This window comes from Calidris pugnax, unplaced genomic scaffold, assembly GCF_001431845.1.
Source record: "Calidris pugnax isolate Ruff unplaced genomic scaffold, ASM143184v1 scaffold167, whole genome shotgun sequence".
NCBI lineage: Eukaryota > Metazoa > Chordata > Aves > Charadriiformes > Scolopacidae > Calidris > Calidris pugnax.
Genome location: NW_015091045.1, coordinates 1,283,896 through 1,354,535, shown reverse-complemented (window position 1 = coordinate 1,354,535; position 70,640 = coordinate 1,283,896). Strand labels below are relative to the sequence as shown.

Sequence of the window (70,640 nt, the reverse complement as noted above, 5' to 3'; positions counted from 1 at the left end):
ACCCTCGTCCCGTTGCCGCTGTCTCGGCTGCACCCGACGCCCGACATTTTGATGACTAAATTTCATTGAGTTTAATTCCATTTCAGTGACTTAGACTGCGAGAGAGTCATGTACGTTTTAATGCATGAATAATTCCATACAAAATACTTTAAAATTAGCCACTTTGCAAATCCCAGGCACTCAATGATTAGGGGATAGCAGACTTCACTGTTCATTAAAAATTAATCTGCCCAGCTCATGCATATCCATCCTGATACAGCCTCTCATTATACCACTGCACTGTACTTTTTCCAGAGTCCCTGCCTGGAATTGCTATTCCCAAAGAACAGCCCTGAAAGACATTAGGTCTGCCAAGAAACTGCTCATGATATTTCATTTTCATACAAAATGTATTTTAATGCCCCTTCCTAATCCAGCCCTTTAAATCTGTCTTGACAATAGCATGGCTTGTTTTACAGAAAATAAATCTTGTTGTGCCCTTAATAATAATGACAATTAAAAAAAAAATAATCCTAGGAGAGAGGAGAAAAATCTGCAGCAGCAGTTTTGTCAGAGAACTTGCCTATATAGAAAATGGTGGGGAGTAAAAGAAGTGCAGGTGTGAGCTCGTCCGCTCTACAAAAAGCTTTTCTAAGTGCATCTCCACGATGGAAGGAGCAGCCCCAGATGCGCTTTCTGCCTTCCTCCTGTAGTGCTCTCTGTTTTGATGATGGTAATTGAGAAAGGCTCCGGGTAGAAAGCTATCCTCAAGACTCTTAAGGTTCCTTGGTAATATGTGCAACAGCAGCCTGTGTCTCATAAAAGCGCCTTGGAGAAAGGCTTGCTTTTTTGATCCATTTGCAGCTTGAAAACAAAAAGAGGGGAAAAAACCCATATAATTCAGGCTTAAATTCAAACACCTACATTCTCTGAAGTCTTTCTTGGACATTGAGAACTGTGTTTGTCTTCCTCAAGTGTCCCATATAATCACATGGCTGTGGTTCAGAAGCCCTGTCCTAGTTTTAGGTCTAATATCCAGCTACAGCCCTGGTGCTGGAGCAAATAATAAGACTTTTCCCAAGGCAGAACCAGAGAGACCACCCTATTTCAGGGTGACCAGCATGGTCTATGCGGTGTGTGTCTCAGCAGGGAGCTCAGACCCTGGCCTTGCTGAACCCCTCTTGCAGGCACTGTGCTCTTCAGCCTCAGCCTGATGGTGGAGAGTCACAGGACAGAAAGCACTGCTGATATTTAACATCTATAAAACAATTATAATTGACCATTCTGCACAGGAGCATCCACCTTTAGGTCTCCAGGACCCCCAGCAAGTTTCTTTACTGGGTTGACATGATGCTGGGGGACATGGTTTAGTGATGGGTTTTTTTGTTTGGGTGTTTTGTGGTTTTTTTGGTCAGAGTTAGGTTGATGCTTGGACTAGACAATCCTGAAGGTCCCTTCCAACCTAGAGGATTCTATGATCCTGTAAGCCAGAAACCCACCTGGACAGACGTAGCTCCCTTCCAAATTGCAGCTAAGAGCTGCGTGGCCACAGCCCTTTTCCAGGATAATTCAAATACAAAGGGGCAAACTAAGCCAGCCTGGCAGCTGGAATGAAGCTGGCTGCTTCCACATCCCCATCAGAAATGGCTTGGTCTTTTTCCAGGTAAACAAGAAAGAGTTAATCTTCCTCCACCGCAAAGGGCTGTGGGGAGCAAGAGACAAAACTTTCCAGTCTCAGGCGAAGAAGCTCATTTCAAGGGGCTCTCTCCCAAGAATCCAATTCACAGGTGCCAAACCGCTTCCTCCGTAACCTCAGCTCGAGATAATTAGAGAGCATTTAAGGCAGAGCCTCCGACTTGCCTGGGCTCACGTGGTGTGCTGACCCAGGACAGCAATTCCGCAGCTTCCATAGGTGGATATTGGCTGGGAGGCTAACGAAGCGAAGGCAGCGTTATTGAAACCACAGGGCATTAGTTACAGGCTAAGGAAACAAATCTCACAGCGTAATCCTGAGGTGCCTTTCATGTTCTAATTAAACCTATATATAGAAGCTGCAGGCAGGAAAAAGTAGCATGAAAAGTTTCTCATCTGCTGAGTATTTTTCCATCCTTCCCCCCCTTCACACACATACCTCCCGTAACCCGGAGAGGGGCTGAAAAAGATCCCTGGCATTGATTTTGATGGAGAAAGAGAGCGAGAAATGCCAGGCAGATAGAGATCAGCAGCATTTCCATTCCCCGAGCCCTCTCTGAAAGACACAGCCCTGCCGATGCTCGCCCATCAGACCGACTCCTGCCCTGATAAGGCCAGACCAGCCCCATCCTCTCACCAGGGGTCGAGCACAGCATTGTAGGCATCCATTTTTTCTCTTTCTCTAATTGCAAGGTGAGGCCGGAGATGGGACGATAAAGCCGAGGAGCTGGGGAAATCACACAGGCTGTCTGGGAGAATTAGTCTTCATCAACGGGTGGGAGGGGGACGTGGCAAACCTTGCTGCCTTCCAATTTAGGAAGGGTCATGGGAGAGAGATGAGGAAGGAGGGCACAAGCCTGCTGTGTCTTTTGCCACTTAGCGGAGCCATCAAAGTGATGGATGGTGACTTTGGGAGACAGGAGACACTTTGCACCTGCTGAGGCTGTTTTATTGGGGTGAGAGCTGCTGGGACAGCAAGGCCACCCCAGGGCTTGGTGTTGCCCAAGCTGTTAAACTTTCACATTTTGCACAAATGGTCCTTTTTCACATAAGTTACCATCTGTGTTTGGAGCTTTCTCCTCAGCACAGCTTAGACATAGGGGCTCATGGAAGGAGCACAGGGACACGCCGTGAGGTTGTACTTCCATGTTCACGGGACGTGGGCGGGCTGAAGTTAGATTAAAACGCAAATCCTGAAAAAAAAAATCACAACACAAGCTGAAAACTCTCCTAGTCATGTCAAACATTGCCTAAAGACATTTTATTTTCACTGGGAAGAAATGTATCAGCTTTAGCAGAGCTTTCAGTAACAGTCACAACCCAGTTTGGGGTCTAGCTTCAGGTGGGAGCTCCCTGAGTTATCAATGATGACAGACATGGCACTGAGATCCTGTTTCATCATGCCAGGGCTGTCTGAGACCTCTTGCTCCTTTCTTTTATTTCCCTTCACAGGGACCACTTGGTAGCTAACAGCCAGGGGTATCTTTATCCCTAAGGCAGCAGAATGAAGGGCTGAGCCTGCTGACAAGGAGGCGGACTGAGATGTTCCTTACCACCCTCTCCATGCCAATGGAGCCCCTCCCACAGCAGGAATTATTCTATAATTAGCTTAGAGAATAAAGCACTTTTAATTAAGGACTGAAATTCAGCAGGCCATCTGCCTGGTTTTATTTGCAAGCAATAGGCATCTTCTGCTGGCAGCAACATTTTTCCTGGTTCCCCTCTCTAACCCTCCAAGGCTTGCTCTTGGGCTGAGACCAGGACCGAGCATGTGGGCTGGAACCAGGACATCACATCCACGCTGCCCGAGACAGGGCACTGCAATTTGTTGGTAATTACATTGCAAAGCTGCTCTCAGAGACAGGCACGGCAGCAGGGAGGGCATCCTGCTCTCCTCACGGTCTCACCGCCGCCGCTGCTGAGCTCCACGACAGCACCTGCTGCAAGAAACCCACCCAGAAAATCTCAGCAGATGATCTTGCCATTAATTCCTGGAAGATCCCTTTACTTTGCTCTGCAAATACTCAGTGAGCTTCAGAAAAGCCAGAAGCATAATTCCTGAAACTCGCCTGTCTTGAACATTTGTGGGAGGTAAAACAAGTTAGGTATCTACTGATTTGGAGGCCACCTTGATCAACCCGCAAAAAGATGCAGGAACCGAAGGGGCTCCTACAATTGCACAACAGTTTTAACCCCTCATTGTGTTTCCTCATATACTCTGTGGGATTTCCAAACCATACCACATCATTTCTCATTTTTAATACCCTTTCTGTAATTGCCATCTCGTACTTCTTACTCACTTGATTAGAGGTGAAACAGCGCTTTGTGGTCTTGCAACAAACACAAAAGAGACATTCCCGTGTTGACAATGTTGAGATCCTTCACGTCAATCAAAAACTGTTAAAATATTTTGCCATTTCCAAAATTACTATTTTTTTTCAGTCCTTCAGATTTTCCCTTTGTCGTGCTTGTAGAAATAAGTCATATTCAGCTTGGTTCTGCAGGAAAGAGGAGAGAGAGATGCTAGAATAAATCCTTGATTTGAGGTTTGGATGCCACAGGAATGTCCATGGGCATCTTATAGCCAGAGAAGACCTCACTAAGAGATGCTCTCCTGGTCCTGCCACATTGACACACCTTCAGTTCAAACAGCACAGCAGCCAGCAGTGCAATATTTCAGGGTAGTAGAAAAGAAAATTGCAGACTATCTCCTCTCCTCATGCCATCGCCCTCTGCCTTTTGCTTCCTTCTCCAGGGGAAGAAGGGCTCAGACTGGGGCAGTCATTAGCCAAGGCTGAATTAGGGTGTTACCAGCCTGACCACATGCAACCATGAAGATGGGTTAAACGGACTTACTGTATTTCTTACCTGGGCTGATTAAGAAGGAGCAAATGGTTGATTGCTATGTCTTAATAAAAGGAGAAAGGCTGATAATTTGATAAACTGAGACTCTGACTATTCCCAGAATGAAAACCAGCTCATTTTGTAGCAGACATTGGACCAGGTCCACACACAAGCTGTTAACCAGGGCATCCAAAACACCTCTGATATTCATTCATTCCATTCACACAAATTTATGCAGATCCATCCAGCGGGTACAGCCACCTACACAGAGAGCAGCCCCTTGACAAGAACTCTGCAGGGGGCTGTACAGCTGAGCCCCACCACCCAGCCTCATCCCCCCTCTTTGCCCTGCTCCTCACGTCTCGCATCCAAAACCTGTCATTCCAAAGGAGATATCTCCTGGGGATGAAGTGAAACAGCCCAGATCTGACCCATCTCTGAAACTCTTCAGAATATCCGGACTTAGAGGCATCAAGCAGCTTTTCAGTGCCAAAAGATAAAAACAAGAACCAGTCTGCCAGTGATGCCTGAACTGAAATTCAGGCATCTCAAACAGGTTCATAAATATATTCCACCGATTTCAGACGGCTAACTAATGTACAGGAAACACTCTCTGCTTATTGTGTGAAGACGGAGCGATGCCGCAAATCCATCTGAGGAACTGTGTCCACAGACCACTTGAGCAGCTCACAAAAAGATCTATCTCGCCAGGCAGGCTTTCAGACAGACTCTAGGATTTTGTGTGTTTTGGTAGCACAGTTGCTTATCTTTATTCACGTATTTATTTTCTTTACAAAGGAGAACAATTAATTTTTAACCAGCCCATTATTAGCTTTCAGCACCTAATCCTCAGATCGAAAACTGCTTCCAGAGTAATATGAGGCAGGAATTATGAAACACACAATAATGAGAAAATCAGATAGTCGGTGACTTAGTCAGGCTTGAAACAAATAATCCCTCTCCTGAACTGAAGAACTGCTACCGAAAAGACAGTGAAGGTACAAAAACAAAAATTAAACAAAAAATTAAAAGGCAGCTGAAAGCTTTCCCTGTTGAGAGGGGTGTTTGCAGAGCACTTTCCACTGTCTGTCACGGTGACAGCTTCAAAAATCAATAGGAGAAAGGAGAAAATAACATGTCAAGATATTTTTGGAGACTGGTGAGGCTTACAGGGAAATTCCTTTGCAGGCAAAGAACAAATATTTATTGCCCTTGCTTTATTTCTTCTGCCCACTCCAAGACACAAAGGGCTCTTGCTCAGATATCAATAAACAAGAGCTGACATGCATCCTCTGATTTTTTGCCCAGGTTTAGAATGATGCTGAAAGTCACCACAAGCATTTTTATTTTTTTTTTTTTAATTTGGGGGGCAGTAGTGTAAAATACCAGCATTAGAATTGAGGGGGAAAGGTAATCAAGATTGGGGTTTTGGGAAAAATTTTGACACTGAAAGGGTTATTAAGCCTTGGAATGGGCTGCCCAGGGAAGGGGTTGAGGCACCATCCCTGGAGGGATTTAAAAGAGGGGTTGACATAGTGCTTAGAGACATGGTTTAGTGGTGGGTTTTATTAGAGTTGTGTTGATGGTTGGACTAGGTGATCTTAAAGGTCCCTTCCAACCCAGACAATTCTATGATTCTATGATCTCACAATGGAAGACCATGGATCACTCTGTATCTAAGCCACCACTGCCCAGTTCACTCTGCCCATGCCAGACGTACAACCAGGACCAGCAGCAGATCCATCCGTTGGGTTTCTCTGTCAGGTAACAAACAGCAAGTGTAACCTTCTGCCACCAGCTGATAACAGTGGGGCAGTGTAAGCTATCCAAGAACATATACGAAACTTGTATCTTCCCTTTGTGTACATTAAGCCTGTCCCTCAGATCTAATATCAAGCTGGTTATCCTCTGTCATGTATCTGCTTAATAATCGGTATGTCAAATGCACAAGCAATAAGGCTTGCATTGAATCCATACTAATCCTCCTTAACAGCTACATTTGGACATTTCCAAGTGTCCACATCCTTCTCCTCACAATAGCACAGGGTTTTTCAGAGACCTGTATTATTCCTCTGACAGTCTACAGTCATGTTGTTTGCTAATCTAGTATCTAATTGCTTATTACTCATTCTCAGCGCCCTTGTTATTCCAGTTGCACAGCTACAGCAAACATTTTCTCAGCCCATTGCACAGCTTCATCAAAAGGAGCCAGGGTGTTTCTTCCAGTCACAAGAACAAGCTGCTGGGGGGAGGTGGTGGATGAAGACACCTTTGAAGACCTCAGCGATGTAGCACGAGGAGCAGAGAGACAACCCAGGGGGCAACCCACTGAGCAAGGAAATTCCTGGAAACCAGAAGCAGCTTTTTTTCCCCAAGAGGAGGAAAACCTCTGGAACATCAAGCAGGGCCTGGAAAGGTCACAGCTCAGTGGGTTCCTTTCAGACATATAGAGGTATAATGAGATAACAACTTGCCCAACACATTGAACAAGTCCTCCCATTTACTGAGCCCCTCCGCCGTATGAGAGGCAGGAAAAAAGTTACCCCTTCCCACACTTTGTCTCCCTAATTTGGACTATAGTTTCTTTTATCAGCTTCCTATATCTGCTTTGACCTCTCATCATGGCCACAACACGATTTCTCCCATGGTGAGGTGGATGAGGGGAGGAGAGAGAAGCATTTCAGTATTGGGACTGAAGCCTTGTGTTGTGTGGAGTGGGGCTTTCATTTAGGAGGACAAGTAGGTTTGATAAGAAGATTAATTTGCCAAGCAGGACATCTTTTCAGCTTTTTTCACCTGCAAATGATTGATTTAGGGGAAAAGATGAGGCAACAGGGGTTTTCTTGCAGAGAGGAGTAGCATTGTCAAATGCTTGGAGCTCATCAGCTGGAGAGCACTATCTGTTCTCCAAGCAGACAGTACCTCAGCCCTTTGCTCCAGACCTCAATTTCAGGTCCAGTTCTGCCAGAACAACACTTTTCTCATTTCCACCTTGCCAATTTGCATGATGTCTGGCACCTCCCCCAGCTGCCAGACCACCGCCACAGCCGCAGCTCAAACAATACATCAGTGGAGAGAAAGTATCCCCCATCCCAATTAGGCTGGCAAAGACCTGTGACAGCCCAGATGAGAAGCTGCCATTGAAGTGCTATTTATTTCACTGCAAAACCCACCCTCTCTTTCATGGCACATTCAGCAGCACAGCTTTCAGCAGCTCCGCAGCGTTCAGAGTTGCCTCCACGTACTGGAATAAATATGAGAAGTGCACTCAGGAACGGGACCTGCATCCCATCGTGTTTTGCTGCATTTGCTCATGTCACAAATTCAGGCACTTGAAAGCCGGGAGGGCTGAGTCATCCTCCTTGTCTTGGCTGCCAAACACAAGCCCAGGGATTTTTGTCCATTTGTTTCTCCTATAAACTCCTGGTGATTTCTCTCCTCTGGCAGACTCCTTCAGAGGGTGCGTCCATCGCAGGTTCAATGCTGGTGTGAGGTCCCTGCACACCTGTCAGCACATGGGGTTGGTGTCTCACCTTCAGATGCAGGAAGGCAGTGAATTGAGCAAGAAGCATAAGGCAGCTCACCAGCCATACGGGTTTGTGGTAGTTGCCTAGATGGAGGTGTCTAGCCCCATGTTTAGACGCCACAAGATACTCCTCAACCTTCATCTGGCTCTTAGTGTAATATTTCCACTGGTCCTAGATTGTATTTTCTAGCCCCGGAGACCTCACAGATAGCTTGTGGCACCTCAGACAGCAATAGCCACCTGTGGTTGGGCAACTGAAGTCAATGCATCTATTTTAAGCAACGTCTATCAAAGCCCTGTGGCACCAAGGAAACATTCCTGATCCAAAGCCATTGGAGGTTTTGCTGAAATATTTCCATTTTCTGCCAGATACTCTATTTCTACATCAGCATCCTCCCAATCCCAAAATGTAGCACGGGAAAACACCCTGTTGCTCTGGCTCCAGACGTGTGCCCCCAATTTCCAGTGGTCCTCTGGCCTCCCTGTGCCTCAGACAAAGCCGCAGGAGAAAGGTGGTGGCATATGGGACAGTCGCCTTTTTGGTTTGTGCTCCGTGGCTTCTGAGCTGCCGAAGTTCATGGTTGTCATGCGAGGAACATCATCGTGCTCAATGGCTGGTGGGCGGCTGTCTGGAAGCGGAGTGGAAGTTGTTTGTGGAATATGGAATGAGGATTATATATGAATGCAGTTCACCCGGAGATTGGCTGAGCTTGGCATCTGGCAAAGATGCAACCTCCTCCTTGTCTCATTTTGGTTTTCTTAAACACAGGAGGGCCCTTCCCCCACCAGGCTGAGAAATCAGGATTCATCCTTCCCCTCTCTCCTCTCTCCATCAAATTGAGGTGACTGATTCAAGTCACAATATTTTAAAAATTATACTAGACTCTTGGTGTCTTTTCAAGTTGCTTCTTGATTTTCTAAGCCAGGAAGAGTAAAGATTTCAAACTAAACTGCAAGCACAAATGATAACCCCCCCCTGCTTCAAACCGTACTGAATTTCCAGCACCATCCTTGATCGGGTTTTGATGGGACCAGGGAGATTGATGAACAGAAGAAACACAGATTTCATTTTATTGTCTGTTCTCAGTGCTGCAGCCTGACACGTCAGAGCAGCCTTACAAGAAAGACAGCGATGACAGAGAGACACTTGAGGCTTGGGGCTCCCAGCTCCAGGCTAGCAGGGTTAATCCAAGCCTGCACCCACCACCCAGGGTTTCTAAAGAGGATTTTGCTTCCCATAACTACATTTGCAGGTAGCTGACAGGAAGAGGAAAGTCTTTTTTTTCCTTAAACCTGGAAATCAGTCTAAGCTTGCAGAGCTAGACTGAGACACCTGAGCCATCCTGCCCCTAAATTTCACAATGCACCTCTTTGGGCAAAATTCTATTTTAATTTGGAGCTGTTTTATTCCTATGTCAGTATGTGTATTTGTTATTACAAAGGGACCGAGTATCTACCCCACTCCCTTCCTTACAGCTCGATGGCACTCACCCCCCGCCCTCACTCCATGCACCTGAACCCATGGTCTGTGAAATGGCCCCTGCTCCTCCCCTCACAAACCCTTCATCCTTCTGCCTTTCAACTGGGCTTCTAGGCAAGGGCTTGCTACAGAAGTGCTGTCTCAGGATGGAGAGGTGAGGAGGGTGAGGAGGGTGAGGAGGGTGAGCCTTCACTGGGGAGGACAAGGGGATGGGATGTCAGCAAGTGGTGGGAGGGGAGAGAAAGACAGTGAAAGGGCAAGGTAGGAAGGATGGATTTTTATTTTCTCCTGCCAGTTTCTGTTTTGTTGACCATGAAGACCCTATCAATAGAAAGATAAGAGAATAAGTTTTTTCCAGTTTTTCAGCTGCGTATCCACTACAGCACAGGGGTCCACGTTCCCCTTCATCCAGCTCTGCTGACCCTCAGCAAAGCACTTCCACTGAGAGACACTGAGATGCCCGGGAGCACCAGAAGTGTAGCTGTACTCACACCCCTAGCCCTTAAATCTGACTCTAGTCAGCAACGGAGGCAGGGAAGAAACCTCAGAGGTGTCTGCAGAAACATATTTCAAACCACTTTTCTGCTGGAAGGTGTTCCAGGGATAAAGCAAGTCTCACTATCCAGGGCACGAGAATTATTTTGGCAGCCTTGAGTCTGAGGAATGCTCACCCCTTCCACCACTTCAGGTCCACGCTGGGGAGGAAGAGCAGGTGGTAGGTGCCTGAGATGTGCGATGTCCCCCAACAGAAATGAGTGAATAGTGGGACAGTTACTCCGTCGCTTCTCTTTCTTTCTTCCTTTTCATTTAGCCTTTCCTGGAGGCTTCGGTTTCTCACATCATGTGCTATAAATGATCACTTGGGGCTTTAATGTGTTCTGTGTAATTGTATTATTTCCAGAACAAGAGTCAGAGGTTGCCTTTGGTTCTTCTTTTAAAGTCTTTTAAGAAATAGCTTCCTCTCTCACAAAAACACTGGTCATTTTTTTTCCCTAAGAACATTAACTGGGTTATTTCCAGACTCGTCCTTTGATGAGGCTTCATTCCTCTGTACATCTCCAAAGAACAAATACTAGCAGTCTTGACAAGATCTCCAATAATATTTATTTTTTATATTTGTGAAGGAGCAGAAAAATATGGTTGTATGACATGAGAGAAATAAAATACTTTTCAGTCCATTAGCAACTAGGGATGTTGTTAAGCAACACCTGATAGGAAGAAGACTATATATATTTTCAAATTGATAATCTGAAATAGTTTTTTATTGAGGAGTCTTAAAAAAGCCAGTCAAGGAGTTCTTCAGCACGCTGATAATAAATACGATTGAGTGATAAATCCTTCTTATGGGGGAACTTGCAGAAGTCAATGGAGCATCGTGCAGAGAAGACATGCAGGATGTCCCTAGACCACAACATGTTCGCTAAACAGGTGCTGGTTAAGGGCAAAATAATGGGAAAGTTGATCATGGGATTTAATTAATTGGAAACTAAAGGCTGGGAATGTCTTGACACTGATTGATTGAGGCTGCCTCTGGTCAAGTGGATTTTCAGTCTCCCACTTATGGTTGATGAAAGTACCTGCTCTGATACAGTACATTTTGATTTCTGCAGGGCCTTTGGCTTAGTATTGGTTAAAATATGAGCACTGAGCTTGAAAATTACTTTGCCCAACTGGATTGAGAAAAGATATTACCTTTCCTGACAAAGCCTGGCTTGCCAGTACTAATGAAGCAGATGAATAAAGAGCTGCCAGGAGGAAATCACCTTTGGGTGGGATGTTTCTGGTGGAGTGCTGCAGAACTGCAACCAGATGCTTCCCTCCTGTTTCATCACCATCGTTGAAGGAGATAGAAAATCACACGCAATAAATTCATGTGCAAAGCTTGATAAATTGGTGAATAGCAAAGAAGAGAAGACAGGCCAGTGATTACAAGTCTCCCGTACAATAAGCCTGCTGTAATCCATCTGTTTATACCTCTTCCTTACCCTCATCTCTCCCTGGAAACAAAGCTCTGCATCAAAGGAGAAGCCAGGTTTACCCATGGGGGGCTGTATCCTGGAATTTGACAGCTCAGAAAATGAACCAACACCAAACACCAGCCTTGCTGAAAGGGCTGGAGGCAATACCTACCTTCATTAGAGCCAGAAATGCCCAACTAATAAATATATGCCTCCCTGGCTCTGCCTACGTGGACAGCTCAGGTGTTGCCAGCTCTTGTGGTCTTTAAGAGAAGGTGAAAAATCAGAAGGGACTGAGACCAGGGACCAGACATGATTTGAGACCTAGAGAAAATGCCGTGCTGTGGGAGATTAGAAGAGCTCAATCTGTTTAGCTGATCAAAAAGAAGAAAAAAAAAAAGAAAAGAAGGAAAAAAAAAAAACCTGATTGAGAGGTGATTTGATCACAGTGAATAAGTGCCTCCCCGCAGAGAAAATACAAGGTACTCAAGTGCTCTTGAATGCAGAGGAGAAGGAATCAGTGGTGAGGATCTGAACCAGGGCAGCTTTGCATTGGAAATGAGGCACACGGTTTTTTCCCCTGCAAAGAGCATGACTAATCCATGCAACAAGGCACTAGCCATCCTTCTGTTGTTTCCAGAGCGAAGCTGGGTGCCTTTCTAGCAAACGGGCTGTGTCCAGCGAGAAATGATCAGTCTGAAGAGCTCAGCGTTGTGAAAACAGATTTTGCAATCCCACCTGCCTGTAACAGGCTCCGCAGCAGCAGTGGGGCTGGAAATCATGGGCTCAGCCACGGGAATGAGCCTGTGGCTGGAGCAGCCCGAGAGCTGGAGTTTGTCCAGCAGAAAAGCAGAGTTCTCAATACATTGTCTTTGCCTGAATTCAGGCTTTCTGCAGAAAATGGGGAAAAAAATTAAACACAAAGAGGTTGTGATTTTTTTTTTTTCATTCCGGCCAGCAGGAGTGTGATGTTGGGCCACTAACCTGTGCTGCAGTGGTCCCAGTATGGAGAACTGGATGTAGATGCACCTACTCCAAAAACTCTGCAGAGAGCAGAAGGAACCCAACAATTCCTGCCTTTACCTTCCTCTTCTCAGCAATATGGGGTTATTCCCAGATTTGTGCTTAAATAATAGACGCGCCAGGTTAACTCCTGCTGATGGAGTGGTGGGGGACACACCGCAGCCGGGCGGCTGTGAGTGACTCAGCCTGAGTGGGAGAATGTGCTGAGTAAATGGCATTGGGGGGGATGACTCACGGCGCAGGAACGGGGGTGTCTGCGGGTCCGAAGGCACCAGAGGAATATGCCGTCCCTGGCACTGGTGGATGATGTGACTCAGGCACAACTTTACCTTTTCCATCCATTAATGAAAAGTAAAAGTGGGCCAGGTTTGAAATACCTGGAAATTGGAACCCTCCTTGGGCAGGGGCTGATTTCAAACGCTGATTTAGCTGGTTGTAGCTGCCGCAGCTGTGTTCCCCGCTGCTCCCCAGGGTGTTTCTCTCCACTTCTTTGGAAGTGGTGCCTATGGCAAGGGAGAAATTCCTGCAGCCTCTACCCGGGACAGCTGCCAGACAGCACCAGCCTCCTGCTGTTTCGAGGAAAAACATCACTTCTCTCCACGAATAACTTCCCCAACGCTGCCCGCTGCACCCCAGAGACCGCCCGATGGCCTCTTCTATTCCTGAGGACTCTTAACACGGTTAAAAAAAGATATGTGCCACTCCTGCAGTGAAAGCAAGTTCATCAGATGCATGCTAGAAACAGCATAAAACTTCACAAAGGAGCTAATATACCCCCTTCCGGAGTGCCGTGCAGTTTAAATGAAATCTTGACGACTAATTAAAATCCCTTCATCCATCTCATAAACATCCTGGAATCATTTTTTCTCCCTGGCTGAATTATTTAAGAGTTCATTTTCTCAGGATTCAAGACGATTGTTTTAGTGTTGCATTGCTGCAAGTTTGGCGCGGTGAAAACCCTTTGTCCTCTAAGGAACTTCATTTGTGTAATAAACCAATAAAGAAACGCCGCTGCTCTGCATTCGGACAACTTCCTTCGGTGAAACCTGCACTGGTCCTGGAAACCAATAAGGCAGAGCCTCTAAGGACAAATCTCCTGCACTCGTGCTGGCAGAACTGTACATGGAAGAACATGAGAGAAGGAGGTAACTCAAAGCTTTAGTTGGTTCCTCCATCCACTCGGCTAAGCAGACCCAGAAACGGCACCTCCAGCACAATTGAGACCCTCGTATGGGACTGGGAGTGAGGAATGGGATGAGGAGGGGGCACTGCCACCATGGAAAATAACACTGGAATCACAACCAAATGGGTCACCAGAGACAACTCAGGGGACTTGTAGGGTACAACTGCATAGTAGAACAGGGGAGCCTCTGCTAAACTGCCCCAACAGACTCCCAGGTTGGCCTCTTCTTCATCCCCAGTTGCATTTCAACCATTTAGAAGGTGGCATAGACACAGTAGGACACTAAGGACTGTCAGGGCTGGCTGAAGCCCCCAGAAAGCCTGGTTCGGAGGTCTGGAGTCCAACCACACCTTCTGGTATGTGATGGTACCATTAGGACCATGCAACCCTGTCCCCTTGGCAGAGCCATCACAGAGGGAGGCCTTTCCAGTCTGCTGCAGCAGACCCATCCATGGAGAAAGAAACATCTACACTTTTGGCTTAAGCTATATCTTTACCTATGGCTAAAATTCTTGCTCGCCCAGTCTTTCAAAATATGTTTCAAAATCCTCCCCTGTTCCTTTTCCCGACCCTTTTGGTAGGTCTTGTCCCACCAGCAGACCAACCGAGGCTTTCAGTTCAGGCAAAGCTCCACACCCCCAGCAAGAGGCGGGCTTACTTCATAGAAAAGAGCAAAGCATTTCCCATCCACTTAGCTTTTTGGCCCATGAATGATGTCTTCAGAGCACACATTTCCTGGGTCAGGCAAGGCTGTGCCAATGGCAAGGACTGATGCTTCCAAATGGCTTTAATAATGTGGAGAAGTGATTGAACAAGGCATTTCGCATGAGCACTATCACTCTGCCTGTCTCACATTCACTCTGGAATTGCTAATCATGGTACATCAAATGCAATTTAATTTCAATTACAATCTCTCTGATAAAGTTTATGGCTTCTTTCCCCATCCCCCTTCGAGCACCCTCATGCTCTCCTGCTCTCACACACACAACAGCACAGAGCACTTTCAGAAAGAGAAGAGCCAATATATTTCTGTTGCATTAACAACGGCTTTTGCTGGCATTATCTCCCCTCTGTGCATACATGGCATATTGAGAAAGTAGGAACATTATTAACTGATCATTGCTCATAACATTAGAAGTTAATAGATTCCCATGGGAAGGAGACACAGTTCTGACTTCAGTCTGACACTTGTGAGGAATCAGCAGGGAGGACATTCCTTTATTTGACTGGTGCTCAGCTTGGAAAGCTGCAGAAAATTGTATTGATTTCACAGGGGCTGTAGAATCATTACGAAGGCTCTGTCTAGAACCTATAATAGGTATTTATCTATTCTGCAAGCCTTCATGTGCTCAACAGAAGCTGTGAGAGTCAAGGAAAGAAAGAAGTGCTAGGCACCTGCACAGCTCCAAGGCAGCCCCAAGCTGGAAGACCAGGGAGCTATAAACAGGAGGGGGATATGGGGGTACAAGGGCAGGTAAAAGGTGCAGAACTGAGGGGGACAACCCAGCCAGGGAACTACCTTCAAAACCAGGGACCTGGAGAAAGCCTGGAAAAGACCAGAGAGGACGAAGCCAGGGCCAATGGTAACAAGATGTCTTTTTTTTTTCCTCAGTTTTGGTGTGCATGGCTCAAAGCCTGCTTTGTCAGGCAAACTTCCAGTTGATGGATCTCACTCTGCAACCCCCTTTACTCTATCCTGGGCCTGACACACATACACACATATATGTATGAATTTTATAAGTAATTCATATGTTTAAGCCAGTGGGGCTTTGAGTCCAGCACTTGCTCTTTCCTTTTTTGCCCCCTGCTTCTATTTGGCAGCTGCTCCTGTCTGCTCTAGAAACCTAGTTCACTTTGGAAAAGGGCATAAAAGGTGAAGAAGACAAAAGCAGCAATTAGCCACACGGCTGTGCACACAGTCATTAGACCACGGGAGATCAGAGCCTCCCTCCAAAGAGCAAATTAAATGGTGCCTTCATGGGGTCAAAGAGACTCGGGCAGCTTCCAAGGAATGTCACGTCCAGGGTTATTTTCATTTCAGTTCCTTTTCAGTTTATTGCAATTGACTTTGATTTGCAAGATGCTGTTTAAACAAACAATGAATGGGAAGCCCCAAGTTTGCGGTCAGTGCAAGGGAAATGGTAAAAAATGGATCTCCAGGGCTGGAGGCAAGCTCAGACAGCTGAGGGCTGTGTGCCTGTGGGCTCCCTGAACCCAAGAGCTTGCACAGGCAGACCACCACCAAGAGTAGCCTTGGCCCTTCTCCAGGGGCAGGGGATTGGGGGCTGCACCCTGGCTCCAATTTGGCTGGATCTTGGACTTGCCTCAGTGCAAAAGGATGGATTTTGATGGGGTTACTGGCTATTTTATTGTGGGCCAGCAGAGCATGAGAGCCTTGAGAGTCCTCAAAAACACCCTAGGCTCTCCAGAGGTGATGGCTTATAGGACAGCCTCATAGTTCATCTCTTTTCCCTTCCATAAAAAAGAAAAATTTGCATTTCTCTTGCAAGATACTGAAGGGAAGAGAGACATTGCAACACACTGCTTTCTCTGCCCTCTGCATCTTTCTCTTTCTCACCCTTGCTTGTTCATTTTCTCTCTATTCCCCCTACCCAACACACCTTTTTCCTGCTTCCCTCCTCCCCCAGTGCAGGTGCTCCCAGTTTCCCAGTTTTCAGGACTTGGCCCTAACTGGTTGCAGCCCTTTGGCATTTCTCCCTAAAATAAGCCTTTTTTATTTCATATGCAAATACTTTTAAAATTGCAGCAAAGCCAGGAATCTGCCTCCAATTGAAAGAGCTTTTCAGAAATGTGTCTCAAACTGAAGTGTGAACCTCACCAGAGTTCAGTACCTGCACAAGTGAAAATGGAAGTTGTCAGGAGACAATGAGATTAAATCTCTGCAAACTGTGAATAGCAAATGACCAGGCTGATATGAAAAAGAGAAGGTTGTAGATACAAATTGCTTCTAAATACAGTTTTCAAAGACTTTTGAAGCTGAGCTATAATGTAAAATAAAGAGAAAGAGGAGAAAGAAGAAAAAAAAAAATCAAGGGTGGTAGGAGAAGCATTGACCATTTGGATGGAGAAGGTATCCTGGCTGTCTCCAGGCTGTTTCAGGCAGGTGGCTCTTTCACAGGGGACACGGGGATTGCCCTCCTTGTTCAGGTCCCCAGTGGCACCATGTGCACAGAGGTGGTGAACCCAGATCCACTGGTGTCCAAGCTGAGGAGGGGATGGCATGGTTGTCACCAGACACTACCCTTGGTGCAGAAATTCAAGCTCTCCCAGGGACATCCCTGGGCCTGTCTCAGGATCCAGCCCTAGCACAAGATGTAATGTGACCCAAAAGTCCCTCAGACATCCCTTCCAACTTAAATTACTCTGTGATTCCCCTTAATGCTTTTAGCCAAAATTTTACAGCAATGACTTTCTTATTCAGCAGCTCACCCTTATCCAGAAGTGAGAGACTTGATGCTGGAAGAGGACTTGAGCAGGAAGAAATCCTGACCTGTGGGTTTGTGGGGGTCTGCTGTGAATGGAACCAAAGCTTTCCACTCCTCCTGTAGTGAGAGCTGGGTTAGGAGCAAAGAGCACCTTAAATCAGGGCTGTGATGCTTGAGGGGGGTCGTGGTGCCAGCGGGGTGCTGTGAACAAGCGGGCTGCTGCTCTCTGCTCATGCCTGGATGAATTGGCCTCAGCTCTGGCACTGAGCTAACCCACACCTTCTTTTCAAGAAGCTAAAGGAGAGCATTGGAAAAAGAGCGTGTGGCACCTGAGGGACGTCAGAAATTACTTGGCTGGAGACACTGCCCAGGGCAAGGAGGTCTGAGGCAACTGTGGTGGCCACCGAGGCAAGGGCAACGGCACGTTCTCTGCCACCACCTGGGACTGTCTCTTGCCCTCCGGCATGGCATGCTTTTGTCAAGTCAATTAGGCGCAGAAATGCTCCATTTTTTAATCCAGCAAAGGTCCCCCCAGGCAGTTCCCTGTGGAGCAGAGCAGTTATCACAGCTGGTCCCACGCAGGGCCCTGCTCACCCATCCGCCTCCCCCAGGCGCTGCCGCTGGACCCGCGCGCTGCCTGCCCGTCTGGCACCACTCAGCCTTCTCCATCTGATCCTTTAGATCTGCTCTTTGCCTCCAGCAATTCCCTCTGCAGGGACTGCTCGTGCTGTCAGCCTGCCTGAGATGAGCAGGTCTCCACGCTCTTTGCAAGGCAGCCACCGATGCCTGGAAAAGTCCCTCCACCCCAGCCCCTCTTGGGGGACAGCCTGACGCTGTCCCATCACCATCGGGGGAATATTTGGCATCCAGTGATGTGGGCTGGTTTGGTTTGAGGAGGAAAAGTAGGGTCCAGTCCCTGGGAATGCCAACTGTGGCTTTAGAGGCTAAAAACAGCTTTGGGACCCTGTCCCATCCTCATCCCCTCCAGCAGCAACACTGCTGGGGGGTAGAAGGGGACAAACACAGCCTTGTCCACCTCTGCTTTCAAGAGATGGGGTGGACTCTGCCTTGCAGATAATCTCTGTCAGAAGTGGAATCATCTTCACTTGTTCTTGGGCCCTCTGAATTATTCCCTGTGTCTTCATTTCATCTGAATCCAGCGAGTCCAGGCAGATGAAGGTTGTCCCCTCCTTGGTCTGTTGGCTCCAACGACCTGCTGGTTGTGAGGCATCTTTCTTGTGAACACACCGTGGTCCTCCAAACCCTCACAAACACAAATAGCAAACCTCTGCAAATCATAGTGGAGAGAAAGCCTGTTGTTTTTTTTTTTTTCCAGTTCACATATCACGCTGTGCAATGTGAGAGCCTTTTTTCTCCTGCTGGTACCAACTCTTACATCCCCAGGGAACGGCTGTTATTGAAATAGTGGAACTGGGGAAATAAGTTCATACATACTGAGATACATACAGGCAGAGAGAGAGACACACACACATCTAATTACTTTTTTAGGACCAGCTCTTTTGCTGGTATGATCCTGACTAAGATTTATTGGCTTCCAGACTATACCGAAGAGCCTGGTGATGTGCTGTAGCTCACCAGCATCCCCTAGCCCAGGGTTTGATCCTGCCTGGCTGGTTTTCTTCACCTCCGATATTCATGACGCATCAGAGCTGGAAACCCACCACCCACACCCACCTCCACCCCTCAATTTCGGAGCAAATGAGGATCCAAAGTATTTACTGACACAGCCAGGCTATCTCCTGCCATGGGTCAGTGCCAGAGACTCTGGTTGTCATTTTTCCCCCTCTCTGAGGAGTCCTGGTGCCACGGCTGAGCACAGGGAACCTCTCTCTAGCTCTTGCTCGTTCACGCTCTCTCTGTGCTGCTGCATTTAAGTGGAGACCTAATGCATTGCAGCAGGGAGCTTGTCACAACATATTAGCAGAGTCTCTCTGGATAATTCCCTTCCATCAGCTCAACTATACCTCGTTTTACAGGGAAGATTTTAGGAATTTTTGTGTGGGGGTTATACAAGGCTCAGCAAATAGCCCTGCCTTGCTTTGCAGAGCTTTCGCACAGCCTGGCCGGTCCTTCACTTGATGCTTTTGATGTATTCCTTGAGCTGATTTTTTTTTCCCTTTTTTGATGACTTTCTTCCCTCTTCTGGCTTTGCCTTGCTGAGGGCTTGAGTCATCTGACCTAACGCAGATGTCTTGTTGGGGTGGGTCCCTTAAAGTGTGGAGACCTCCACAGTGACTGATAACGACCTTCCCCCACTGAGCAATATAAAAGTTTAAACAAAGTGAACTGAAAGAACAAAGGTGAAAGACGTGGCTTTGCTTTACAAAGTATTTCAGTGCCTTAAAAAAAACTCTCCCAAGCTCCCAAACTCTCCCAATCTGGGATGCCCTTAGGTCTTTTTCCCAATGAAGCTGACAGGATCGTTGTTTCCCATTGAACGGCGTTTCCCAGCCCCTGAATAGTTTTGTGTTAAATAATCCCAGTCCCCGTTACAGGCCCTGGTTAAATGGCAGGCAAACATCCATAGATCAGTCTGTCTCATCCTTCCAGCGCAGTGATTACATGGAAGATGTATCGGCTGGGTAATATCCGCAGAGCAGCCATTAAGCTGGCTGGGGGCTGATCCAGGTCCTTTGGCTGGAATAACGAGGTTAATCACACAAGCTCGTTTCACGACTATTACTTTTGCGGCTCAAGCTCCCCGTGCACCTTCATCACAGCAGCATAAGCACAGGAGGGAAGCCACAGGGCATGACATGGAGGAGTTCCAGGCTCTGGGCTTGTCCCGCTATTGGGAAATGATGGGGGGATGATTTGAGCTTCCAGAGAGCAGATTTAGGGATGGAAATCTGGCCGAGCCATTGCCATAGACCCAGCATCCAACAGCCAAGCCCTGCTCTGCATCAGCAGTGTTTCCCTTCCTCACCCCTTGTTTCCTTTCCTCACCCCTGATGGGAGCTGCAGCCCTACAAAGCTCATGTTAGAGTAAAACCTAAGGCACAGTCAAGCTCTTACAGAGATCGACAGGAAATAAAAGCAGCTTGAAGGGAGCAGAGCAACCCTGGGGTCTGATGGGATCACAGGGAAGAAGGGCTGATCTCAAAAAGGATGCACAGGCTCCTTCACCTCACCAAGCTAAGCCAAGTGCCTCTGGTCCCTGGCTAACTGAGCGTGGTAAATGATGATAACAGAGTGAGAATAGGAAAAAAACAACATCGAAGACTGCAAGAAAAACCACAGCTCATCAAAATATCTCTGGTCCAGGCAATGCTTAAAACCCAGGTAGACTTTGACAATATTAACATTTTTCTGGCCACCCAAGGGCCTCAGCAGAGGTCAAAACAGAGCTTTTTGGTTTGTGGTGGTGGACCTCTGCTCTGAGAGCAAACCTCCACTCCCTGGTGTCTGTCATTGAGAAGCAATTTGCCTCTGCAACCCCTTGAGCTTGCAAAAGCCAACAAAGGTCCTGGATTGCCTCAGGTTAGACAGGATTGTATCAACGATGCTATCTCACTGCAGCATAAACATAATGGCTGTGCACATTAGTTATATTTCCTGCATCTTTTTCTTCTTCTCTTGCTAAAAAATTGTGTGTGCAGAGATCAGAGTCATGTCTCAGCAGGCAGGGGGTTATTTACTCATTTGTCCTTTTGTACTCCTTTGCCCAAACATGGCAGGACTTCCCTGTCACGGCAGCGTGTGCCATTCCTGCAAACCACAGTAAAACCTAAGCCCAGATGAAACCTGCTCAGAGGCAGGAATAGCCTGAAATGCTGAAAATACATCAAAAAGCTCATGGATCAGCAATGAGGTCTTATCAGTCCGCTGAGCACCCATGTGAAAAACAGTGGATGTTTCTGGGGCCCCAATTTTGGTCCTTCTAGGATTTATTTTATGGCAGCCTTCCAGTCCCTCAAGGGGCTCCAGGAGAGATGGGGAGGGACTCTGGATCAGGGAGGGGAGCCCTAGGAGGAGGGGCAAGGGTTTGACACTGAAAGAGGGGAGATGGAGCTGAGATGTGGGGAAGAACTTGTTTGGTGTGAGGGTGGTGAGAGCCTGGCCCAGGTTGCCCCGAGAAGCTGTGGCTGCCCCATCCCTGGAGGGGTTCAAGGGCAGGTTGGAGGGGGCTTGGAGCAACCTGGTGTTGTGGGAGGTGTCCTTGCCCACGGCAGAGGGTTGGAATGAAATGGTCTTTAATGTCCCTTCTAATTCTAACCATTCTATGATCCTATTATTCTATGATCCAATAAACAAGAAGTGGATTGAGGTCTTGTGTGTGTCCCCTAGGTGGCATCTACAGACTGTGCAGTGACTGTCCCCACCCGGGTGGCAGCCCTGGGACACAGCCCCTCACCCAGCAGCAGCACAGTGCCTCCTGAAACCCCCATCCAGCCACGGACAACACTTCCTTGGGGATCCCCTTTTTCTTAAACGCAGCATGACTCTTCCCCCTGGGCCTGAAGGTGGGTGTTTGTGTTTGTGGTAAGAGACCCTGTGAGGTTTCTGCACACACATCGCACTGGGATCCTGTTCTTCAGTTCATCCTGTTTACAGCGTTGATACGCTCTCCTTTGCTTCTGTAACATCCTTTACAAGCTGGGCTTTAAGCTTAGTTTGCAATATGGGAAATGAAAGCACAGAGGAGCCCCTGCTTTGCCCAAGCAGATTGTTCTTTGGGCTAAAAAACACTGGAAAAGGGCCTGATTTCCCAAGCTGCCGCTGCTTTCCGGCAGACGCAGGCGGAGGATGCTGCACGGGGTGATGATGGTCCAGATCCCTCTCGTGACGGAGGGGTTGGCCTTTGGGACGCCAGTTTGGTTTAGCCCAATTTTCAAAAGGTTCCCATCTGCCTGCGGTCTGCTCTTCCAGCCTTGCTGGTCTGCTGCTGTCACTCCTTCCCTCTCTCTCAGCTCCCTCCATTGTTTTGTCAGTCCTCCTCCTCCTCCTCCTCCTCCTCCTTCATTTCCCCAAGCTCCCTTCATGCATTCTCAGACCCCATCAGCCGGCACCTCCCAGGGATCCTGCACCCTCCCAGCCAGGCTGGTGGCTGCTGCCCCTGTTTTCTCTGTCCAAACTGGGAAGGAGAAAGGGGAACCTCTGGGAAACCCCAGCTCTTGAAGGCAGGAGCTGAGGAAATGCCAGGCAAGTGTAGTCCCTGCAAGGAAACATCAGTGGGATTGAACACACCAATGTCAGGCAGGACCCTAGAAATAATCCTGGAATGTGTCCTCTTCTCTGCTGGAGGAGGTCGGAGGGATGGAGGTGCCTCAGAGAAGAAGGTTTCTGACCTACATTGCTCCACCAGAGAGCAGGACGCTGTCTTGGATGTGCTGCCTTTGGAGCACACGTGTGAATTTGCTTGAGAGGCACTTCACTGCCCTGGGAAGGGACTGGGTGCAGGAGGCTCCAGCGCTGGCTCAGCATGTTGGCAGCATGACATAAATCACCGCTGCTCTCCTGGCCCATGCTGCTTTGTCTGCAGAGAGTGCAGGACAGGCATTCCCTATAGGTGCACCACGCGGGATAATAAATGTCCGGTCTCTGTCCAGAGGCAGTGACAGATTGGCCATTCATTTAGTCCTGACCTCCTTGCACATGGCACCGTGCTCAGGAGCTGGGGATTCAGCCACGGTGGAAGCTGTTTGGACAAAACTCGGCCAAGGACAAGGACACATCCCTCCTCTTTCAAAAAAGTTTACCTTACTAAGGCATTTCTTGCATCCTTGTTACTTGGCATCTAAGGACACCAAGACCTTAGAGCATCCCTCTGAGGCTGGACCAGGCTCCCATCCTCTTGCAGGGCCCCAGCTGTAAATACCCAGCAGCTCGGTGCACTCATCTAAAACCCCAGCAGTCCAGAAAGGCTTTTACTCTGGTTCCTGCAAGCATGGCTCAGCCCATAGGAGCTAAATGAATCTGTGGAGGACACCCTGACCTGAGATGCTTGTAAACAGGGAGGAGAGGAGCCTCTTGGAAAACCCACTACTTACTTAATTACTGAACCTGCAACCACTAAGGCATTTCTTGCATCCTTGTTACTTGGCATCTAAGGACACCAAGACCTTAGAGCATCCCTCTGAGGCTGGACCAGGCTCCCATCCTCTTGCAGGGCCCCAGCTGTAAATACCCAGCAGCTCGGTGCACTCATCTAAAACCCCAGCAGTCCAGAAAGGCTTTTACTCTGGTTCCTGCAAGCATGGCTCAGCCCATAGGAGCTAAATGAATCTGTGGAGGACACCCTGACCTGAGATGCTTGTAAACAGGGAGGAGAGGAGCCTCTTGGAAAACCCACTACTTAATTACTGAACCTGCAACCGAGCTAAGCTTAAGGAGACAGGGCAGGTGATGTTAAGAGGGCTGGTGTGCTCCAGGGCTGGGATTAGCTGTCAGAAGGATTAACCAGCAGTAGAAATCCCAAGAATGGAGAAGAACCCCCATTGATGTTACTGGAGACCTGGGTGAGCAGCCCGAGCAGCTGTGGCACTCATGGTCTGACCTGCTTCTCCCTGCCCGCTCCCCTGCCTCCTGCTCCGTCGCTAATTTTAGGTTAAAGGCTTTTTATCAGCTGCCAAACCTCCAGCACGCTCCAGGCACTCTGTAAGAACCAAGTCTCCTCCCCGTGGCTTTCCGAAGGGAAATATCTGTGAGGTTTTACGGGTGGCAGAAGTGGCAACTTCCCACAAAGTAGCCTTAGCTCCTGCGATCTGCCCTTGGAAGTGCCCAGGAAAAATATCTCCTGCACCAGAACTTCTCAAAGGGCATTTCTGTGTCTCACTTTACCTGTTTTGGCACCTTCATCTTCAGGGGAGCCACTCACCTGATCTGGAACGAGTCACCCTCACTGATTGGAAGGTCCTGGCTATTAAAAAGACTAAATTTCCAGGTGGTTTATAAATTTAAACAAAAAAAAAAAAAAAAAATCCACTTCTCAGTTCTTACCCTCCTAAATTGGATGCCTTTCGGTCACATTTTCTAGCCTTTGTTTTCCAGTTGTCCTGTTTCAACAGAAGGTGACCATTCCTGCAGGTTCAGGAGCTGGAGCATGAACACAGACCAGTATTTTGGGACTCAAATAGCAGCACAAACACCTCTAGTTTGCCTAGAAAGCAAACAGAGACGGTTCCTTCCCGTGAGGGAAGGATTTGTGGACACGGTGACAACTTCCTTAGCAGCTAGAAAGCTATCCAAGTACAAAGCACTTTGAAAGGCAGCAGCTCGCTTGGGGCAAATTCTGCATTGTGCATCTTGCTGAGCACATCTCCCAGCTGGAGGTAGCTTTGAGCAGACCGGTGTGCTGAAGTGCCAAACTGGAGCCAAAACCTTTCAAAATTAGTTAATTTAGATGTTTATGCTCGAGCTAATGGCAATGTGGAGGCTTTAGCTCTGTTGAGTCATCCCTTGTAGCAACAAAACCTCAAGTAGAAAAACACCCATGAGACCAGGTCCCTGCTCCGGAATGGATGTTGCTGCCTTTCTTTAAAGCTCAAGAGCTGGGATGAAGGACTGTGCCCAGCAGAGCTGAGTGTGGGTTTCATCTGCTCGCAGGTAAAAGTGCTGCAGATGCACCTTCTCCTGGCACACGAACAAAGAGGCAGCTCCAGCTGCTGCCCATCTCCTTCCTGGGCTTAAGACATAAACCTACCGTTATCTGTGCTGCCATCACGGCTGGTTTCTGAGCTGCTTCTCTGGATAATTGGCAAAACACAAGCAGCGAGATTGATTGGAGAATTGAATTAGATGCTGAGGCTGCTTGCTGCACATCCTGACCCTGCTCCGGGGTCCCAGCACCCTGGAGGCTGTCATCTCTGCAGCAGGCAGGAAAAAGCAGGGGAGATGGATGGGGAGAGAGAACGAGCTATAGCAGACATCTGTCAATGCATGTGCAGGGCTCTGCTGCTGGATTCAGTCCTGCTGTATTGCCATGCAGAGGGGTTCTGGGGATGGTGTCCTGTCTTGCTGTTCAGCAAGTGCCGAGCAGCTGGGATATGGCAAGGCAGGGCTGTCCTTCCCCAGGGCACACCTGAACCATGGCGTGGACACACAGTCTGGGGCTGATGATGGGGAATCAGGAGACGAGGCTTTTCTGCAGCCCAGCATCAGCACAGACAGAGCCCGGCCCAAGCTGATTTTTCACTAGTGAGCATCACTCCTGCCAGCAGGCATTCCCTGTTAGCCTGAGGTCAAAAACTCCCCATGCAAAAGCCTGGATGTGAAAGATGCCTCTAACTTTGTACCTGGCTCCATCCCAGATAGCCTAGAACATGCACAGGGGAGCCAGGGGAGTCAGCCTGGAAGGAACAGAGATCTTCTGCAAGTGGGATATGCTGCTTTCGGGGAGGTGAAAAAGGAGGAAAAGCAGGCTTCTCTTCCCTTCTCTTCTCTTCTCTTCTCTTCTCTTCTCTTCTCTTCTCTTCTCTTCTCTTCTCTTCTCTTCTCTTCTCTTCTCTTCTCTTCTCTTCTCTTCTCTTCTCTTCTCTTCTCTCCTCTCCTCTCCTCTCCTCTCCTCTCCTCCTCTCCTTTTAATTTTTCTTCTTCATCCAGCAAAGGGAATGCCCTGCTCCAAAGGCAGCTCTGCCCTGTTATTAAGTGCTCTGCAGAAGCAATTACTGCAGTTGCCACAGCGATGCTCCATGTGCGTGGAGGGAGGCGCAGGCTGCCACGCACGACTTTTCTGTTCACACACGATGGCCCACCACTAAGGGATTCAAGAAAATATGCTGAAGAGGGAAATGCATCCCCATCCAACCTGGATCCCCTTCTTCAGACCAGCTTTGTGATTTCCTCTTTCCCCTTGTAATACACTGCAGTCCTCTGGTTGACCCTCACTCAGTGGTTAATTATTCCTAATGAGGGAGTAATCCTGGTTGAGCAATGATGGAGTAAAACACGCTTGAGAGACACAGTTAGCAAACTGCCAAAGACCTTAAACTCTATGGAATGGAGCATCACAGGTATATTAATAATCTCTGTGCCTCTCATGGACCAAGGGAATTTATAAAACAAGAGAACAGACCAAAAGAAATGCCCAGTATATTACTGTCCTTTTTTATAGTTGCCCAGCTGAAGCAGTGAGGACCTACAGGATCATAGTTAAGGTGTCTGGAGAAAAACATTTGGTGGAAAGAGAATTTTTACCTATGCGGCCAAGTTATCACTCAACTAGTAGGCAAGCTAGCTTTCCCATCACTTCCCACAATAACCACCCCACCTGTACGCAGGCTACGGCTGGAGAAACAGAGAAGGTGGAAAGTTTTTGGACTCATCAAATATCAGGAGATTGTCTGTGAGATTATTGACATTTGGTGGAAAGAGAATTTTTACCTATGCGGCCAAGTTATCACTCAACTAGTAGGCAAGCTAGCTTTCCCATCACTTCCCACAATAACCACCCCACCTGTACGCAGGCTACGGCTGGAGAAACAGAGAAGGTGGAAAGTTTTTGGACTCATCAAATATCAGGAGATTGTCTGTGAGATTATTGTGAAGAAAAGATGCACCAACATCCCCAAACGCACAAATAAAATGGGCTGAAAGGACAGAAAACTGGATGACACTTTGCCAGACTTTTTTTGGCTGCACATACAAACGACTTTGTACCTGCATCATCCACAGTAGCCATGAATTTTTTCCAAGAGCCAACATGGCTCTTGGGCTTAGAAAGATGGAGGAGGACATCTTTGGAGGACACAGTCATGCAGAGTCCATTTCCAGGTTGCATTGCCCTGAAAGCAGATGGAGATGGGGCCTTGAATAAGCCTTGAGCTTTGAAGGGAAACATCCCCACGCCAAAGCCCTTTCCCCACGAGGCTGCCAGTCACCGTCTTGCCAAACAGCGCGGTTGCTACGAGTAACAGCCGGCACCACCTCCAACATATCCACCGTCTGGCTTCCTCCCATCTCCGAGCGCAATGGCCCAAGCGGGCTGGTGTCTTGGCATGAGCCCACCCTCTAATTAAGGCATAAGAGAAGGAAGGGGAAACCTTCAAAGAAATCCCACCAACAGCCCTCACGTGAGAGCTTAAGACTTACCCAAGCAATTTCCTGATCCAAGTCTTCCTCATACCCTTCCTGGTCCGGTCTTGCTCAGCCTCCCAAGTCCACCTGCCCCAAGGGCACCTGGTCACTTCATCTCTGCCCTTTGTGCCACCGGAGAGAGGCCCTTTATAGAATTTTATATTAAGTTTAGATTTTTATTTTATTTTTATTTTGCTGCTTTTTGCTCTCTTGCACCGCGGCCCTGTGCGTCACTCCTTCTGGATTTTATTTGATTGCCTTTTGGAGATGAGGAGATTAATATTTCATCAAATGTACGGGGAATAAATAACCAGATTTGAAAGACATCCAGAGTCTCTCCTGCTTTGACTGGCATTTACGGACCTGATGAGTGGGGAGGTATTTTTGCCACAAGCCATTCCTGAGGAAGTCCCAGTCCTTGCTGTGATCTCTGCAGGATGTTTCCATCACCCACAGCGTGTCCGTGCCCATGATGTTGTGGTCATGCCCAAAGGAAGAGCGTATCGGTTGCGATATGTGCAACACTGTGGATGTGGCCACACCACTGGTGGGTGCCCAGGGGCATGGGCATGTCCCTGCATCACCAGAGCTGCACCAACCATACAACCACACCATGCACATCCATGCAACAGCATCATTTTCATCCACACAACTCTTGTACATCCATTCAACTCCATCAGGTGGGACCCAACATCACCTTGCAAGGGAGGATGGGTCCCTGGGCTGCTAAGGGAGACACGGCCATGGACAGGACAGCTCGGTGCTGGCAGGGCTGTGCATCTCTCTGCCACACGGTGCACAAAAGCAGGGTACTTTCTGCTGCTGGATTGATGGGACCAGCCTCCGGAGTAAAACCACGGAGTTTTTTTCCCTAATCACAAACGGCGGCGTTTTATTTGACCAGAAATGCCAATCTGCTGATCGGCAAATTTCAGTTGACTTAGCTAAAAGCGTTTTGATTGAGGAAAATAATAATTATGACTATTATTATGATTAGTTTAGCGTTCTGCCTTAAGGTTTAATTAGCTGTAAAACAAAAGCTTTTGTGTTTCTGTTCTATTCAAAACTGACACTTCCTCCCAAAAGAAATTTGAAAAATATGACAAGCTATTTTAAGATACTCAGAAATCAAATGAGACGTTCAGTTAGATTCCAGATCTCTGTACATTTCCCAGCTTTCTTGAGTTTGCTTATTTTAATATGCAGTTTCGGGGGTTTTGTGAACCCAGTATCTCCTATTGATGCACACAGTCTGGCACGGGGAGAAGAAAGGGCAGGAGAGAATTATCCATGTACTGAAGGAATCAGTCGTTTGCTGCGTGGAGCAGTGAGTCAGAGCAAAACCCAGCCCAACGCGTGTTTTGGTTGGGTTTTCCTTCTCCCAGGAGGACACTGGTTTCTCTCCTGGCGTGGCTGCATGGACAACTCTGCATCCCCGGCAGGGTTTGACGGGACGAACAGGGGTCTGAAGCATCCAGAGGCCACCCAAGCCTTTCCCAAGGTCTTCAGGACCAAGAAACCTTTCTGCCAGCCGAGTTCTAAGGCAATAACCGTTAAAGGAGGCTGTTGATTGAGTAACAAGCCGTTGGCTTCCCTCCCTGCAACGTATTCAGCGGGTCTGTGGTTTAAGATTTCCTGCTCTTCTTTTCAGAGCAGCCAAAACCTTGCAGGGACGAGGCAGACAGTACAGAGCGGTCAAATATAATGGGGTGACTCAAATTTGGGGCACGATTATATGATGCTGGGACCTGGAATGAGTGAAAACCGGTCCCAGCAACCCCTTTCTTCTGTCAGGCAGAATTTGAGAGCGTGGTCTTCCCCACACTGCAGGTCTAGGAAGAGGGAGAAGGAACACAGGACAGAAAGCCTGAAACTGGATTTTAAAACCAGGGCAAAAAGCAATTCTCCCCGGGAGAAACCTGATGGGTTGGGTTGGGTTTTTTTCACAGCCTGCAGTTGCTAACGCAGCTCCACGTGCTGACAGCCCTTCCTCCACCAAGCGTTGAGCTGAAAAGCATCCTCAGCTTCACTCAATTTACGCAGGAAAGAAACAGTCCTAACGCACCAGCAGGGAAACTGAGGCACACTGTTGAGATCAGCTGTGTTTTCAGCCCAGAAGCCAAAATCCACTCTTCCATCAGCCTGATCTCTATGTCCATGATATCGAGGATTATTTTCTCCCCTGCAGATGTCCTGCTTGGAAGCAAAGCCCCGTGGCCCACACTGTTACTGATGCCCCATGTGGGAAGCAGGGACACGTGTGCCCCATTCCCCCAGTGCAGAGACCAGCCCTGGTCTTGTTCCCATTGTGCAGGACTGACACATGGAGTTGCATGTTTTTCCCAAACAAGGGGAGGGGATGCCTGCAGGGGACAATGTAGGAGCACTGTGGTGGTGTAAGTCACGCAGAGCACACACAGCAGCCTTTGTGGAGCTGCTCAGAAACAGGAGTGTTAACCCATATGCAGTTATATAAAACAATAATAAAAATACACCGAAGGCAGATAAAGTCAGGCTAAATCGCTCCTCTCCCTCCTTCCTGGAGATCCGATATTTCTCTTCATTCTCTTCATTCTCCCCGTCCCTAATACCCATCTCCCACGTTTGTCTCCGCGCCGTACCGAGGAGTTTGAGATTAACCATGACGAATGGACTGATTTCCTTGTCTCAGGGACTGTTTTATTTTTCCTTTGCCACATCTGACAAGTTGCATTTTACTATAAATCCCCTCAATTAGGCCTTTCAAACAGCACTGCAGCCATTTCCCTGATATATGGGGAAGGAATTATCTTCATGTCCCTGGCAACCAATTCCTTGACTAAAAATAGTTGATAATCACTTTTGCTTGCCTCCCCTCACCTTCGCACTTTAGGCACCTGAGAAAGAGCGTGGCCATTGCACGTGCCCCATTTGGTGGCCATGGGCAGACCACGATGGCTAAGGACAATCCCCAGGGTCCCAGCATAGAAACGGGGTCCCCAGTGCTCCCCACTGTGAGGTGTCTCCTGTGCCCTGGGGTGCACAAAGCCCTGAGCAGCCCCCCAAAACCAGAGCTTGGAGCTGTGTCCTGGACCCACGATGCACTCAGTGAATGAGCTGAATCCAGGCTGCTCAAGGGTGTGGGAGATTTCTCAAGCCTTTTTGAAGAAAATTTTGCATTTTCAATTGGGCTTATTGAAGCGAAAGATAAGCCAAGGGTTCTGGACCGTGTCTCATCCCGTCGCTTCTCAGGGGTAGGGATGTTAGGAGACCTAAGAAACAAAGAGCTTCCTGAGTTTACCAGAGCTTTACATATTTTTGAACTTCTTTGCCAGAGCAATGACACAGTTGATTAAATCCAGCTAATGCCGGAAGACTTATGTCTGTGCTGTTTATTCCCTTTAATTACTGGGCCAGGAGCATTTACCCTTTGGGGCCTGGGATGGGTCACTGGTTGCACCCATGTGCTGGAGTGCAGCCCTGGTTGGCCGCTTGTGCCTTGGTCCAGCAGATGCAGGAAGGACCTTGATCACCTCCTGCCCTCTCCCATGCTTCAGAGACAGAAAGCAGCTCAGCAAAGATGGATGGAGGCTTCGGCCATGAATCCATCAAAGGACACTGCCCTCCTATTGATCTGTCTGCAATACACCGTGGTCTGCAGCCATGGAGGCAGAGGCTGTGGTTGGGACAAGGACGGGAGCAAGGTCCAGCACTTCATGAGAGGTTGATGGATACACCAGCATCAGGTAGGGGAAACAGTTTTGGTCCCACCAGGATGGTGACCCCAATAGCAATGTCTTCCATCATCCCCTTCCCAACAGTATACCTTGGCTCTCCTTATTTCCCTAAGGAAATAAGAAAACATAACTTTCTGCCTGGATTTCTGCTGCCAGGCCACCATGGGCAGGTGGAGCCTGGCTCTCTCCCTGGGGTGGGCGCATCAGCCACAGCTGGGACAACCCCCCCACCAAGCTCCAGTTGGGTGCAGAGGGATGCCCTGAGACTGCCCTGGCACAGGGAGCAGGTTTCACCCAGCCAGAGGTTCATCCAGCTCAGAGATGGAACCAAGCCTGGCCATGGCATCCCCAAGGGACATGGGATGTGGGGCACCCCTCCCCAGGAGCCCCTGGTGGAGGATGCCAGGGGACTGTAGGAGGTGAGACAGAGAGGCATGACAGAGACCCTTTATGTCTGAGGGTTAGACACTGGGGGGGGATTTTGTTAGCCAACACCCAAGAGCATCATCCAGACTCCCCTGCATTGGGATGTGGGGCACCCCTCCCCAGGAGCCCAGGGTGGAGGATGCCAGGGGACAGTAGGTGAGACAGAGAGGCATGACAGAGACCCTTTATGTCTGAGGGTTAGGCATCGAAGGGGGGATTTTGTTAGCCAAGACCCAAGAGCATCATCCAGGCTCCCGTGCACCACCCACTGCTGCTCCCCACCCCTCCACTACCCCCCAGACACATGTTCCCCCAGACAGTCTTCCCCTCCTGTCACTTCAAGTCCCCTTGCTCCTGCCCCAGCAGCTCGGTCCCTTCCACCACCCACCCTGTGAGAAAAAACACCCTCCCAGCAGCACCCCAACCTCCTCTGTGACTCAGTTTCCCCCCTTTATGATCAAGTGCCCCCATCACAGCATGGAAGGACCCCATCACGAAACGGTTAGAGTTGGAAGGAACCTTTGAGGTTATCCAGTGCCACCCCCTGCCCTTGGCAGGGACACCTCCCACCACACCAGGTTGCTCCAAGCCCCCTCCAACCTGCCCTTGAACCCCTCCAGGGATGGGGCAGCCACAGCTTCTCTGGGCAACCTGGGCCAGGCTCTCACCACCCTCACACCAAAGTTGTTCTTCCTAATATCTAATCTAAATTTACTGTCTATCCTACATCCACCTGCTCCACATCCCCTTCTTGTCCCAGGAGCATCTCCCTCCCAAGGAATGTCTGTAGCCCTTTGGGATCCCTATGGGAAGGGGAAGGGGGGGCTCACCACCTTCTGTGTTCTCCAGCCAGTTTGCAAAGGGGCTGCAAAGGGTGGCAGGAGGAAGAGAAGCCTCCCCTTCCCCCAGTCCCTCTGCCAGAGCCTTGAAGCCAAATCCCCGAATATATAAACCCTCCCACAAATTGCAGCCCCAAGCCCTTTGCACAGACCCAGGGGACCCCACACCCTCCGCAGGAGAGCCCACAAAATGGGAGTGTGGGGGGCAGAGAGGGGAGAGACTGGTCCAGGGGGAGCTGTGGAGGATTCCCTGGACCGGTGGGAAGTTTCTGCTGCTAAAGATGCTGAGGCTGGGAAGGAGAAAGGAAAAAAAAAAAAATAAAAAAATTAAAATAGAGTTGGAAGGCAGTAGGGAGGTGGAGGAAGGAAAAGGGGAGGAGGAAGAGGAGGAGGGAGAGAAGGGGGGAGTGGGAGGCTGGCGAGGAGGGATGTAGCCCATCGCCAGGCGAGCTGGAAGGTGGGAAGCCGGAGGACCGGCTGCGAGGGAGGTTATAAAAGGCAGGAACGAGTCGCTGAGCAAAGGGGAGGGCGACAGGGACCTGTCCGCCTCCGGGCAGCCCCGCCGGGACCCCGACACGCTCCTTCGCACGGAGCCCAGAGGATTTTATCCCCGACGGCAGAAGGAGCCCAGCGGGAGCAGGGACCGCTGCCAGCCATGCCCCGGAGAGCTGGGCGCAGTGGGAGTTAAGGATGGTGCCCAGCCTACGTCCTGCCCTCCTCCTCCTCCTCCTCCTGCAGGTAAGATGCTTCTAAGTCCTTTTCTGCCTCCCTCCCCATCACCCCTCCGCACCCTGTGCCGCTTGCTTCCTCCGCAATGACTTTTCCGTTTCTTTGAAGGAAGGGAAAAGTAAAGGGAGAAACCGCTACACAAAGGGCCCTCGGGAGAATTCCTCCAGTCCAGGGATGGGGGCTTGGCAAAAGCTCACGATACCCAAAAACTAATAAGGAGGGGGCTGGGGTCTGTGAAGGGATCATTAAATGGGGGGGACTTGCAGCCAGGTCCTCCTGAGCACAGCCCAGCTCTCCCAGCAGCTCCTGCCTCACACCTCCCAGTGAAACCAGCTGCCACCAGTTTCCCTTAGGCTGTTGGGAGGGGGTGGCCACTATGGGGATGTGATGGATGGGGACAACACAAGTGCAATGCCTAATTGTAACCCAAATTGATTTTCTAAAGAAACCTCTCCTTTCCCCCCCGCACCCCCACCCCCACCCGCAAAGCAGAAGACTTTCCTCTCTAAATTGCTTGCTCTGGAACTGGAGCCACTGCTAATTTTGCAGCTCTGCACAAAATGCAAATGCTTTGTCAGAAGCAATATTCCTCCTCCCGGAGGGCTCATCGAGAAAGGAAATGTTCCCAGCCCAAAGCACGTTTAAATCGCAAACCCTGGGGAACCGAGGAGGGGAAAAGGTTTCCACTGAAACCCTGAACGGTGTTTGAACAAACCTAGGTAGGCAGTTAAACAAAATGATCAGGTCTCTGATTAAATCAAAGCCCTGTGCCAAAGAGGGTTAAAAGGAAAAAAAAATAAATAATTTGCCTAGCTCTCTTCAAAATGCTGTCTCAGTGGCCCAGTTGTGACTGCAGAGTTAAGCTGGCAGAAAAAGCGGAGGGTCAGCCCTCCCCGTTAGCACCGTTACCCCGCGGGCTGGTTCCTCACCCTGCATCGCTGGAGGTAGGAGCAGGGAGGAGTATTTAACTGCACCTTTGGGACAGGAAAGTTCTCACCTAAGGGATGAGAAGAGCTGACGTGCGCCCGGTAACCTCCTTGCCAAGTTGGTGTCGCTTTTAAAAGCTCCCCTTCAGAGCAGCTGCTTTCTCCTATAACTACACACCCCTAATCCTGTTTTATAAGAGCTCCTCTGCAGTTATATTCCCCTGTTCAGGTTTTGTTCCCATGTAAGAAATGCAGGTGAGACAGGGCAGGACCTCTTCCCCCCAGCCCAGGTCCTCCCTGGACAATATGTGGGGACGCCCTTGGCAAAGCCACGGAGTTGGCTGAGATGGGGAAAGCCATGATGCCTCCCAATAGCTACTGTGTGAGCAAAAAGTGATCAGAAAAAAAGCTCAACAGCTCCCATCCTCTGCTAAACCTCCTCAGGCTCGGGAGTTTCCCTCGCCACCCCGACATGTCCCTCAAGGGTGGTCTCCTTCTGAGGATGGAGGGCCAAATGCTCAAAAACCTTCCACTTTGAGAGCAAAACCACTCCCGTGGTGGGTCTGGAACCGTGAGGGGGTCATGATAATCAGCCCAAGCAAAGAGAAATCTCTCCCAACCAGCTCCAAAAAGAAATACCTAATCTACAAAACACCCTTTTGCAATCAAACTATCTATTTTTTCTTATAAATATATGCATTTAAAAATCAGACTGTGGTCCAGCACAATCCCAACACTCTCCTGAGGACAGGGCAGGCTAAAAGACAATGAAAGTCCAGCCTCAAGTATGTCTCTACAGCCGGGAGCACCCACAGCAGCGTCCAGCACAGACCTGCCTCCATCTACCTCCAAAATAGACCTCACCAGGGGAGAATCTCCCCTGCTCGGGCAGGTTTTGAAGCCTGCAGGTCCCTGGGGTGCCACCGTTAAGGTGTTCCCCAAGCATCTGGCCAGCAGCTCCAGTTCAGCATCCATTTGCCCACCTTGCTTTGCTGGGTAGACATCCCTTGGGGTGGTCGGACAGACAGATCAGCAGCCAAACTTGCTGCAAAACGTTCTCTGGCACCCTGCAAGGTATTTCAACAAACTAAACAAGTGGTTGAAAAGAAACAGTTCACCTGCAGCTTTGTCAGGAACTGATGACATTTCTGGGGCTGATAAAACTGTTTGCAAATGCATTTTCTGAAAAAAAAAAACCAAAACAACCCAGGGTTTGATGCTGGGGGTGGGGTGGTTTCCTCTCGCCCTCAATCGGCTCCAGCAGCAATAAGCCCAAAAACCAGCCCCTTGCCCCTTCGCTGCTCAAACCCTTGCGTAAGACACGGAGCTGCAGTAGCAGGACACGCTGACCCTGGGGATCTCTTCCAGTCCTCGCTTTCCTTAAAAGCCAGAGTTGATTCAGTGTGTATGAAATCATCCGGGTGGTTTCGCATCTCCTAGTGAAGAAGTGAATGGAAATGGCACAGCCTGTTCCCAGAATAGCTGCTCTCTCGCCATAGGATGAATATATAGAAATACGATGAGAATAGCCTACACAGCCGGCTCAGCCCTGCCCTGAAATACAGCTCTGCTCACCAGAAATCCTGCGCAGGGCTGGCCCAGAAGTTTGTTGTGAGCGACAAGCTCGAGCTGAGGTCCCAGTCTGCAGCATTTAGAGAGGTTGCGTCCACGGTTTTATCTTGGAGAACAGTATTTGGACCCAAAGGAAAGCACAAATCATTAGCATGGGGTTCCCTCAACGAACCGAGCCCAGGAGCCGTTGTCCAACGCTTGAGAGCTGTCACTCATGAGCGGGTGGCTTTTTCTGAAGATGGCATAACATTCCCAGAGGCCCATCTGTTGTTTTTCTTTTTTTTCCCTAACCATATTTTGAGCTAATAGAAGAGACCCTCCTTCTCTGCAGTGTCCTGCTTTATCAATGAGTCACCCACCCAGAAGCAATCGCCTCCGTTCAGATGGCAGAGGGCAGAGGGTGATGGTCTTTTGCAGATCATAGTCCCTCTTCCACCCTGAAATCCTGTACTATTTGCCCTGGAAAGGCAATGGCAGACGCAGCTTTGGTGTGGGCAAGGCTTCCCTAGCTGTGAATGCAGATAAACTGGAGGAAAATTAAAGGTGAATTAAATGGGAGATGTTCATCCCAAAGTATCACCCTAAAAAGGTGGTGGGTGAAGGAGGGAGCTTGGTGTAGCCAAGATGTGGGGCTTGGGAGGCAGCTGGGGAAAACAAATCTCCAACCCCAAAATGAAAATATTTGTGAATACACACGGGTCCCCGTATGTACAATCTGCAGGAGAGTTTAATACAACCACTTTGGTAAAACAGCCCTCCCCTGTGCTTGTGTCCATCGCTCCAACTCTTCTTCAGCAGCCTTTGCTCTGGCAAAAAAATTGGATGCCATAGGAGCCACTTTGATTCACAGCGTCCCCTTCCCCAGCATGTCTGTGCCTTCAGCTTCCAACATCCGAATGCAATTATTCTCTTTTTTCCACCTATCCCCAAAAATCCATGCCCCTTTTGATAGATAAGTCAGAATTATTCATGGCAAGTGAGAGAGACCAGAGCTTAATCCAGAAAAAAACCTTTAATTGCTCATAAATCAGGTTTTACAGGGCATTCGGTTAGCCCTGATTGATATTCTTTTGTTAGGATCTGCATCCAGCACGCTCACAGAGCGACTCCAAACAGAATAAATACTCACACCAAAGCCCCTGTCAGCGCACGACAGGGGTTGGCCCTCTAATATGGCTAAATTCATAAATTCACAGATTTTAATGCCAGATGGAGGCGTTCTCGCTGCCTGCTCTTCCCCCCTGAGTAACATCAGCCACAGAAAATCCCCCCGTGGTTCTTGCTTTGAGCCTCGTTCCGCTGCCTGCGCTTTGCCTTGATGCCTCGATGCGAGCAGGGCTTCTGATGTGGCTTTGCAGAAAAGCAAGTGGAGGAGCACCAGGAGGGGGGGTTGTCAGTGAAACGGGGGTCTCAGAGGAACCCCGAGCTCAGGGTTAAGGTAGGGGGTTGTAGGGAGAATCCTTCATGGGCAAGATGCTCCCTGAGGGTCTCACTCGTGGCCCTGGGGGTCTCATTCGTGGCTTGGGCTGGGGGTGGGAGTTATCCAGGTGAAAGCCCTCAAGGTGGAGGTGGTGAGAAGCTCCCCAGCTACAGAAGACAATGTCTGGAAGTCAAAGGAGACAAGGGCAAAGGGATGCACCCAGAAGAGCGAAGGCAGAGGACAGGGAGGGCTGGGCAGCAGAGGCTGGAGGTGCCCTGGCCACCTCCAAGCCCATTGGAAGGGGCAGCTCTTTTGGTCAGGCTTTTCAGAGCCACCTCCACCCTATGGTTGGGATGTTGGCAAGATGTGCTGCTCCGTGCCCTCCCTTCAAGCACCGCGGATGTTGCTCTGCCATCCGAGGTTGGCATCCAGCTCTTTTAACATTCCCTGTATTTAACACCCGGAGTCTGGCACCTTTTTCTGCAGGCTCAGGGCCAAGAGCAGGCTCAATCCCAGCCTGATGCCCCGGGGAACCCCAGTGAAGGTCCAGGGCAGAGACTGTGCTCAGCCCTTCCCCGCTCCGTGTGTCCCAGGAGGTTTTTCTTCTTGCCCATCAAGTGTCTCAGGAGGCAGCGAGCCCAGCCAAGCCGGTGAGCAGAAGTGATGGGTGAAAAAGGTCCCTACAGCAGGGATGACTCCAGGGTGGCTGGTGTTGACCACCCTCCCAGGAAGGTCTTGGTGGCCATCACCATCCCTTGCTCCCCCTGACCTCTCCAGCTCTGTGCAAAGCCACTGCTTCGTCCCGCTAATCACTCCACTCTCCAATTACAGCCCTCTCGGCGGTGGAAAACCCAGGCCCCATCTTAAATTGCTAATTAGGCTACGAGCCATCTATCTCACTGCTCAGAGCTGTCAGCCCTTCCTGCCACGCAGATCCGATCTTGTTTGAGGCAATGAGATATCGAGGGGGGACAAGCCTGTCCCTGGGTAGTACGGTGCAGGGGGGGGCGATGCTTGACTCGGATGTGAATATATTAATTAATATCTGTGGATTGCTTTGGAGAGGGAAAGCACTGCAGGGGGACATTAATTCCTAATTGTTATTAATTGGATTTTGCTGCTAGGTCAGCGGCGGGTCACAGAGACTGACGCCGTGTGTGTGTGTGTGTGATTTTGCTGCTCACACCCACACCAGCAATGAGACCCCCACAGCCTCCTCATGCCCGGGAGCTGACACTGTCCCAGCCCGTTGTGCCTCATCTCCTGGCCCAGGGGACCTGCCACCCTGTGTCCATCACAAAGAATGGCTCCGAAAAAGCCAGTGGCATCACAGCAGGACACGTCTGGTGGGTCCAGCAAGGAGTAACAAGCTCCATGTGGTGCAGCACAGCCTGAGTAAATGGTACTTCACCTTGAGTACTGTGTCCAGTTTTGGGCCCCCTACCATAGAAAAGACATTGAGGTGCTGGAGCGGGTCCAGAGAAGGGCGACAAAGATGGTGAGGGGTCTGGAGAATAAGTCTTATGAGGAGAGGCTGAGGGAACTGGGGTTGTTCAGCCTGGAGAAGAGGAGACTGAGGGGAGACCTTATTGCTCTCTCCAACTCCCTGAAAGGAGGGTGTAGAGAGGTGGGGGTCGGTCTCTTTTCTCCAGTCACAGGCGACAGGACAAGAGGAAATGGCCTCAAGTTGTGCCAGGGGAGGTTCAGGCTGGATATTAGGAAAAATTTTTTCACTGAAAGGGTTATCAGACATTGGAATGGGCTGCCCAGGGAGGTGGTTGAGGCACCATCCCTGGAGGTGTTTAAAAGACGGGTTGATGTAGTGCTGGGAGGTCTGGTTTAGTGATGATGCTCCTTGTTTGTTGTGTGGGTGTCTATTTTTGTCAGTCAGGTTGACGGTTGGACAAGATGATCTTTAAGGTCCCTTCCAACCTAGAAGATTCTGTGATACTCTGTGCCTCAGTTTCCCTGCTGGGACTTGGAGGGCAGTGGGACACTGACTACAGCTGGTGTGGGGGATGCAGCAAACACTGGAGCAGCCTCAGGTTTTGGTGTGTGAGCCGTGCAGCGAGGGCTGAAGGGGTTGGTTGGTCCTTCTGCAGGGAATGTGGGGGTGAAAGGCAGGAGTGAGGTCAACCCAGTCCCACCATCATCTGTGGTGGGGCCTCCCTGTGTGCAAATCAAAGATGTTAGCAGAGCCTAGAAGGGAGCCGGGCGAATGTGGAGGCAACAGTAGTGGAGCCATTGGGAGCTCCTGATGGGGGAGAAGCTGCTGCCAGCGTGGAGCCTCATGGGGCCCGTGCAGCTCCCAGCAGAACCATCATCCCCGTGGGAGTAAGTCCCCGGGCTGGCCAGGACCTCTGTGTGAAGTGGCTGCTTCTAGAAAAGCAGATTGCTCTCTTTCCCCGTCCAGCTGAACGCTCAGCTGAAGCTCTCCGGGATTTTGGCAGTCTGAGAGAGGTCATGGAGGTGTCCTTCACCGCAGAGCATGATTTTTCCATAACCTAATCAAAGCAGGGCCAGGAGGGCAGAGGGACACGGCTCCTCTCTGGCCCGGGCACGACCCACCGCCGTTTCGGGGCTGTTGAGGCGTGTTTGGCTCCAGCCCAGCCAGGCTGGGACCTGCTGGGTGCCATGTGGCATCTTACGGCAGCGATGCCCTGGGAGGCGAAGCTCTTCAAGGACAGAGCTTTGACCTGTTCTCTCTGCAAAGCCTGGGGAGGGGTCCAAGTAACCTGCAAAGGGCAAAAGAGATGAGAGCCCGACCGTCGGGGTACCAGCTGAGGATGCTTTTGGCTTGTGCAAATCCACCTACAGCTGCCGCCTTCCCCAGCTTATTCTCCTCAAGCTGGGGCTGAAGGGAGCAGGTAAAAAACCTCTGCCTCTGTCAAGAGCATCGGCCACATCGCAGTGAGACGAGACTCAGAGCCTGGTAAAAAAGGTGTTAGGGTTTGGTGTGTTTGGGGGGAACGTCTTTTTTCCTTTCTTCCTTCCTTCCGTAGCTGTTTCAGCTCATTTACAAAGCCTGCAAAGTGCCAGGGACTGCACTCCATCCATTCCCCCCTCTAAATGTAGCTTGGTCCATGTTGCTGCTCCGTGCCAAGACCTCTCCCTGTGTCTGGAAGGAGAACGGGCACTGCCAGGCTGGAGCAGGCTGCCTTCCCCAGCTTATTCTCCTCAAGCTGGGGCTGAAGGGAGCAGGTAAAAAACCTCTGCCTCTATCAAGAGCATCGGCCACATCGCAGTGAGACGAGACTCAGAGCCTGGTAAAAAAGGTGTTAGGGTTTGGTGTGTTTGGGGGGAACGTCTTTTTTCCTTTCTTCCTTCCTTCCGTAGCTGTTTCAGCTCATTTACAAAGCCTGCAAAGTGCCAGGGACTGCACTCCATCCATTCCCCCCTCTAAATGTAGCTTGGTCCATGTTGCTGCTCCGTGCCAAGACCTCTCCCTGTGTCTGGAAGGAGAACGGGCACTGCCAGGCTGGAGCAGGCTGCGATTAGGAGAAACTCATCCAATTAACACTTGAGAGCCCGTTCAGGTAGGAAAACCCTCCCGGCCCCTGTTGGGAGGAAACCTTTAGTCTCAGCTACTCATGCAAAGAGCCACCAGGTCCAGTGGGCACCAGCACGGAGGGGAGCTGACCCCACTACACCTCGAGGAAACCTTTAATCTCATCTACTCGTGCAAAGAGCCACCAGGTCCAATGGGCACAGAGGGGAGCTGACCCTGCTACACCTTGCTTTCCCCATGTCTGGAGTTTGGGTGGTCTCAGCTTTCAGTAAAGAGACCCAGGAGGTGCCTGGTTCCTGCAGGACCAGCACAATAGGAGCTCCATGAAGCGCCCGTGTTTGGGGCAGGGTTCTGCTACCGGCTCCCCTGTGCCATCTGGAGCAGTCATAACAAGGAAGCTATTCTCAGCTCCATTTATACGTCTGCCTGACATCTCTCTCGCTGTCAAAACCAGCTTTCCAAGGCAGTAAATAGTTGTTTGGAAAAGAGCAAGTGGGTGCTGAGCTTGTCTCCGTGTCTGAATAAATCCTGCTAATGCTTTGGTAAGGCGCGGGGGATTGCTGAGCGTGCCAGCAAGAGCAGCCAGTGTTTATATGGCTAAAGGGCAAGAGAAGGACCATCTTCTCCCTACCCAGAGCAGTTTTGAGGGTAAATGGCTCTTGGGAAGCCCATCAGGCACCAGGGACCAGTCTGGCTGGAGGGGAAGGTGGAGGTTGTTCATTGTATTGGCTCAGCACAGGTTGGGGTCTGAGCCCACCACTCTGAGAGCTGGGAGCTCCCTCGCAAGCAGAGGAGGCTGCAGCCTTCCTGCCTCCAGGCTTAGGTTTGAGCCCCCCAGGGGATCTGTATGTGCTTGTATTTCGGTGCACAGCTCTGCCGTTCAGTCAGTCAGCAGCGAGCTTTCCTCCAAGGGGATCAGGGGATCAGCCCGTGTCACCATGTCACCCATCTCGGAGCCAGAGGAGAAAGCGGGCAGCTGCTCTGGTAGAAATCTGTGCGTTTTGCAAAACAGCAGGTCCCCTCCTTCCCCCATCTGCCTCCCTGGTGAGCATTGGGTCTCACTGCGTTATCCCTCTGCTGCTTTCCACTTGCAATTGCCTTTCTCCGTTGTAGTTTCCCCAAACTCCTGCAAAGGCACAATAATTCAGTAGTAGCTTTTTTTCCAAAATAGCTCCCCGTGCAGACAGAGTCGATGGTTTTCACCAGCAGCAGAGCTGCAGAGCCAGCCAGGAGCTGCTCCGGAGAAGGGATGGGATAGATCCTGGTCAAAGCTTCCCAATGCAATGGGAATGGCAGTGTTTGCAGACAAGCCCTTCTCCTGAAAAAAAAGGCTTTAGCCGGACTCAGTTGACTGTGGATCAGATCTCCTTAAGGATGTGTATTAACATCTTCCCACTGACAGCTTACAAGGCTGTGATTTTAATAAGGTATTGAAAATCTGAGCGTGGTGTCAGGCTCATCATGTTTCCCCTGTCTGCTCTCAGGATGCAAAGATGCTAAAACTAAAAGTGTTGATTAAATTGCTAAATAGCAAAAGCTCCGTGGCCTGGCAGGGGTTGGGCAGGGCTGCAGTAGGGTTTGCCGAGGGGGATATTTGGGGCAGGAGAGGATCGGTGGGTAGGAAACAGAGCAGAGAGCATCAATCTCACAGCCCCAGGCTGGAGAAGCCCAGCTCCTTTGGGCGGGGAAACCCATTCTGCAAATGGGTACGAGTCCATTGTACAGATTTTGGGGGTGGCATCCACCGAGACATGGACAAGCTCAGATGTGAGCCACCCGCTGCCACATCCAAGGAGGGAAGGGGGGCTGGGGAAGTGGTGTATTGCATATATAACCCTGCCTGTGGTCTGCTCTCTCCCTGCCCAGGCGTTTCTCCTCTGGGACAGCCCGGTCGCAGCCTCCATCCAAGAGCAGTACTGCGAGAGCCTGACGCCTGTCACCAACCACACGGGTGAGTGTCCTGCATCCCCAGCCCACCCTCACCATCCTCACAGGACCCCGGTGGCAGGGGTGGCTGGAAGAGGGGGTAAAGGGGTGTCTCTGGGCTGATCTGCAGCTGCCCGGCTCCTTTTTGGGGGGAGGTGGGGTGTGCTGAGGCTGTGTTCCAGCCCCGTGCTGGCTGCTCCAGCAGCCTCTTTGGAGGGTGACAGTTGAGGCAGATAGAAGATGCAGAGCTCAGGAGAGCTAAAAATAGAGAAAATAGATGTCTGTTGGGCTGGATTCAAGGGGGAGGTGGGCAAAGAGACATCTGCCTGACCACTGCTCCCATGCTGCCCTTTCTTTGCTGTGCCCAGGGACACCAGGACCTTTATCCCCTGTGTCCACCCCCCTGCCCACGGGTGACAACTGGAGGTATTGACTTTCTGCAGGGACTATGTCACCTGTCCTCAGGGTTCAGCTGCCCTCCATCCCCCAGCACTCCTCGATGTGCACCGTTGAGCACTTTGGGAGGCCACCAGACACGAGGAGCCTCTAGGGACATGTCCACGGCCAGGGCTGGCTCATCTGAGCTGGATGAGACCAGCAGGCTCATAGGCTTCTCACTCCTGCTCAACACCCATACGTGGGTTTGCATCCAACCGGGTCAGACCCACGATGTGTTTGTGCCAAAACCAGCTTTTAGCCTATATTCAAGACGTGACTTGGATGTCACCTCGGCAGTGACAGGTCTGGTTCAGTGACGGGCTTTGAGAGCGGAAAGGTGGCTGAGGGAGAGGACCTCACAGGGACAAGGAGAAAAGTCCTCCCCGGCTCAGGGATGCCGCAGAGTTCATTTTCCCATGATTGAATGAAGACCAGGGCAGGCACCCAGCAGTTGCCCAGCTTGCCCCGGTCCCTGCTGCTCGGAGCAGCTCTCTCCATCAGGGTGACGGATGGCTGTGGAAGCCCGGCGCTGACAGATGGCTCCCATTAACAGCAGCATTAAAAACTCCTTCTTAAAAAATTACAACTTGGCACCAGCTGATTCAGTGCCTGGCCGATCGGCGGAGCCCAGGGCTCACAGCCCTGCAAGGAGCATCCCCAGGGCACCTCCAGGCAGAGGCAGAAAGCTGAGGGAAAGCAAGGCTGCCAGTGGCAATGGAATTGCTCGTGTGTCTGTCCTGGGCACAGTGCAGATGAGCAACCTGGTCATCACTCATGTGCTTTGCTCCCTGAAGGTTTCCTCACTCTGCTCATCAAGGGGGTTGTCCTTGGCCATGTTAGGCTGTGATAAATGGCATTTATCTTCTTCTTCCCTGGTGCAACATGAGCCCAGCTCCGTGGGCGCTGACCCATAGAAGCACTGGCCAAGCACCACAGGGACTTTCTGTGATGCCCAGACCAGACTGTGACACGACCCAGGGTCCCAGAGCCTCCTTGTGCCCAGCTCATGGCCTTTGCCACCCACTGCTGAAACCCCCTGATCCCAAGGGAGAGGGCAGAGAGGGGGGACAATTTCTGCCATGGCTTTCCTGATGGATGTGCCCTGCAATCTCCGCCACCCTCAAGCAGTGGGTGCTGCTTGCTGCAAGGATCAGGCTTTGCTCTGTAGGGATTTATTAGCATGAGTCCAAGCAGGATTTAGTGTGCCTCAGTGCCCTTCACCCTGGGACAGGGGAGCACAACATGTCAGGCTTCAGCTTTGCAAAATCTCCAGTGCCTCCAGGCATCCGACCTGTCATCCCTGAGTAACTCATTAATTTGGGATGGGGCTGGCACATGTGAGAGCCGCTTCCAGCTCCGGGAGGGGACTTGGAACAAGAGGTAGAGATGAAACTAATTGTCTTCTGTCTGCTGCTTGGCAAGTGGAGCTCAGCGCCAGCCCTCATCCTTGGGGTCTGTTTAAACCCTGCCTGATTCAGGCAGCGATTCCTAGGGAGGGATATTTACAAAACTGCAAACTTTGTTTGGAGGCTATTTAACATGGAGAGCTGTTAGGATGACGCTAATGAGAATTGCAGCGAGGCCGTGAGACTTAATTTGTTAATGCCTGCATAACCCCTGGGAAATGGCACATGCCAACAACACGAGCCCCAGCGGTCCCCCGGCGCCTGGCTCAGCAGGGCATCGGCTGGATGCGTGGCAGGGTCCTGCCTTGTGCCCGTGTGCAGCATCCCCCCTCTGAAACGCAGCCCAGCGTGGGTTTTCCTCCTCTCTCAGGTCACCAGTCCCTTCATTATTATTATCTCACACTTTTTAATGAGGATGCCTGGCTGGACAGTGATACCGCCAGGGTGCCAGCACTCTCCGAGGCACATGCACTGAGCTTGAAAGATCTCTGCTCACTGAAGTGCGGTGGAAAGAGACCCGGGGTGATGCTCACCAGACTCATGGGGTGCAGGCATTGCAAATCCTCATCCCTGGAAGTGGAGAGCTGAGCCCTGCAGAGCTCCCTTGCCCTGGACTGTTATCAACATTGATATACCCATCTTCATCTAGGCATGTTGTCCCCAACACAGGGCAATGTCCCTTGGTGTTCAGGCTCCCTGCGCAGGTGTGATGGTCCAACCTGGTATTTTAGGGACACATCAGAAATACCTCTCCATGAACCCCCGATTCTGGCCGGTGTTGGGACACATGGGCATCCACACACACTTGGCCACTCCATCAGAAAGGCTGCTTTCCTCAGCAGCAGTGAATATTTTCTCCTCCAGGCAGAGAATGTATTTTCTCCACCACTTGAGGTCAATGTGGTGCATTGGGAAAGTCCGGTCAGCTGCACACCCAAATGCCTGGAAGCCAAGAAATTCCCAGATAAAGCTTGCAAAGGAATGCAGCGAGGATCAGCACCCCATGTCCAGGGTGGATATGTGCCTGTCCCAAGGGCTCCCAGCCTACAGATTGCTTCAGACCCCAGATTTGTCAGACTGATGATTTCAGCTCCCCGGGGTCTGTGCACAGCTGCTCCTCTCCTCACCCTGCCATGAAGCCCATCAGGGAGGGACAAGGTCATTTCACCCATCGGGGCAAAGCGTCTCCCAGCAGATGCAGGACTACGTCCCATCAGGGCACTTCCCTGAGGAAGGAAGGGGGAATCCGAGCAGATGGGAAAGCCTCTTCCTAATTAATAGATGAGACTTTTCCAAAGCAGCCCAAGCAGAAAGCACTCAAGCAGAGTGAGCTCAGAGAGCTTGAGGAGTTGTTTCACCATTCATAGCATTCAAGCTTGGATCAGCCCAAAGAGTTGGCACCCAATTGCTAATACCCCTAGCTGGTCCTGGCTGCACGACTCACTCCTTTAAGCTATTAAACTGTTATCACAATAAATTGTTTTCCTCAGTCCTGTGTGTGTGCTCAGGAGAGAGAGGGGTGTACAGCTGATTCCTTTGCAGGAGAGAATTCTTCCTGCCATGTAAGTTCACCTAAAGCAAAGAAAAATAACACCGAAGCTAGGCAGAACTGAATTAGAAATGTTTTTTTTAAAAAACAAACAAACAAACAAAAAACTGGAGGGTTTTTCAAGGAGGGGAATGGAGCGTAGCTTTGCATTTCAATAAAGAAAATCAAGTTGGTCCAGATATAGCAAAAGCCTCTGGCTGAGAAGCACAGGGGAGCAGGGAGCGATGAGAGCATTTCCTTCGCGGGCACTTTATCAGGCAGGTTTGGAAACACGTTTCACAGCGGGTGACAGTTTGACCAAGAGACTTTCCACCCGCTCCAGCTCAGCTCCCCGAACCGCTGACGCTGCTCCAGCCATCCCTTCTCCTGCCGCCGCTGTTTCATTCACCCACTGACTCCCCGGGGGAGAGACTCGAATTGAAATTCATAAAGGTCAAATTAACAACATCAGCGCTTCTTTTCCCTTCAGCCTCGCTGGCATCTCTCCCACCAAGTCAGAAATACTAATAAAGGAGCTGAGCAGGGGCTAAAGAGGCAACGATGAGTCCTGGCAGGGACTTGGCGCCGAGGGAGAGCAGTGATACTGGGGCAGGTTTGGGAACCGTAGAATTTGAACTCATCTATATGGAAAAATCACAATGTTTTAGGTGTCTACCTGTATCGATAAAGCCATTTTGCTCCATCATCTAGGAAACAGGGATGTCAATAGAAGCTTGCTTATATTCATAGATTTCGTTGTAGTGGAGGAGGGATGAAGGTGAGGAGATTTTCTGGTAGGAAACAGTGTCCTGGCACATCTCAGCGTGAGCGGCAGCTACAGCAGTTAAACTGCACTTTGGACTGGATGCAGTAAAATCATTGCCAGCCACTCTGCTCAGTTGTAGCCAAACTAGAAGTCTTCGCTAGGAAAACTCTGCCAGCGAGGGATTATACTGCTTTGCTCACCCACCAGCAAACCCCGGGTGATACCAGGGAATAAACCACTTGCTGCTACTGTTGGTAATAACAGAATTCCAACCACTCTATGGGTCATATCAGGAAAACAACACATACCCCAAACCCAGCCCACTACATTATGCATTCAATAAATATATATGCTGTACATGGATCAGTCATAAGTGACAACACTGAGCAGATGCATCAAATACCAATGGCAGAAGCTACTTTTGATGCCTCTTATTTATTCTTCTCCAGAATAGCAGCAAAGACCCCAGGGGACAGTCAGTGATGGTGAATAGCAACAGCCGAAAATTCATTACAAAGGCTCTTTGCTATCATAACACTTAATTAGCCTGTGTAATTATTTTACATTGAGGATCATGGAACTTGAATGCTTGGGAGTATTGCTGGGGATTTTTTAAGAACTGGCCTCTTACTAAGATAAATAAAATATCCAAGGCCACTGAAAGCAGTGCTGGAGGTGGGCTGTGAGCAAGGATCTAAGTATTTTGAGACAACAACAGTTACTCCCAGCCCTATTGAGTACCCAAGCCTGACTCAGAGAGGAGGCAAGCAGCTCCACCACCCCAATTTTAACCCCATGTTAACACAGGTTGTCCCCCAGTGCCACTTCCCTCTATGCCTTAAGGTGCTACTCAAGCGTTTAGCACCTGAGTGACTCCACAGCTGGGATCGAACTGCCCCTCCTTGGCACATCAGTGGCTTGAAATAAGAACATCCTCCCAAAGGCTCACCCAAAGGGGGAGGCAATAAGGTGTGATTTGGCTCATTTTGCTCCACCAGCCTGGTGGAGCTGCTCAGGAGGGACGAAAAACCTTTTGCATGCTGGCTACAGCAAGTATATTTTGATTAGACTGACTTTTTTGATTATATTGATGAAGCCCTGATTACCAAATGCAAATGCTGCAGCAGGGACACCCTCAAGGATCCAGGGGCTTCAGCCTGCTCAGGAGGTGGCAGCAGCAACTCAGTCACGAGGACATTAGGGAGGGACAGAGATAATCGTGGTTGAGTAAGAGCTCAGGACTGGTAGAGATAGGAGCTAACACCTTTCAGCTGTTACTCAGCCTCCTGAGACACCTTAGATAAATAACCCCATCACTCCCACCCACAGGAATGAGCCTGTGATTCAGATTTCCATCGTCTCTCCTGGCCCCTTTGCGTTGCACAAGTGGAGAGAGGCTTGGCCCTTCCAGCAGCCACAGTGTCCCTGGGGACACAGCAGCAAACTGGGATGACTGCACTGGTGCAAAGCGTTGCCTGGTGTGAGACGAGAACTTGTTTACCCACACAGTTATATCAGCATCAACCTTTGCTTTATTCCTCTTCATACCATCCTAGCAATGGTTTGATGGTACGATAACACTTCAGACCTCCTGGCGCCAGCTCAAGAGCACCGTGGCCACACGTCTGGTGGTGCTGGCCCAGGATAAACATGCTCCATCCTCTTTAAATTTGCTCAGAGAGAGCTTTTCCCTGCCAGGCTTCACACAGTTGCCTGCCTTTAGCTTGGAGCCATCTCAGGGGCCTCGGCGAGTGGTGGAAGGAGGCTGGAGAAGGATGTTTTATAGAAACGGGAGAGATATTGCTACAGTTATCCTGAGACAGTTATTGTGATACAGTTGTCTCAGTCTAAGTCCCTGGATAGCCACTTTTTTTCTTCAGAAGATAGGAAATGCTTTATATTGCCTCAAAGTAGCACAACCCAAAGGAAATAGGGTGAGAAGGGATTTGAGTGACTTCTCCCGTGCCACGTTCTCCATCTCAAAGAAGAACCAACTCCTTCCTACCCCAAATGCCGTGTTTCTGTGCGGGAGGGAGCCAAATCGGGGGGGGATTGGGTGCAGGTAGGAAATTCATTGACCTTTCTTGCTGTAAAGCTGCAAAGGCCGTGGCTGTGTCTGTGCACCCAACGCTGCTGAGAAAGCTGGAGCAGACGTCTGCAGAACCTGGAAGAATAATCCCCCTGCAAATACGGATGGGCCGCAAAGCAGATATGAAAGCATTTAGCACTGATACATATAATTTCCATGCTAAACAGTGCTCTAAACGCTGGGAGCCGTGTGCCGCTGGGGAGCAGCTGGAGCAGACGGTGGTGCTGGGCAAACGGGATGTAGAAGCCCTCACGGCACTCTTTGCCTTCACTGTTTTACTTAACCCTTCCCCAGCAGGAGATTGGTTTTTTATTTCCCTATGCGCCGGAGAGAAGAGAAGAGAAAGAGCAGCTTTTCTTCATCAAGCGTTTCGTAGCACGAGCCTGGGAAAAATATTACAGGCACCCACTAGATTAAAAACTGGTGGGTCAGACCTCAAAATACAGCCTACAGCGGTGGGGGGAAGCCTTCTGTGCACAGGGTGAAGTCCCAGGAGCCTCCTACAGCCTGGCTGAGTCCCTCTCTGCTCACCTGACTGCACCCCCCAAGCCTGAATGTCACCCCAGAACCCTGACCCACAGGATGAGGAGAGGGCTGAGCTCCTGGTGATGCTGCTCCAGCTTCACCCCACATCCCTGCTGGGGTGGGACCACAAGACCCATCCACTCGGTTTGTCATCTGGTGGGCCATAGTGCTTTAATGAGAGTGCCAATTAGCGTTAAATCAAGTGCCGTGGAGATATTAAATCCAGACTTGAGCAGAGGTGTAACAGAACAATGCCACCTTTGTCTGACCACGTCATTTCCACGAATCTACTTTGGGTTTGGTTATTAATGGTATTGTTGTGGTTTTGTTCTCCTGATGGAGAGTGCCAATCCTGCCGCTCTCTGACTGCGCTGACTTTTAATTACCGAGTCTTCTGCTTGTCCTCCCTGAGCAGTCTGCATCCGTGCCCCAGCACAGCCCCTGGGATGCAGGAGGGAAACCAAGGCACGAGGGGATGGGGAGAAAATGGAGTTTGTGCTCAGCCCCACAGGTCACAGGGAGGGTTTTCAATGACTGCATGAGCTGTTCTGGGCATTAGCACTGTGCCAGCCCCATTTTCCCATGCTGGGTTATTCCAAATGGAGTTTTTCCTATTCCAGATATTCATGTGGCTTCTCACCTGGGTGGATTCCCAGGTGGCTGACAGGGAGAGCGCTTGCAATTTAACTTCATCCTTAGCTGAAGCAATTACCAGTTGTTTTTTCTCTACCTGGATGAATATTATTATAAAATTTTAAAGAGGGATTTCATTTTCTGTGACCCTCTATTTCTCTGTCAAATTTGGGTCAAAACAACTAAGGAGCTCAATGAATGCAAATGGATGCAGATAAGCACAGACACAAACACTAGACGTGATTAAACGCACTTTGTTTCCTAAGAAATAGTGTCTTAAAACAGTTAACTTAAAGTGAAGGTTGCCGCAGCAACCATACACATTAGCAAAGCTAAAAGCAAAGGTCATTGTTAAAATTAATTTCTCACTACAAGCTATGGAAGGCAGAAGGTAACGCTCACCACGCTCTGATGCTTCCCCAGCTCACACGCTCGGAAGTTGTTTTCCTTTACAAAGATGCCTGAAGAAAACCCTCCTTTTCTTTGCACTGGAAATTTGCTCTGAGAACCTCCCAAAAAACCAAGGTGCCAATTCTTCCAATAATCAATGAAAACAAATATTCCCACATGAAAACGTTCATCATATTAGTAACACGATATTTTGCTTTTTTGGTATTTTTGCTTTGACATGAAAACGTTCATCATATTAGTAACACGGTATTTTGCTTTTTTGGTTCAGTCTCTCTTTAGACAGATCTATCCACAGGAAGTCTTGGGGAAGGCATTCAAGTAACAACCATGGAGCCCGGGTGGAGTGGAAACGCTGTGTTCTCACACCCAGAGAGCTGTGAATTGGGGTGTTTTGTCTTAGGAAACGGCAATGTCTGTCTCTGCGCCGGCAGCACAAACATCCCTGGTACCCAGGAGAGGTTTGCACTGAACTCTGCCCCTTCCAGGGTCTGCTGCCTGTCAAGGATTGTATTATATGGATATTACAGCCCTTGTGCTTCCTACCTCACTTTGAGATGTAGCTAAGACATATTTAGCTACAGTACATGTTGTTCTAAATATATACAAATTATACATAAAAAAGCCTGCAATCTGGCCTACCTAATGCCTACGTTAGCACACTTGTGTAGCTGGGAAAAGCACACAAATCCTGTTTGAAGTCTGAAATAGCAGCAACAGACTTGGAGCTTTCTTCCCGGGAAAGGCTGGAAGAGACCAATGGGAACGGCTGGGAAGGAGATCTTGCAGCCAGGAGGTGTGAGAAGATTGGAGGGGCCCTGAAGAATGTCCCACCAGCACCAGGCTGGAGTAACCACCAGGAAAGGGAAAATCCAGATTATTGCTGGCTGTTGCAGGGCTGGACGCGAAAGTAACGGTTGAAAAGGAGCAGGGCTGGAAGACCAGAGCCAAGGAATCCCAAGCTGACTTGGGATTCCCGAGTCAAAAAGAGTTTTGTGCCAGAACTGAGATTAACCCAGGTGCTCAGACAGGACCAGGATGATAGTCATGGCCAGGATGGACCAACGAGCCTTTAGGGAGTCTTAGGGTTCTACCCTTTGGTGTCTGCCATGAGGCTCTTCTGGGGGCTGATCTTGCTGCGATCCATTAGCCCCTGTTCTCTGGGCAAATCTGGAACCTTCAACAGCCTAGAGGTGGCCCACAACCCTCCACTAACTCTCTACCCTTCTTCCCCACAGGTCCCCACTGCAATGCCTCGGTAGACCTGATCGGCACGTGTTGGCCCCGGAGTGCGGTGGGACAGCTGGTTGCACGGCCCTGCCCCGAATATTTCTACGGTGTGCGGTACAACACCACGAGTAAGACGAGCAGCACTGGTGGGGACATGATGGAGAGGGATGGGGGAATTCAGAGAGCCATGAGCATCAGGGGCTGCAGGGGCACAAGTGACAATACATCTGTGGGTACAGAACTCATCGAGGGCGTCCGTGGGACCCATCAACCAAAAAAAGGAAAAAAAGCCGACATATCCCAAATTTTGGGAGAGTGGTTTCACATCAGCAGCTTTATGAACAGGTCCTCCTGGATGTGCCCTCATAAAGGGGGGGAAGGCTGATGGCTGATGTCTTCCCCTGTCTTGGGGACAGGGGAAGAAGAGTGAGCCTGCCCTGCTGTTGGAGGTGGCACAAAGTTCTGCAACCCCCATCTGGGAAAGGACTGGGGGACCTTGTAGCTCATCCCATCCCAGCACGGGTCACTGCGCTGTCACTGCCAATGATGTGCTGGGAACAAGGGCTGAAGCAAAAGCACTTGAAAAGTGCCTGAAGGCATTCCTAGCACCCAGTTGAGTTTCTGACCACCCAAGTGCTGGTTTTGATGAAAGAAACATCTTGCTTCCCACAGAAAACATCGATTTTTTCTGTCCCACACGTTTTTGCAGCAGTGGAAGATGGAGTACATACGGCTCCTGCTTTGTGGTGCCTCTCATGCCATTGCAGGAGTCTCTTTGCATTAATCCATACTTGTGCCTGCCTAAGAGCCATCCCCATCCCTGTCCCATCCCATTGCCCTGATGAGGCTCACCGTCTCTCCCGTTAATAGCAGAAGCCCAGCATCACCCCGATGCTGGCATCACCCCAGTGCTGATGCTAATCGGAGGCTGCTCCAAGGCTGTCATGGCCAGTCCTTCCCAATTAGCCTTGCCACTCACTGTGCCCTTGCTGGGAGGCAAAGAAAGTTCCTCATGCAGGGAAAGAAGAGAAAATTTCACACGGCTGTTGAAGCAGCACTCGCAGGACAGCACCTGGTCACTCAAGAAAATGGTGCAGAGGAGGAGAAAAGGAGTCAAACTTGTGCTGCTCCCACTGCATCTCGATGGTGGGAGGCACCAGGGTCCCCCAGTGCCGAGGGGCAGAGCTGCTGCAGACCCAAAGCCCTTGAGCAGGTCTGAAACTTTCCTAAGATTTTGGTTCTGCAATCACAACCAAGGCAGCACCTGAGCTGGCTTCAAAGCAAAAGATGGCTCGATGTCAATCACCCCTGCATTAGTGAGGATCAACAGGTCACATCTCCGTGTCCATCCCCACACACCTTTAACCCTTTGATGTGCACCCTCTCTTTCAGACAATGGCTATAGGGAGTGCCTCGCTAACGGGAGCTGGGCTGCACGGGTCAACTATTCCCAGTGCCAGGAGATCCTCAGCGAAGAGGTAGGACCTCAGAAGCCCCTCAGATGGGCTCTTGGCAGGAGGGCGAGGGGACAGACATTGGGGTTCTTCAGGGCAACAGCATCCAGGTCAGAAATGGCCTGAGGGAGCTGTGGGCTGGGGGTACAGCAGCATCCCAGACATAGGGTTGCATGCAACATATATGACCCTTTTCTTGAGTTGCAGTTTCATTCCCTTCCAAAAATAAAGCCATGCCTGTTTCCTTCCCTATTTAAAGTCCAAGAGGATTTGCAGTGTGAGGTCTCCTGGCCCTGGGGCCGCTGGGTGCAGATCGCCATGCCCTCCAGCCCCGTCACCCTCCTCCAGCTCCCTCCTGATGCAAGCACTCGATGTTTACCCCATCCCTCCCTGCTGGCAAAGAAATAAAGGAGATATTTAGGAAGCTGGAAAGGATTAAAAAAAAAAAAGGGGGGGCCAAGAATTACAAGCCCCTGAGTAGGTCAAGCCACCCCTCAGAGCAAAGGAGAAGAGATACGGGCTGTTCATTTGCAGTTGATAACCACCTCTGGTATTTAAGATGCTGACATCTCTTGCCAGGAATGGTTTTCTCACACAGTTAATTGCTAATTCACAGGTTGGATGAGTGCCTAACAGCAGGAGCAATCAATTAATTTAATTATCACTCACATCTTCCCGAGATCCCCTGCTCCCTCTGCCCAAATTCATCCCAGCCTCTCAGCTGCCCTCAGGGCAACGGGGAATGAACGGAGACATCAGATGTCACGTAGCCAGCGAGCTCGGCTGAATTACAGCAGGATTTCCCCAGAGGAGGGGCTGGGGATGTCCCAGGGCTGAGCAGCGGTGATGTTGGGGCAGTAACTGTGGGCTGCCCTGGCATGGGTAGGATATGAAATGCCCAAGCCCTTTGCAGGGCTATATTGGTGTCTCTCCTGTCCACGTTAACCCCATCCAACCAGCCATGTCCCCTTCCAGCCCCATCCCTGCTTTCCTGCACCAGGTGGGCTACAGTTGCTTTCTGAAAAAGGGTCCAAAATCTGCAGTGCAGCTCTTGTGATGGTACCTGGGGCTGTTGCTGACCCCCTCCCTGTCTCCCCCCCCACCAGAAGAAGAGCAAGCTGCACTACCACATCGCCGTCATCATCAACTACCTGGGGCACTGTGTCTCGCTGGGGGCCCTCCTCGTGGCTTTCGTCCTCTTCATGCGCCTGCGGTGAGTGATCCAACCTGCTGGGGGGACCAATCCAGAGAAGTTACTCCATGGACCTCAGGCTGGGGACGAGCCCAGCCCCTATCTTTTGTTATATCCTCCCCCATGGCCATTGCTCTAGAGGGATCATGCCTATCTCAGGGTTATTTTCCTCCTGATGCATTTTTTAAAGCACTCTATTATGGAGGCAGAGGATCTTTCTTGATGCCTTCCACCTCCTGACCTTAGTCCTGTGCACCTCATCCAGGACATGGCCCCAGAACTCACCCTTGGGGTCCCAACAAAGACATTCAGCTCCACAAACAGCTCTGTCCCCCAGCCCACACGTGGCTGGCCCCCGGACACCTACCATGCTCTGATGGCCCCTTGTCTCCCCATCTTCAGGAGCATCCGGTGCCTGAGGAACATCATCCACTGGAACCTGATCACAGCCTTCATCCTACGCAACGCCACGTGGTTTGTGGTGCAGCTCACGATGAACCCGGAGGTGCACGAGAGCAACGTGGTAGGTGCAGCTCTGCCAGACGTCTGGTCTGATCCTGGCCCTGAATGGCCAGGATGTGTGGGGAGCTTGAGGATCCTAAAGATAAGGCCACAAAATCAGGTTGAGGGGCCAAGCAGGGCTGCCTGGTGGTTGGAAGACAACCTAAGCTTATGAGAAACATGGGTTCAATTGCTCTGCTGGGGTCTGTGTTGCTCTGTGCAGCAGTTTCACCACTGTAACACAGAGCTCTGCTCTTCACCCTCCACTTCTCCTCCTAACCCTTTGGGCAGCTCTGGTGCCGCTTGGTCACTGCCGCCTACAATTACTTCCACGTCACCAACTTTTTCTGGATGTTCGGCGAGGGCTGCTACCTGCACACGGCCATCGTGCTCACCTACTCCACGGACAAGCTCCGCAAGTGGATGTTCATCTGCATTGGCTGGTGTAAGTACTGGGATGTACCCTTCATCTACCTGAGGCTTTAGTGCTGGGTGATGTCCACCCCCATCCATCAGGGGTAACGGTTTTAAACTGAAAGAGGGGAGATTGAGATGAGATCTCAGGAAGAACTTGTTTGGTGTGAGGGTGGTGAGAGCCTGGCCCAGGTTGCCCAGAGAAGCTGTGGCTGCCCCATCCCTGGAGGGGTTCAAGGGCAGGTTGGAGGGGGCTTGGAGGAACCTGGTGTGGTGGGAGGGCTCCCTGTCCAGGGCAGGGGGTGGCACTGGGGGGGCTTTGAGGTCCCTTCCAACCCAAACCATTCTATGATTCTGTGATTCTCTCCTCTGCTCCAGCTCTTCTTACACCCAAATAGCTGCAAAAAGGCTGTCAGGAGCAGGAGGATGGGTGTTGCATGCCTGTATCAGCTCACCCAATGGGAGAAAATCCCTGTTACAGCATAATTTGGTGGTAATGTCACACCCCTGAGACCCATCCGTGTTTTCATCTGCAGGTATCCCCTTTCCCATCATCGTCGCCTGGGCCATCGGGAAGCTGTACTACGACAACGAGAAGTGAGCCTGGTTTCTCTCACTCCCCATTCCCCTTCCTATCCCAGTTACCCAGAGATCAGTTGTGCCAGGGGTTGTGGCAGGCATGGATCCTGCTGGGAAGGGCTGACGTGAGGCAGGGTCCATGGAAAGGGTGGGAGGAAAAAGAGATAATATTATTCCATTCCTTCTTTTATCTCACCTTTAGACTTTCTGCCGCAGGAGCCCTGCCTGCTGATGCATTTTTCCCTTCAAAGGGCAAATGAGATTTTTTTTTTAAGGGGGAAAAGGCAAGATTAAGCCAGAGCTCCTACAATGTGTTTGCTGAATGGAGCTGGGATTTAATCTACCAGCAGAGATATAAACTACCACCACCTGAGCCATTTTCACAGAGACTTGCTAATGGAGGACTTAACAGGCACCTGAGAGTTCATCATGCAGACTCAGAAGTTAAAAGGAGCCTGTTTAGATGAATGGCAGCTCATCTTGTTTTTCAGGGCTAGTTTTGGCCCCTGACTTCAGCAGCCCCATGCTACACACGCAGACACGGCACTCAGTTATCAAAACCCCAACAGGGTGCTCCCAGGACACGGATACACCTGCCTGAGCTCCCACAGGGTCTGCTGGGGACAGAGCCAACCCAGGCCTGGGTGCACGTAAGGTTGTCCCTGCTCGTCCTACAATAACCAGCTCCCACACCCAAATGGGGCCCATAAACATCCCCACAAACCCCCTTGTGCCTCCATATCCCGGGTTCCCGGGGAAGCTATTCCATAGTGGCTACAGCAGTTCAAGCTGTAGTGCTTTCACCCTGTGGACGGTGACTTCCAGAGGTTGTGCAAGGGCAGGAGTAAATCCAGGTCACTCACACTGCAGGCTTGTCCCCAACACCAGATGTCCCCGACACCCCTTGTCCTTGCCTTGCAGGTGCTGGTTTGGGAAGCGAGCAGGAGTTTACACCGACTACATTTACCAAGGTCCCATGATCCTGGTGCTGCTGGTAAGAGCAAAGTGACCTTACTTGCTAAAAATGGGGCCCTCCCCACCTGCACGTGGGATAAAGGACAGGGTCTCACCCCCTCCTGCAGCATCTCACCCGACAGCAGCAGCACCACTCACCCTGTAAGCCCAGCTCCCTGTACCTAAAGTGCACCTTCAGCAAATTTGGGCTCACGATCCACAATGAGAAATAGCGTGCAGGGATCCTGCTCCCTTGGGATGGGCTACAAAGGGAGCATGGAGACCTCACTCCAATAGGGGTGCTTCCATCAGCACCCCCACATGCAGCAGTAAATCCTTCCATCCCCTGCCCTGGCACTATTTGGGTGCAGGTGGGTGCTTTGCTGAGCAGTAGCCTGAGGACCTCAGCCCCGTTCCCTGGTCCACATGGCTTTGCTCCTGGCCCTTGGCCGAGCAGCAATGTTTGAACCAGGGGCCATACGAAGCATAATTTACTGGGGTTTTGCCCTTTTGGGAAGAGACAAAGACGGGCAGAGGTGGCAAGTCCCAAGCAGGGCCAGGGTCCAGCCCATGTGTGGAGGGGGAAAGCCATGCACAAGGTCCCACAGCTTTTCCTCCCTCCTTGCTCAAGGGAGTACTAATCACTGGCACCAACCGGCCTCACTGAATAATTGAACCTGCTTCTCATTTCCCAGCCCATCAGGTAGCCAGGCCACTTCTAATTTGTGTCAATTGTGCTCAGCCCCCCGTGCTGCCTTCCCATGCCTTCGTTAGCATCTGGGAGAGCGGCCAAGCGGCTGTTTGCTGTGATGGCAGCCACTCTCCCAAAATCCCTTTGGCTATCTTATATTCCTCCTCCCACTTTTTCACCTTCAGGTCTTTCTCTACCGCTTGCCCTTCCTCACCAATCTCCTGATGTGCTATATTCCTCCTCCCACTTTTTCACCTTCAGCTCTTTCTCTACCACTTGTCCTTCCTCACCGATCTCCTGATGTGTCCTGCTGCCCCGCTCCCTTGAACAAACTCCTAAATCTTATTGCTAAATTGCTTTAAAAGCAATAAATGTTCGAGTGTGTGGAAGGCAGTAGATCGCATTCAAAAGGAAACATTTCCATTTTCCCTGGCATGGCCCGTTGCCTCTGCTAAGGAAATGGGAGGCAACCTTGGGGGAGCAGAGACTAACCAAGTGCCCTCTCCTTTCAGATCAACTTCATCTTTCTGTTCAACATCGTCCGAATCCTCATGACAAAGCTCCGAGCTTCAACCACATCAGAGACAATCCAGTACAGGTAAGAGCATAAAAGAAGCAGAAAGCAGACCTAGAAACTGCGTTAGCTTGCTTAGGAGGGCTAGGAACGGCCCCATCAGCCAAGTATCAGGGGATGGGAGCATGAAGAGACATCTAAGAGCACCTCAAATGCTTTTTGGATGCCCATGGACATTGCGTCTTGGGTTATTCAAAAATCCTAGCCAGGGAGAGCTTTGTGCTGGAGGCCATGGATGGCTGGATCTGCCTCTGAAGGAAGGCACTGGGAGCCGAGTCTCTTTGCAAAGGCCTTTGCTGGTGGGACCCGATCAGCTCCCAGGGCTTGGAGCTGCAAATCCTGGCACGGAGGTGAGAATTAAATCGCTGCTTGGCAGCAAAGCAAAGGCCAAGGAAGAGGTAATGAATCAATGTCACCCAAAACACCTCCTCCAAAGCCAAAAGAAGGCAGCACTCTTGGCAGCTAAAGGCAGGAAGATTTAACCCTTCCCTGCTGGGGAATATTTTGCAGACAACTTGGGAGGTGCACGGTCAGAGCAGCTCTCCAAAGTACTCAGAACAGGAGAAGACACCTTGGTCTTCATCAGTGCTTCTCTCTGGATCATTTTCTGGGCAGGAATCAGGGAATCTCATTGTGCGCTGGGTCAAGAGAAGCAGGTTTGGGGTGGAGGGTGGTTTTTCCAGCTGAGAATGGAAAAATTCAGATGCAATCACTTGGAAATGCCAGCTTTTCCCATCATGGAGTATTGAGCTGGGATGAATGATTCAGCTTGGGGTGAGCAAGATAAATGTTATTGAAATAGGCTGGTTGGCCTCAGTCAGCGATTTTGAGAGACTTTTGGTGAGCAAGATAAATGTTATTGAAATAGGCCTCAGTCAGCGATTTTGAGAGACTTTGTGTTTTGCAGTATTTGGCTAATTTTAGCAGGGAAGGTTTTTTTTTACCTTTGGGCAGAAGAATGTTTTCATTTCCCAGAAACATTTTGTGGGACGGGAAAGCTTTGAGAGTTGGGTGAGTTATAAACTGTGCAGTCCTGCTTAAACCAGGTGAGGGACATCCCTGGAAGGCTCCTGCTCACCTTAAATGATGACTTTTGGTAAAAAGCTGGTGGATCCCCTGCTGCCATGGCTGCTCCCCTGGGGAAGCCACCCCGGTGCATGTGCTGTCCCATCATTTGCCAGCCTGAGGATGCTTGTGTCCTCGGTTATTTCCAGCTCCTCCAGTGCCATCTGCCAGTTTGTGTCAGTGGCTGTGGCTCTGCTCCAGGTCAGCGATGCAGCACAGGTCCCAGGCCCCGTCCCTGCCCAGCCCAGACCTGCCAGGGATGACTTTTCCTGTTTTCAGCGAATGTTGGAATCTGTCCATTAACAGGATTTTTTTAAGCAAAAAGTGTTGACTTGGCATTGTTCTTGTGCCCTAATCCAAATGAATGAGATGCCAAGCCCTCATCCTTCCTCTTGTATCAGCACTATTACTTTTCACAAACTGCACTTGTAATCTCATCAGGAAAAGATATCAAATTAATTAGCTGAGATGAGTTTTTTCATAAACCCATGTTGAAGGGTGTGAATTATTTTATTCCTCTTAATTCCTTTTTAATCGAGCCCTAGATCAGCCAAGCAATCATTTCACAACAGCTCAAGGTCAGGCCTTCACTATCCACTGCCCTTTTCTGGATGGAGAAACCACAGAAGGTACCCAGCGCTCAAAACAGCCCCATCCCTCTGAGATCACATTGCAAATCAGCCCAGCTCTGCTCCATCCTCCCCTGGTCACCAGTTTATCCAGACCCAGACAGACAAGTCTGGTGCTGGGAGCGGGATGAGGAGAGTCCCCATGTCCAGAGACATGCTGCAGCAACTCAGGTCCATGTCTTCTCCCCAGGAAAGCAGTCAAGGCCACACTGGTGCTGCTGCCCCTGCTGGGAATCACCTACATGCTGTTCTTTGTCAACCCCGGGGAGGATGAGATCTCCAGGATCGTCTTCATCTACTTTAACTCCTTTCTGGAGTCCTTCCAGGTATGGTCCTCAGCACTAGCTTCCATCCCAGTCCCCCTACCAAGGGATGTGGAGGAGCCCATCCTGTGGCTGATGCCTCAACTTGCTCCGGCCCTCCCAAAACAGACCTCCCCAAACCCCTGAGCTACTCCAAAGCTCCTGAGCCTGGGGGTGGCTGCTGACCATAGCTTCGTGGTGACTGCTGCTTGTCTCCTTCCAGGGCTTCTTCGTCTCCGTCTTCTACTGCTTCTTGAACAGCGAGGTGAGCATCAGGGGGTTAGGGTGGGCAGGGTCTACACCCTTCCTTGCCAACAGACACAAGCTCACCCCCTGCACAGAGCTCAGAGGGTGCTGGTACCCAATGCCCCAGCTCAAGGTGTTTGCTCTGTCAGACAGTGCATTACCTCCAGCTCCAGACACAGGTTGTGCCTGGATGGGAACGGCTGTGGTTGGTCTCCTTTGGAGGAGAAAAGTCCACCCTGGAAAAGATGCTCTTGGGATGCACTTGTGCCATTTGGTGCAGCAGAAGAGCCCAGGGTCCCCCCCATCCCTGAGAGATCCTTCCCCAGGGTGATCTCCATACACCCAGCACATGGACAGGGGCACCTCCCAGGCTCTGACCCAAACCACAGACAGCAGAAAGCAAAGGAGGTGAGAGCAGAGGTTGATCCTGGGGCTAATCATTGGGGCAGCTCTTTCCTCTGCCTCCTCGCAAATGCGCTTGCTCCTTTGCTGGCTCAGGAGACTTTGGCCCAGACAAGCTTGCTTCATTATCATAAATAATTGATGCAGGAGGAAAAGGGACTGGACCAGGGCTAGCTGGTGAATCGGAGACATCTCACACCGTGCAATTCATGGTCCTTCATCTCTTGATCCCAGCTGGGCTGGCTGGGGAATCTGGTGTTCACCCAACTGTACTGTCTCAGCATCCAGTGCCCACCTCCCAGGGCCGTCCCACCCTGCAGTCAATGAAAAGGCATTTCTTCACTGGTTACCTGCCACAGAAAACACTTGGGCTGATGTAGGGTGGAATTAATGTCGAAGAAATGCCACTATCATGAACCAGACAAGCAATAAAACCTCCATGACTTCTCTTGCTCCCCTCCCAGCCCCTTGCAGCGTCTGATGCAGAGTGTGAGATGCCAGGTCTCCTGCAGAGTCCCTGCTCAGATTTATTTCCCCTTCTTGTTTCCATTTTGTGCACCATCAGTCGGGTTCATCCCCTTTTGCAGCTGCAAGGGCTGCATTTCACCAGCATCACATCAAACAAGGCTGGGTGCCCTGGGAGTTGACAGGGGCTCCCAGGACCCTCCTTTGTCCTTGAGGAGCTGGGCAGGATTTTGGCAGCTTTTTTGGTTGAAAGACTGAGGGTGGGGATGGTTGGTGCCTCTGAACCAACTTCAGAGAGCTGTGTGGTGACTAAATGTCCCCTCCTCTGTCTCGTGCCCCCAGGTCCGATCAGCCGTGCGGAAGCGGTGGCACCGATGGCAGGACAAGCACTCCATCCGCGCCCGCGTGGCTCGGGCCATGTCCATCCCCACCTCCCCGACCCGTGTCAGCTTCCACAGCATCAAGCAGTCCACGGCTGTCTGAGCCAGCAGCTGCCCTACGGGATGGGGAAGCCAGCATCCCTGCTGCCTAGGACCCCCAGCATGGCACAGCACAGGATCCAGGTCCTGCCTGCACCCACCGGTCTCGCAGAGGACACACAGACTCACTGCAGCTATGGGAGACCCTACAGAGGCTCCTGTCCTGTTTGCTGGGGCAGACCTGTAGGACAGAACAGCTGAGATGCTGCTTTGTCATCTCTGTGCTGGTGATGTGACCTGCTGGGGTGACAGAAGGAGTTGGAGGAGCCCGGAGAGGTTGCAGCAGCCTCCCTGCCCACCTCCATCCTGGGCACCATGCCCCATGTCCCATCGCTGCCTCTCTCCAGCTTGTCGCTGCTTTGAGATGACAGGACATCAGGAAAATGCTGGGAGAGCTTATGGGGCTTAATCCCTTGGGAAGCTGGGTCAGCTTTCCAGCTGGTGCATGCTGGAATGCTGCTGGGGGACCAGGGGGAAAAACCCTCTGGGGGCAACCAAAGTCCTCTGGGTTGACAGGGGATGGATGGAGAGCCCTGGACTGATGGCAGACATGGCTTTATACAGCTGTGTTTTTGCACTACTGGGATTATTTGAGCCCTTCCCCTGCCCCTCGCCCAGTCCACAGGAGGTCCCATAACTGCTGCTTGGTCTGATCAGGTCATTTCTCATCTCGACACCAAGGATGTGAGGCAGAGCAGTGGGGTGGGAACCATTCAGGGGACAGGGATGGGCTCTGAACAGCTACACAAAGGGGTGACAGTCTGAAGGGTGGCAAGAGGTTCAGTTAATCCTGTGGTCCATCCCACCCTGGATGGCTCTACAGGCTTTTGCAGAGCCCCTGGACCTCAGGTTGACTCCGTGCCCCTCCTCAGGGGGATGGAAAGGTGAGGAAGAGCTGCAGCAAAGTGGTGGCTCAGCTCCCCAAAGGCAGCTACCATGGGGACATGCCTTGGCTTCGCTCCCCTCCTCCCTGCCCTGCTTTTACCCCTGCGGGTGGGCTCGGTGCCAGAGCTGCTCCTTGCTCTTACGCAGGGGATGGGGCCAAATCATTCCCATGCTGGGTTAAGTGCCTTGGAGGAGCAGCAGCCTCCTTCCCCTTGCTGGGGACCCCCTCCCGTGCAGCTCCCAGTCCCACAAAGTCCCCAGTCCACCCCCCATACCCTATTTCATGTGGTCACCGAAAGCAGCTGAGCAGAGGGGTCCATGCAAGGTGGATGGGTTTGCCCCGATCTCCTCAGAGCCACATTTTCCCTGCCCCATATGGGGTCTGGGGATGCTCGGGCAGGGGGAGGATGCCTGAGGGGTTATGAGCTGAGTCTACTCTCTGTATCCCAGGGATTTTGCCACTGAGGCCCTACAGGGTCTGGAATGAGTCCCTTCACACTTCTGTGCCTCAGTTTCTCCACTCTAAAGAACAGGCATAAGTATTTCCCACCCCAAGGAGTTTTAAGCATCTTGGAAACTGTAGTAATATGTGATTTCCTCAGGATACACCACCAGAAAGGAATAAAATCTTTCTTTATCTCTTTAAAGCAAGGCATAGACTAAATCCTCCAGGTTCTTTCTTTAAATATTCAAGAAGTTCAGTAGTTTGAAGCAAATTCCTCACATTTCCCTCCCATTGAGATTTCTTACCCGCATGTCTACTGTGCAGCCAAAACCAGAAATACCCCATTGCCTCCAGTAACGTGCTGGGAGCAGCGACAGCTCCCTGTATGAAGGAGTGACCACAACCAGGACCATGCTCTCCACATGGGGCAGGTTTTGGTCCTTGTACAAGTTGGTCCATCACCAGCAGTCCCAGAAACTGCCCCTTATCCAATATATGGGTGAGAAAAAGACCCCCAGAGTCACGCAATGGGTAAACTGGCAGCTCCCGACATCATGGCTGCGTTTGGAAGGGGCTGATGTCCTGCAATGAGTAAACCTGCTCTGTCCCCAACGTTGGACAGTTTGATTTCTCTGCAGGTGCTTTGGCAGGAGCTAATAAAGACCCACCTGCTACAGAGAAGGGAACGTGCCCCTGGGAGCTTTTTCATCGTAGATACAAGTGATGTTACCAAAAAAAAGTGATGCTCTACGTGTTCAGTTTGGATTTTTCTAAAGTGGGGTCATTTTGGGTGGAAAAAAAGATGGAAATTGAAAAACCAAAGAAAGAAACCCAAACAGATGCATCTGCATTTTCACCACTGTTTTTTCCTTCTCCTCTCAGTGGTCTACTCTGATGTGACTTTGCTTTCTGTAGCTGGAGAGGTGTGTGTATTCTCAGCCTTCTTTGATTAAAATTACTTTGATTTCTCTCACAAGGACTTTTGGGGCATCTTCATCTTTTGGAAAAGATAACCCCAGCACTGCCTCTGCCTGCTTCCCACGGAAGCAGTGGGCTCAACATCCCATAGAGGCACATGGGGCAGCTGGTGGCTTTTTTGTCTCTTCCATACGCCAAAGCCCACATGCCCATAGCAAGGAGGTGGAATACAGGCTCTCCACAAAGGTGTCAACACTATCACATCTCTGGGGGGTGAGGAGCACCCCGTGTGGGTCTCCCACACAAGTACCATCAGGGTTAGAGAAACTCCTCCAAGTTTTCCGTGATGCTCCCTCTCGCCAGCTGAGCTAAGACAGAATGGAAATGTAATGTGCTTTGCAGCAGGAGGGAGGGCCAATTAAATCCGAATTTCATTTCATACATCAATGTTTACGAGTGAAATTCAGACACAAACATCTCTTTCTGGTCAAGCTCTTCCGTTGCAGAATTAATTTGCTCATCACACAGAGCCTTGGAGAGCACTGTAATTTGGTAAGCACCATGCACATAAATAATAATTACAGGTTCCTGCTGATTACATGATTGTATTTAAAGTTATCAAGCAATTCTGAGATTAATGACCTGCCAATCCTGTGCTCTTGATGAGGTTGTAGCCTCTTGAGATAATCCTGTGTTAACCCTTGATGTTATCCTGGCACCTCTTCAGGGCTGGGAGAAGCAAAGTGGAACTGGGAGCTACGGCATCCTGGGCTGGGAGCAAGGCAGATTGACAGGAGCCTCTCTGGCACACAGAGATGGAGTTTAATTTAGCTTCTTTATTTGATTAACACATGAAACCCACCATAGAGGTTGCCTCCAGCCCTGGAGTCGCTCTCCAGCCTCAGACCTACCATCTGGGGTTGAAGCTTCAGGGTTCTGACTGCCCTGTACTACTTCCCCGGCACACCAAGAGCTGGCAAAGAAGAAAACCTGCAGTCCAGAGCCTGAACCAAGGGAGGGATAGGAAAGCTCATGGTCCTGACCCTCTGTGGAGGATCTGAGCTCTCATCCCACCTTCCAGCTTGGCTGCCCTGGGCAAAAAATGTCATTGCCAGAGCCAGGATCTCCCAGTTCCTGAACTGCTGTCATGGTCAGGATGCACTGTCCATCAGTTGGAGGATTCATACCTTGTATTTAAAGTCAGGCTGGGACTATCATTCCTCTTCCTCCATCCTGGCTTAGACACCCCATTTCAGTCTGGTTGTGCACAGCTTTGGGCCATTCCTGGATGTTCAGCCCTCTCCGTTCCTTCCCAGGCTGGAAATGATCCTGGAAGGGGTGGGAGGTGGGGAGGGAGAGGACATCTTGTGGCAGTTTATAGCCCGATGGGCTCATTTCTGGCTTTCAGTGCCATCCGCGCTGACATGCCTCTTGCCTGTGATGTGTTGTCCTTCCAGCACTTCCAAACCCCGAAATAAATATTTCATCCTTTAATTCCAGTGCCCTGCCGCTCGCTGCTCTCCCCTCAGCGCGAGCCTCCCGCTGACATTTGTCACTGCAGTCACCCTTAAATGGCTTTCAGAAAGACGTGGCGGTGAGAGACAGGCAGCTCTCTGCCACCCTCATGAAATTTTCAAAGGGCGGTATTTTTCCCGTTTGGAGGAAATCTAAAGATCAGAGACACAAGCGTGGCTCCCCCTGATCCCCTCAGGGAGCCTGTCTGCTCAGCCCTGGAGAAAAGACTTTTCTTGCTGTTCCTTGAGGCATCCCAGGGCCGTGTGAAGGCAGCATCACACAAGGTGCTGGAGATAGGCATCTGCAAGGAGCAGGGATGGGTTGGTCCCACAACCAAGAGTCACTCATGCTTGTGGCTCTGGATTTATCCACAGTGGTCACCCACGCCTGAGTCCATCGTCCTGGTTGGAGCCCTCAGTGATGCTCCCATGGGATTGTGCGCCAAGGGTTGTCCAGGTTTTTTTGGAAATAGTTTGGTCCCTCGCAGTCCCCGGCAGCTCATTCCCATCGCAGCACCAGCAGAGCCCCTGAAAGCACCATGGCCAGGCTGCCCTGTCCTGCCCTCCTCCCTGCCGGGCAAAAGTTCCTGTGGGAAACTATTGCTTTCAGGCCATGGCCAGGCTGCCCTGTCCTGCCCTCCTCCCTGCCGGGCAAAAGTTCCTGTAGGAATCTATTGCTTTTAGTCTGCTCAAATCTGCTGCTGAGCCTCCTGGCAGCAGGGGAAACTGAGGCACAGATTTGCACAGTGTTGTATAAGGAGATGCCAGCCTCTGCCTGCTGAGCACCATCCTGCCAGACACCTCTGCTGCAGAGCATCCTCCAGCCCCAGTCATCCAGGTCTGAGACTTGCTTCGGGAGCCATCGGTGTGATGGGGGGCTCAGGACCCTCCCCAGCAGCCCGCAACCTCCCCCTGCCCTGAAGGAAACAGCCCCAGAGGGACGTATCCCATCCTGACCCAAACAGCAATCCCTCAAGCACGATTGCTTTCTGCTCCAACGGCAGCATCCATTTCCAGGCAGCTTGCTGATATATTGAGCTGCCCCTCCTGGCTCTCACGGCAGGAGATCCTAATTTTCGGGTACAGCAGGGGAACTATCACCACTTCCCTCTCTCAACCCTGTGCCCAGGGGGGTCAGTGCCCAGTGGGGTTCTCCAGCAGCGCCGGTGGCAAGAGGTTGAGATCCAGAGGTCCATCTCTCATGGTCCCTTGCTGCTTCATTTGCTGCCTCCCCATTTTCACATTGAGACAAACCACAAACGACTGGTCCTCACCTGCCCTCTCCAGCACATGGTGTCGGTGACACGGCTGTTCCAGCTCTGCCAGCACAAAGTCTTTGGGGTTTGTCTGCAGAGAGTGGCTGAGCTCCCATCACAACCAGGGCTCCTGGCTCCATCCCAAAGGATCATTTCCCACTGCCAGAGACTATTAACATCTCTCTGCTTCCAGAAGGGCTTCGGCTTTGCTTGGGATGAAGCCAGCCTTCAGGAGAGCAGACGATCCAGCCGTGTTGCAACAAGGAGGATCTCCTGTCCTGTGCTTGCAGCTCTGATGGTGCTGGGTGAGGTCTTGGAGGCTGGATGAGGTCCTTCTTGCAGGAGCAGGACTTCTATGATTCAGTGGGGTGGCTGGAGACTCCCAAGGAGCCCGTGGCTCTGGAGAAGCCTGTGGGTATGTGAAATATGGGACAAAAAGGGGAGGTCTGGCTTAGGCACTTGCAGCGTTCCCCATTGCAGAGGGGTTGTCAGCACAGCAGGAGCCAGGGACCTGGAGGAACACAAACAAGGAAAACCGCAGCCTGAAAAACACACGTAAATGAAATACACTGCAAGGAGAGAAGCTGGATCTCAGTACACACCAGGAAAAAGCAGTGTGACTCGGCCTGCTGGTTCAAAAGGAAAAAAAGATGAGATATTCAGGAAATCCTTGGATTGTAGGCTAGAATGATTACATCCTTATCGAAGTTTGACCGGTGCTGCATCACCAACCCAAAGCCACAGTAATAGAAATGCTTATGATTCTGATGAAAATGATTTGGGTGGCTAATGGGAGCTATATTTTAATGCATTAACATGGTTAAGATGTGCTTAGAGACTGCAGATTGACTAAGCAGATAAAATAACCTTTTTTTTTTTTTTCTTTTTTTGCTCAATGGGTAACAGCTCGTTCCATAGATCTTTCCACACAGGGATCTTTCTGGCTGCTGCCTTTGTGCCAGGCGGTGCTGAGGGAAACTCATCCGATTACTAGCGATAAAAAAGAATTGCTAGCTGAAACGAAGCAAGCTCACACACGGAGACAGGGAGACGAGCTGAGCCACTGCAGCTTGTCACCTGCAAGCCCTATAGATTCTCCAGCCTGGTCGAGACCAGCCCAGGACCATGACTTGATCTGTTCTGGGCAGGAGCAGCCTTGAATTAGCCACTACCTCCCCTCCCTGCTGCACGGGTGCTGCTGGGACTGCGGGTCCCTCGCTGTGACAGCTTAAGATGTCACCATGTGCTTTTTCCCACTCCCCCACAGCATCCCCAGGGATGGCCAGGATCACCAGGCAGATTCCAGCATTTCTGTGTTTCTGTTTCATCTCCCCAGGCCAGTTGAGACCCGACACACACGTTATAAACTGGATCCAAGTGCATCTCACCACCTCCTGGAGCAGCCCAACTGTTTCCACGAAGCATCAGGTGCTCCCAACATGGTTGAGCCCTCCTGGGTGTTTGTCCCCAGTGGCAGGGAGGCATTTAACCCCTTCCCTTCTTGGTGTTAGCCCTTACACACAAGCCTACCTTGAAGATGGGTCAACCCACGCATTTTAATTTTAATCCAAATAAGCCAACAAAATGTTTCATCCATCTCTTTTGACTCCCGAGGCGGGGAGGGGAAGTTTTTTTGCTTAAACACTAAATTCTGGTTGGTTTGGGGTTGTTTTTTTAAGAAGATGTGCTTTCTGCCCCTAAGATTTCCTATCTCTGTGCATTCCCCATGCTTTTCTATTTCTTTTTCCAAAAGCAGTACCCCAGTACACTGCATGATAACAAGGAACAAAGCCCAGTCCAGTCCCCAGAGATTTTCTCCTGTAAAAGCTGCATCTCAGGCACGTTACACCTAAATTGCATGGAGAGATTTGAAGGCCCTGACAAAACCCAAAGCATCACAAATCCCAGCCTGGCAAAACAAGACGCGAGTCAAGCACCGCTGGAGAGGAGAAAGTGCCGAGCCAATGCCATGGCAATCGAGGAAAATCTATGCAAAATGGGTAGCAATTAAATGAGAATTAACCAGGTTGCAAGAGGAGAAAATTGCTTCTTTCAAACCCTCTTGATTATAGAGCTGAAATGGCCCAGAGCTCCCATGGCTTATCACCGGCGCGAACAGATGAAGAGGCTGTTAATCAAGATTGTCAGAAGCTTTCCCAAAGCCAAACGTCCTCGCTGGAGCGAGGGCTCGGCGGGGACCTTCGATTTGCTGCAGCTTCATCTGCTCAGCTATTAACCACAGAAGCGCTGGCCAGAGAAAGCTGATAGATTGTTGGTTTATTCAGAAAAGGGCCAGGGATCTCATGCTCATAGTTGGGAGGGTGATACCTCTGGTGGGTTGGGATGGAGATGAGATGGACCCTCCACATTCTATCCCCATCCCACGCAGCCTTTCTCCTTCCATGTCCCTGACATCCCAAAAGCCAACGGTGTTTGCCATCAGGACGGCAGTTCAGCAGGCGAACAGGGTGTTTTTTCAGCCCATCTTGCCAAAAGCCAAGCCTTGACATGGGCTGATAACCTGCCAAGATGAGCTGGGTGCCAGGGAACAGCTGGGGGTGGGCAGACGTGCGATCCCTCCGCCTGCCCATCCTCACCCCCCCAGCACAGTGACTAGAAGGACTGTCACCTCTGACATCCACACAGCCCAGGGGAATGGAAGGCTTTGGGAGAGGACCTGCATCCAGCCAAGGTCAGATTTGGTCCTCTGACCCCCTAAAAGGACAGACCCCAGCTCCCCCAGCCCTACAGGTCTGGGAAGCAGCTGGGATGCCTCTCATCAGCTCCCCTAAACACCTCTGGGGGTTTGAAGCAAGGACAGAGGGTGGAAAATTGCTTTGCACTGTGGCTGAAGCAAGCGGGGAGCCCATGTGGGTGCACAACCAGAGATTCACACAAAAACCAGCCCATCCTGCACTGGGAGAGGTGACCACCAGCCATCCCTTCTCACCGTGCTCAAATAAAACCCCAAAATAGGTGCCACTTAGCTCTCAGCAGCTGAGCTGCAGCTGCCTTCTGTGCCAATTACATACTTAACGCTAACGCCACAGCGCTAATTGCATTAATAGGAGACTAATCGCACACCTAACGGATGTAAACGGGAGCTAATTACCCGACAGCGACACCGTGCTCCGCGCAGAGCCCTCCGTCTCCACGAAGTGCAGTCATTCCCGGGAGCATCCCATTGGCAACCTCGGGGCTCTCCAGCTGCCTGAGCCCCAGGCGAGCAGCCATGAATCACAGCGTGGCTCTTGGGACACATCTGTTCCTAATTCCCAGTAGGAATAGCTCCCTCATGCCTCATCTCCTTCTTCCTGGGGCAAACTAAGCCTGTTGCGTTGGTTGGGAGGTGGATTTAGGTGGAGAACACCTATAGGCAGAGGTCTCTCACCATGCATCCATATCATACATGATGAAGAACAGGGTCTTGCGCTCATCTGGAATAGCTCCCTCATGCCTCATCTCCTTCTTCCTGGGGCAAACTAAGCCTGTTGCGTTGGTTGGGAGGTGGATTTAGGTGGAGAACACCTATAGGCAGAGGTCTCTCACCATGCATCCATATCATACATGGTGAAGAACAGGGTCTTTCCCTTGTCCAGAAGGCTATCAGATTGGTCATACATGATTGTTATTCCTGCTGGGGAAGGCATCCTTGTCACCAGCACCCTGGGTATGACCAGACTCAGTGGGGGACTGCCTGGGGACACTCGGTATGCCTGGAAAGAGGGTAGGAATGGGTTATTCCTGCTGGGGAAGGCACCCTTGTCACCAGCACCCTGGGTATGACCAGAAGCAGTGGGGGACTGCCTGGGGACACCCGGTATGCCTGGAAAGGGGAAGGCACTGACCCCGCTTAGGGACTGCTGAGGTGCTGTGAGGTCAGGCTTTGCACCGTGTTTCCATTCCTGATGCCTGGCCCCACGCTCCCCGGGCTTCACAACCACTCGCTAATACCCACCCCTTGGGCTGGTCCAGGTCCCTGCCTCCGGCACATGAAAACCGAGCCGGAAACTTCACACACCTCCAACCACGGCTCCTCTTCCCCAGGAGCATCACAGCCCGGTGCTAAGCAGGCAGCACACAGGGTGGTCATGCAGGCTCCTTCCGCACGGGCTCTGCACCCTTCTCCCCCTTGCTGGAGGGTAATTAGTGCCTCTTGGCTTGACAGTGTGATAAACTATCATCAGCAGCAGCTCTTTGCAGTGGCAGAGCGAGGGCAGTGGAGGTGGAGAATTGACCCCGCTTAGGGACTGCTGAGGTGCTGTGAGGTCAGGCTTTGCACCGTGTTTCCATTCCTGATGCCTGGCCCCACGCTCCCCAGGCTTCACAACCACTCGCTAATACCCATCCCTTGGGCTGGTCCAGGTCCCTGCCTCCGGCACATGAAAACCGAGCCGGAAACTTCACACACCTCCAACCACGGC

General features: G+C 50.7%; 1 protein-coding gene across 2 annotated transcripts; it reads left to right on the top strand.

The window, feature by feature from the left end:
* The first annotated feature begins 32,556 nt into the window (after positions 1 to 32,556).
* On the top strand, positions 32,557 to 62,734 carry CRHR1 (corticotropin releasing hormone receptor 1). 2 transcript variants are annotated; one of them, XM_014956465.1, is made up of 14 exons: positions 32,557 to 32,881; positions 34,704 to 34,710; positions 42,169 to 42,253; positions 51,260 to 51,379; positions 52,644 to 52,729; positions 53,812 to 53,918; positions 54,300 to 54,420; positions 54,690 to 54,843; positions 55,349 to 55,409; positions 56,313 to 56,385; positions 57,549 to 57,634; positions 59,495 to 59,630; positions 59,830 to 59,871; positions 61,062 to 62,734. In XM_014956465.1, the coding sequence occupies exons 1-14, from the start codon at positions 32,838 to 32,840 to the stop codon at positions 61,200 to 61,202; spliced, it is 1,263 nt and encodes a 420-aa protein (XP_014811951.1). In that variant the 5' UTR covers positions 32,557 to 32,837; the 3' UTR covers positions 61,203 to 62,734. The 2 variants fall into 2 exon arrangements, with proteins under 2 accessions (XP_014811951.1, XP_014811953.1); XM_014956467.1 differs by lacking the exon at positions 34,704 to 34,710 and having other exon boundaries at positions 32,557 to 32,885.
* Positions 62,735 to 70,640: the final 7,906 nt, after the last annotated feature.

Excerpts from the sequence above, each read along its gene's own strand:
- CRHR1 (XM_014956465.1), top strand. The coding sequence starts at position 32,838 with ATGGTGCCCAGCCTACGTCCTGCCCTCCTCCTCCTCCTCCTCCT. Across the intron at positions 55,410-56,312 it reads CTGTACTACGACAACGAGAA|GTGCTGGTTTGGGAAGCGAG; the intron begins GTGAGCCTGGTT and ends CTTGCCTTGCAG. Across the intron at positions 59,631-59,829 it reads CCTTTCTGGAGTCCTTCCAG|GGCTTCTTCGTCTCCGTCTT; the intron begins GTATGGTCCTCA and ends GTCTCCTTCCAG.